The sequence below is a fragment of the Pseudopodoces humilis genome, chromosome 12, assembly GCF_049639895.1.
Source record: "Pseudopodoces humilis isolate 2021_Gansu_Grassland_sample_001 chromosome 12, ASM4963989v1, whole genome shotgun sequence".
Taxonomy (NCBI): domain Eukaryota; kingdom Metazoa; phylum Chordata; class Aves; order Passeriformes; family Paridae; genus Pseudopodoces; species Pseudopodoces humilis.
In genome coordinates, this window is record NC_142211.1 from 6,842,275 (window position 1) to 6,914,363 (window position 72,089).

At 42.8% G+C, this 72,089-nt stretch overlaps 1 protein-coding gene across 1 annotated transcript; it reads left to right on the forward strand.

The window, feature by feature from the left end:
* The first annotated feature begins 19,936 nt into the window (after positions 1–19,936).
* Positions 19,937–48,804, forward strand: LOC148183315 (SMAD family member 4-like). Its single transcript, XM_088061536.1, has 11 exons — positions 19,937–20,200; positions 29,105–29,470; positions 30,382–30,556; positions 30,970–30,999; positions 32,543–32,758; positions 34,751–34,861; positions 36,611–36,661; positions 40,074–40,257; positions 41,208–41,376; positions 42,548–42,686; positions 43,843–48,804. Exons 2-11 carry the CDS (start codon positions 29,222–29,224, stop codon positions 44,052–44,054), a joined length of 1,536 nt encoding a protein of 511 aa, XP_087917662.1. The 5' UTR covers positions 19,937–20,200; positions 29,105–29,221; the 3' UTR covers positions 44,055–48,804.
* Positions 48,805–72,089: the final 23,285 nt, after the last annotated feature.

Consider the following 72,089-nt stretch of genomic DNA (forward strand, 5'->3'; position numbering starts at 1 on the left):
TCATCGTCCTCTTGGTTTTAGTTTTACTTGGTTTTGTTCTATCAGCAATCTTGTACATCCTGAATTGGAGAATGATGAAGCGGTTGACACAATTGACTTCCATAATGGATGTACACAATATGATTGGTACTTTATATGTTGCTGATACCCCTAAGGTTATTGATACTTGATGAATTATGCAGGCACTACAATAAATAATTTGCCATTGTGACTATGAGGTTAATCATTTTATCATGTTATATTTTAGAATAAAATTTATTCTTTGTTTTAAGATAAACCAAAATGCAAGCCTTAGTTAAAATAATATATATGGAATAGTTTTTCTTTGAAATCAATATATTGATTTTCTTATTGTTTTGTTTTCTCTTTTTCCTTTTTCTGTCCCTTATCTTTTCCCTACTACCTGTCTCTGTTTTTTCCAGGATATACTACCAACTGTAACGAGTCCTGAAGACTTCAACGAAGAATTTTGCAGCAGCACTACAACATCGTGCAGAAAGACCTCGACGATTGTGAGCCACGGGGTGGTGTAAGAGACGGTCCAAAGATTCCCTCATCTGTCTCACAACCGTCTCAAGGACAGAGACAGAGACCCTGAATATCACAAGGGACTTGGTTTGGGGGTTCGGGCCTAGCTGAGATGGATATTTGCTAAGTGATTGTTTGCAGGTGGTTGCACGGTACACTGCTCTCGTTCCTGCTGGTGAGCAGAGGCTTGGTAACCTGCACAACGGGTTTTCCACGACTCATGGCTCTCGTTCCTGCTGGTGAGCAGAGGCTTGTACGTGGTACCCTGTGCAATGGGTTTTCCACGACACCTTGCCCTCGTTCCTGCTGGTGAGCAAAGACTTGCAAGACATGGATCGCTCTGTACCCTACACCTGCTCCCCACGCAATGGAATTCATCACAATGATCATCAATCTCCTCTGGTTTTGGCCCTGCGCCCCTCGCTTTGCAAAAGACTATAAAATTATACCCCAAACTTACCTTCCTTCGAGATCTCCCCAACAGACAGAAGACTGCGTCGTTGGACGGCTGAGTGGACTTCGACGTTGGTAGCTATAATCCCCTTACTCTCTTTTCCTTATGCTTTGCTTTCTCCTCTTTTCTCTCTATCGCATATTAGTGCTGTTGAGCACTCAATAAAGTGTGTTTTGTTGTTTAAGTCCTTGGTTTGCTGATAATCTTTTGTACTCTAAGACCGACTAAAAGAACCACATCACGAATCCCACCTTGCGGATCGTGACAGCAGGTGATCGGTTCTGATGCTGGGTAAAAACGGCTTTGCTGATGTTAATAGGCAAGCTGGCCTTGACCCCCTGGTGCTTGAGCAGTGCAAAGAGACAGACATGGCAGTGTTGGTGCGGACCATAGAACTGGCCGCCCTGAAGGAGCCTTTTGCGACTGTTGTCCAGCGGGCTGACGAGTCTTTTCTGCGATTTGCGAATCGGCTGACTGCTTCTGTGGAGAGGCAGGTGCAGGATCGTCAAGCGAGACAGCTTGTGCTCAAAAACCTCGCAAGGTCTAATTGTAGTGCCGTGTGTCGGAGGATCATTGGGATGCTCCCTGGTGATCCCACTGCTGCCGCAGATGGCACAGGCTTGTGTAGAGGCAGGTGTCGCTGCAGAGGAGCCGCCTACCGTGGCTGCCGTGCTGTGGCTGACTTGGGTGAAGCCGCAGGGTGGGCAGTGAAAACAGGGGAATGCTCAGGACAGCAAGAAGCAGAAAAAGAAGGCACAGGGGACCTCGATTACCTTGTTTTACTGTGCCCGGTGTGGTAGGCTAAAACATGCGGCAAATGTGTTCAAGGCAATGGTCCATGCCAATGATCAGCCTTTGTCAGGCTTGGGAAACAGGAAGCAGAGTGTGACAAAGAGATGTGCTCAGACACAAGCACCTCATCACACCCCAGAGCTGATGGAGGTTTGCTTGACCAGCTCATAGCCAGCACCTGCGACTCAGCAGGCCTTGATGTCTGCAAAGCAGACATGGTTGGCTTAGACTCTTGCAGGATGTACAGGGTTCCTTTGGATACTTTTGGTTTTGTGGGTGAGGGCATGAGTGCTCTTCTTGTGGGGACATATAGTACCACTGCTCAGGGCATCGTTGTGCACTTGAGAGTCTGTCGCCCTGAAAACTCAGCTTTTGAGCTTGCTAACATAGTTTTCTAAGGACTTTCCCAGGACAGTAACTGTAAACATAGATATGTGTACATTCTTTCTGTTACACGTCTTGTGATGGGCATCTCTCATGGCCAGTGCAGTAATAAAGTGTTATCCTGACCATCCAATCCCTGGCCGTGGTAAGAAGCCTATAAATCCTGGGAGGAAAAATAAACTCTGTTCTTTCTTTCACCACACCTCAACCTGTGTCCGCGTGATCTATTCATCTTCAGTGGTAACAGGAGTCGTAGATTTGGATTTCGCAGGGCAGATTTATGCCATCGTTTCCATGCTCACCTCCCCCATCACGATCCCTGCGGGAACCAGACTTGCTCGACTTGTGACTTTTAAGTCTTGTGTTCGCAGAACTGAGAACCGGCTGTGGGGAGATGGCCGCTTTGGGTCCACTGGGATGCCTCAGGTTCACTGGACCGCTGTCCTGTCAGCAATAGATCATCCTGAGCGGGTCTGCACCATGTCCATCCCTGGTGAGAGGCTGGCAGAGGTTAGCCTCTGCGGACTTCTTGACACCGGCTCGGACATCAAGATTGTCAGGTTTGCCAACTGGCCGCCAGAGTGGCCCTTGAACCGGTGAGGACGTTAGTTGCGGGGTTGGCAGGACCAGCGCAATGCTATGTGAGCCAGAGGCCAGTGTTTGTCATGAACCCCAAGGGAGACACGGCCATGGTTTGGCCGTACGTTATGAAGGACTCACAGATAACTCTCTGGGGGAGGGATGTTCTGCCTGCACGGAGAGTCCGTATTGGCATGGATTTTTGATGGGGGCCACTGTGCTGGAGGGTGCAGACTATCCAATGCCTCCTATACAGTGGCTGGTGGAAAAAACCATTTGGGAGAATCAGTGGACCCTCCCTCATGATAAACTAGTCACCCTCTGTAATTTGGTGCAAGAACAGTTGGACCAGGGTCATCTGGAGCTTTCTACCAGTCCCTGGAACACTCCTGTTTTCTATATCAAGAAGTCTGGGAAGTGGAAGTTGCTGCAAGACCTCCGGAAAGTTTATGCTGTGATGGAAAGCATGGGGACGTTGCAGGTTGGCATGCTGTCACCCACCATGCTTCCCGCTGGTTGGCCGGTCCTCATTGAGGATCTGAAGGATTGTTTCTTTACAATTCCTTTGCATCCCGATGACAGACCAAAATTTGCTTTCTGGGTGCCAGCTGTCAACAATGCTGAGCCCGCACAGAGATATCAATGGAGGGTTTTTCCATAAAGCATGCGAAATTCGCCAGCCATTTGCCAATGGTATGTGGCTCGAGCCCTGTCTGGAGTTTGCAAGCAATTTCCTGATGCTCATCTCTATCATTATATGGATGACATCATGGTGGCTGTGCCCACCCAGGATGAACTGCTGAGGATACAGCCTCAGCTGATCAATGCCCTGCATTCTCATGGGCTGTAAGAGGTTCCAGAAAAGGTTCAGCGCCACCATCCTTGGAAATATTTGGGGGAAAAAATTTTGTAAAGAACAGTCCAACATCAAGAGGTGCAATTTGTGCAATCGGTGAAGACACTGAATGATGTCCAAAAGTTGGTAGGTGTCGTCACTTGGTTGCGTCCCTGTTTGGGACTGACCACGACACAGCTGTCTCCCTTGTTTGATCTGTTGAAGGGAGGCTCTGATTTAAAGTCGCTTCAGACACCGACCCCGAAGGCACAACAAGTGCTGGAGGAGGTTCAGCAAGCAGTTTCTGTTCGTCAGGTTTATCGCATTGATCCTTCTATTGATGTCGCTGTTTTCAATAATACTCCAGATTTTCATCCCACAGGTATCATGGGCCAATGGAATGATGAATGGTCTGATCCTTTGAATGTCCTGTAATGGGTCTTCCTGCCCCATTGGCCGCAGAAGACAGCAACTGCATTGTTTGAGCTGATAGCTCGTTTGATAGTCAAATGCCAGCAACAGTGTTTGCAATTGATGGGTGCGGATCCCGCAAAGATTGTGCTCCCGGTACCGTGGGAGGACTTTGACTGGAGCTTTACAAACAGTAGTTCCTTACAAAGTGCTCTGGAAAACTTTTCTAGGCAGATCACTTATCATCTGCCCAGCAACAAACTATTGCAAGTGGCGAAATTCACTGAAATTTCTTTGTGGCCCAAAAATAGTCAGGAACCTTTGCAAGGACCCACCGTCTTTACTGACAGTTTGGGGAGGACTGGGAAGGCCATTGCTACCTGGAAAGACAGATCTGAGTGGCAGGTTTTTGAGAGTCATGAGGATGGGTCAGCTCAATTGGTGGAATTACAGGCTGCTGTCATGGCATTTCAGAAATTTTCCCAGGAACCTTTCAATCTGGTCATGGATTCTGCCTATGTGATCGATATAGCCCAGTGGTTGGGTCATTCGGTTTTGAAGGAGGTCAGTAATCCTGCCTTATTTAATTTACTGAAGACCCTGTGGTGTGTCATTCAGGCCCGGATGCATCCATACTACGTTCTGCATGTGAGGAGTCATACCAATTCGCCAGGGCTCATTGCAGAAGGTAATGCAAGGGCTGACAAGTTGGCTAACCCTATGTGGGTTGCGTCTCAGCCTGACACGCTCAGGCAGGCCAAGGCATCGCATGGGTTTTTCCACCAGAATGCACATACTTTGCAGAAGCAGTTCCAGCTGACGTCAGCTGGGGCCCATGACATTGTCGAGTCTTGTGACGACTGTCATGCGCTTGCTGCGCCTTTGCCAGAAGGGGTAAACCTCAGGGGCCTTAGGGCCTTGGAGCTTTGGCAGACGGATGCCACCCAAGTTGCCGAGTTCGGTCGGCTCCATTATGTGCACATCAGTGTGGACACTTCCTCCTCAGCAATGAGGGCTTCTGCTCACAGAGGGGAAAAGACCCACGATGTCATTGCCCACTGGAGGCAGGCCTTTGCCTTTTTAGCCATACCTTCTGCTGTGAAGACCGATAATGGTCCTGCTTACACCTCTCAGAAGGTGTGGCAGTTCCTGCAGTTGTGGGGTGTGTCACACAAGTTTGGTATCCCTCATTCTGCGACAGGTCAAGCTATTGTAGAACGTGCTCATGGTACACTAAAGAGAGTTCTACAGAAGCAGAAATGGGGAATGCAGGATGAAACCCCGCATAGTTGGTTGGAAAAAGCTTTATATACCCTCAATCACCTCACAGTGCCACAGAACTCCAATAACCCAGTCATGTTGAATCCTCACCTTTCATTGCGGGCTTCGGATGAGCCCACATCAGCCTCGAGTGAATGTTCGAGTGAGAAATGTGGTCACCAAGCAGTGGGAAGATCTTTTTACCTTATCGCTTTGGGGCGCAGGTATGCATGTGTATCCACAGATACTGGGGTACTCTGGGTACCTGCAAAATGCGTTCGCCCTGACCTGCGACCGCAAAGGCAGCAGCCAGCTGACGAGCGAGTTGGAGACCGTGACCAAATTGAAAGCCATCCAATTGATGGGCCATTGGATGATGACTCAGATGCAGATGACGTGAGTGATCACCCCGATGGTCCATCCACAAGCAGACATTGATGCCGAACACGTTTTCATTTTTTTTTAATGAGAGATGTGAGATAACACCCTGAAACTAGAGCCTTCTGATATTGTTTGGAACATTGTTTTTCTCTGTTAATTTTCTTTGAGTGTTTAAGATATTGCTCGTTTTCTCTGTTCATTCTTGTTTTCTTTTTTTGTTTTAAAAAAGACAGGGTGAGATGTCACCCTGAGAATAAGGCCTTTCCATATTGTTTTTCACAAGTTCTATCCACTTTCCCAGGAAAATAACTATAAATATAGGTGCTTATACAGTCCATTAAAGATATGTCTTTTGATGGATGTCTCTCATGGGCAGTGCGGTTGGGAAGGTGTTAACCTGACTATCCAATCCCTGGTCGTGGTTGGAAACCTATAAATACTGAAAGAACAAATAAACGCTTCTTCTTCTACCACACCTCAAGCTGCGTCCGTGTGAATCATTTCGTGTCTGACAGTGACAGCAGCTGACTTTCAGCAACGATACATTTTCTTGGAATTCGGGAAGCACTGAAAAATAATAAAGCTACACTGGATTAGGCAAAAGCAAGCCTTCTTAAACAAGGAAAGGAGTAAAAAAACCAAGAAAAACTCTTTTTAGGAACAGCTGTATAGCTTGTTTAGAGAGACGCATCTGCAGTTAGAAAACGAAAAGATCTCAAATGACACGTGTCTAAAAGGTAAGTACATGAAGATATATTAAAATGTATAAGAAGCCAGCTATAAATGTAACAATGACACTCTACAGATAATGCTCATCATAAAAAATCTATAAATTCACATTATACAATGAATATTCAGCAATAAGTGTTTGAGAAAATCAAGATAATATTTTTAGAACATTCATGTTTTAATGACCAAAAATGAAATAAAGTAAAAAACTTCTAAATTTCCTAGTAAATAACAGTCACTATTCTTTTGTGTTACCTATAGAAAACAAAACCAGCAGAGATTGTAACAAATAAATTAAACTTTCGATAAAATGAAGGATGCAACAGACTGTATCTTCTTCTATCTACAAGCAGGTGTTTGTTGTAGTGCATTTAAAAAATTATGGTATGTTCCAGGGGAAGAACTCACCCTTAGTTTTGTATAATGTTAGTCCCTACCTAACCTCCCGTTCTTTTTCCCTATCCCATTGTCTGTAACTCCCCTGTATCCCCTGACCACCCCCTCCCCCTAGTTCAAGAGATAGCACCCGAGGCACCTCGATCTCTTTCTTGCCCTGGGCGATTCACATACAATAAACCCGGGACCACGTCTGGCAAGTTTGAGCCTCCTTTGTCTAAAATATCTAAGTTCATGTTGTATATATTCTGAGATCCCTTCCCGCCCGTGTTCTGTGAAGGGTGGGCACATGTCCACGGGGGACAAGAATGAAAGGGTTCTCGTAATATTTACAGCAGAGTGGCGCCCGCGTTTCTTGGCTGCAAAAGCCCACATTGCAAGGCTGAAAATAGCCAGGGCCAGTCACTCCTTGAAAGCTTTGAACGCTGTTTAAAATACAGCCAAAAAATCTTTCAAGAAGAATCAATAATCCCTCAAGCACCAGTGGGACCGATTCCAGGACAAAAGGTACTTTTTCCACCGCCAGAAACAAAAGAAGAGGGTAAGCAGACTCCGACACCAGGCTGGGGCGGGGGGGCAGCAGCATTCCCCCGGGCTGAGGCTGTGACGAGACACACGTCGGTGAGGTATCCCTCCGTGGAGGTTGGGAGCAGAGCGACCACCCTGAAGCCCTGAATCCAAGCAGCGGGTGACCCCGGGGGCTGCATGGCAACTGGGGAACCCCTTTCCACGTGGCGGCTGTGCCAGGAGGGACGGCGAACAAAGGACCGGAGGCACGTGCAGCCAGCGAGGGGAGGGGAGAGAAGTCTCCCTGCAGTTCCGGATTCCACGACCGGCCACGTGCAGCCAGTCTCCCTGCAGCCCCGAGCCACATGCAGCCAGAGTTGGGGGAGGTGGGCTCTCCTATGGCTCTCCACGGCTAAAGCTAGCTGCTGAGTCAAAGAGATTACTGTAACCCTTGTGGTGCCAGTTTGTTTTCTGCAGTAGGAAAAATAGACAGATTGTGTGCATAGCTGCTTTATCATCAGAATGGGATCGCAGTTTTCCACACATGAGAGGAGGTATACACAAAAAATACAGGATGTTTTAAAACCACAAATGTAAGGCTTTCAAAAAATATGTTAAACCAGTTTGTATTATGGTTGTCTCATCAGTGTGCACAGCTTGAATTGTTACAAATAGATTCAGTAACTGCCTGGGACGAAATTGGAAATTTATTAACTTTAAAAATAGAAAAGGGAGACAAATCTGCTTTAACATTGTGATAAATGTGGCATTGGATAAAAATTCGTGAAGGAGAATAAAGAAATATATGTTATATTTATAATAATGTAAAGATATAAAATGTAGTATGATCTAAAGATTCCTTCCCGATTCAGGCGGTAACGATCCACTGGGACGCTTATCAGCCCGAGATAAAGAGCAGGACACAGGCAATCAAGCCAGACAATGAGAGTAGCCCGGCTGAGATATCCATCTGCTTCGCACCCGACCTGGACCTGGACACTCCACCCCGGGAGTCCAAGCAAAAGATGCAATCAGAAGGCACCCAGAACCATTCGCATGTGAAAGGACTCTGCCCAGTTGATTATTGACTCAGCTCTACGGATCCGGGAAATCTATTCAACCGCACATCTAGACTCTTTGTTAGACTGTGCCCACTCCGGGTTTTACCTCAGGATACGAAAATCCTTATAAAAACTCCGGACTGCAATCCCTCCTTCGTGGATTTGGGAAAATCTGTACCTCTGGGTGCAGACCCCTGTCCACCCGGTGCTGCACTGATTTATTTATTGTGGTTTTTTCTCTCGTTGCTTATGATTGAAATTGTTTTATAATAAATTGCTTTTTATATTAACCTTATTTTGCTATTACGTTTATAACAACATTTTGCCCAGTTTTCCTTTTAATTCAAAAAGAATTGGTTAACAGAGAAATGAAAGTAAAAGACAAACAGGCACTGCAGTCTTTACTAGATTCCTCTAACCCTTCTCCCAAAACCCCTGTTATAAATGCAAAGGCAAATTTGGGTTAAATAAAAGAACAATTTATTATAAAACAATTTTTATAAAAAAATAAACAATGAGGAAAAACCACAATAAAACAAACAGCGCAGCGCTGGGTGGACAGGGGTCTATACCCAAAGGTATAGGTGTTCCCAAATCCACGAAGGAGGGTAGACTGTCCGGGGGTTTTTATAGGGATTTTGTGTCCTGAGGCCAAATTCCAGGCAGGCACCATTCACCAAGGGTCCTTGATTGTTGTATGAATTGATTTCCTGGCGTTGGAGAATAGAGTCAAATAGACGTCCGGGCAGAGTCTCCTCATATGTAAAGAAGTTCTGAGTGTTCCTTGATTTCATTTTGGTTCAGGCCATCTGGATGGGATGGTTGGATCCGGGTTGGAGCTGATGGATATCTCGGCTGGACTTTTTTTCCCTTTGTCTGCCTGATTGCTTCCCCAACAGTGGCCTGCAAGGCGGGGTGTTCAGGTCCGGTGATGAGTATCTCGTCTGAGCCTTTCCCTGTCAGCCTGATGGTCCATGTCCTGTTCATTCTTTTCCGTTGATGGGCGCCGGCTAGGGTCGTTATCTCTTGAGTGGGAATTCGCGACTAGATCTGGGAAGGACTTGTGGGCCACACTGTACTTTATATTTTATATTATTATTGCTACAAATATATTTATTTAGATCTCTACGAATTTTTATAAGTTCATTTATCACACCCCTGATCTTCCGCTGAAAGAGGTACCTGGGACAATTCAAGAAAAACACGAAACACAGCTTAACAATGCCAGTCCTGGTCCCATGTGTCTCCTTCAGCCACCCAGTTCTGATGGTTCTGTGCAAACCATCAGGACTCCCTCCCTATATCCTTCTCCTCCAAGTGTTAATGAACTACTCTATCCCCACATGGCTGAGAGCCAAGATGGCACTGGCCATGTGTTACCTGGCCACATGGTGAATCCTCCATTGTATCCCCTTTCACCTACCCACAATCCCTTCCACCCACCAGTTCCCGCCCACACTCCTATTACAATTACAACTATTACTCCTATTACAATCCCTTTCTTCCCTCAGACATTCCTTCCCCCTGCACCATACCCCCGCCCTGCCTGACACCACCCTATGACCCAGCCTCCCGATGTTGCAATCCTACTCCCCATGCCTCTGCCCCCTGTCTCCACCGGAGGAGTGGTAGTGAGAGAACTACACCCCTTGCTCCTGCCAAGGAGCAGGGGGAGGGGTGGCCCTACCCTGCCCCCTGGGGGGGGGGGGAAATGGGCCCTCGCCCAGCTCCTGCGGGGGAGGAGCTGGACCCCTCCACAGGCCCGGTGAGAGAATGGGGCCCCCAGGGCCCGGCAAGGGTGGATGTCAGTGGGGAAACCCAGGGAATACTAGCCCTGGGGAAGATGAAGATATGCTTAGAGCTGCTCCAGTAGTATATAATAACAGCAGAGGAGCAATGCAAATACAACATCAGCCTTTTAATTATCAAGTAATCATAGAAATTTGCAAAATAAAAACAGAATTTTGAAAAAATAGTGAAGTTTTAAGAGGAATAATAAGAACTATATTAAAATTACAGGATTTAATTCCTGCTGATCTTAAAGATTTATTCCGGTGTCTACAGACTCCCTCCAAGTTTGACCTTTGGGAAAGCTCATGGAAAAAATCTTTAACAGAACTCCTAGCTGAACTTAAGCAAGGCAACCAAAATGCACGTGATGCAGAGGATAATGAAATAACTTTAGAACATTTATGTGGAAAAGGGATTTGGGCTAATCCTGAAGATCAAGTGAGAATATTAACAAAATTTATTGCAGATAAGATTTGTGATGTAGCAGAAAAAACTTTTAACCAATTACCAACAGTTGAAACTCAAGTCAGCTACGTTAATATTAAACAGCTTCCATCAGAAAGTTTTTTACAGTTTGTGGACCGGCTCCGACTGCAAATACAGAGACAGGTAGAAGGACCAGTGACCCAGACGGAACTAATTAAAGAGATGGCTCAAAGGAATGCCAACAAAGCCTGTCATAGAGTGATTCTGAGTCTGCCTATTAATCCTCCACCCACTATAGCAGACATGATTGAAGCCTGTGTAAAAAAGGCAGATTTGTACAGTGTACACAACAAGAAGCCAGGACCGATAAACCCAAGGACTGTGACAGCTACAACACCAGGAATAAACAAGCTACAGATGTCATCAGAACAGCTGCAGCATATCATCTGCTTCCAGTGTCAGAACCCAGGACTTTTCGCAAGAAATTGTCCTCAAAACCAGCAACAAAAGAAACACCAAAAAGAAGCTGTAGCCAATCAACAAAAAAACTAGAAAAAAAGCACTATTCCGTCAAGCGCCAAGACACAAAAGTGACGTACCTGAAACAAAAAAAGGTCTCTGTGTTAATTGGAAAGGAGGAGAAAGGGGAGGGGGGTGGGGGACCACAGAAAATTAATTGTGGGGAACACATGCCTAACAAGACCTGGCAGCCACAGAAACAAACTAGACTTGCAACTGTTAAAGCTTTTTATTTCAGAACTGACCATTGGACAGTCATTGGAGTGGACCTGCAGGACATGTCACAAGACATGGCAGGACTGGATAGTAGGTATTTTGTTACTGAAGACACAGCACACACTCCGAAAGAAATTGAGGTGGCTCCCATGACAATTAAGGGAGACCTAAAACACCTCACTCTCCTGGCAAGATGTCCACAACCACCCTTCTATTTGATCAAAGGGCAGATAATAGCCCAGGTGATCCCTGTACCAACAGAGGTCACAGTAGATGATAAAGCACCAGGAGTCTACTGGGCAGAAGTGGTTGGTGAGGACAAACCCATTATGGGGTGCAATCTGACTCATGGATCAGAGCATCTCCATGAGGAAGAGTTGATTGACACTGGGGCAGATGTGACTATCATACACGAAAAGCTGTGGCCTTCACATTGGGAATTGCAACCTGTGGCAGGCAAAATACAGGGTGTTGGAGGAGTAAAATTGGAAAAAATTTCGAAGAGCATTGTTCAGATCGAGGGCCCAGATGGAAGATTGGCTAGTGTCTGTCCATTTGTCACTGACTATAAGTGCCCCCTCTGGGGGAGAGACACCATGTCCCAGTGGGGTATCAAACTAACCATTCCAGAGAACCCCCAGGATTTTTAGAGGGGGCCACTGTAGAGCATCCTACCCAAAAGTTAATGTGGCTGGATGACAATCCAGTGTGTGTAAAACAGTGGCCTCTAAGTAAACAGAAGCTCAGGGTGCTGGAAAACTTAGTAGAGGAACAATTAGCCAACGGCCACATAGTAGAAACAACCAGCCCTTGGAATTCCCCAGTCTTTGTGATAAAGAAGCCAGGGAAAAATAAGTGGCGTCTCCTTCAGGATTTGAGAGAAATAAACAAAAATATTGAGGACATGGGGTGTCCCCAACTGGGAATGCCCTCCCCGACAATGCTTCCACAAAATTGGCAATTGGCAGTGCTAGACATTCAAGACTATTTCTTCCCCTGCACCTGAAAGGTGCACCACGGTTTGCTTTTTCCATTCCCACAGTCAACTGGGAAGCCCCAATGAAGCGATACCACTGGAAAGTTGTGGCAGTGGCCTCAGGGGAGACAAAAAGCTACATTGTCCCACCCCAAACCCCTTGTGAAGGGTGGCCCAGGTGCTCTGATTGGGTTTGAGTCCCTGGGGGGTTCTCCCTTGCTGTGTTTCTACTGGTCCCTGACCCTGAACTCCACCCTCAAAGGTGGGGACCCTTGAGAGTTCTGTCCCTCGAAAACCCCTGCTGTGCCTCTGTTCAGAGCTCTCTGTTCTGGACCTGAGTTTGTTCCCATGTTGAATAAATGGTTTAATGAATGGGAGCCTGTCTCGGTTGGTGTTTCATGCTGGTCCCCAGAATCCTGCTGCTTCCCTGGACAAGATCCTGAGGTTGCTGACTGCAACAGAGAGTATTACCTCAGGGGATGAAGGCTAGTCCCTTTATCTGCCAGTGGTATGTGGCGTCATTGTTATCCCCTGTTCGCACTGAAAAAAGAGAAGCCATCATTTTGCACTATATGGATGATGTGTTAGTGTGCTGTGCCAATGACACTATACTGCAACACACACTTGACCTAGTGGTTAAAGTTTTAACCTCTGGTGGATTCTAACTGCAAGCGACAAAGTTCAAAGATGCTACCTTGGAAATACCTGGGCCTGGAGATCACCGCGACCCTAGCAGATCTCCAGTCCCTGTGCGGGTTCTTGAACTGGGTAAGACCATGGCTAGGTCTCACTAATGAAGACCTGAGTCCCCTGCTCAATTTATTGAAAGGGGAGAGAGAGCTGCTGTCTCCCAGGGAACTGACTCCAGAAGCAAAAACCACTATTAAAAAAGCACAAAAGGCCTTGACAGAAAGACAGGCACATCGCTTCAAGCCTGAGCTGCCTTTCAAATTTATTGTCCTGGGGAAATTACCACAATTACATGGGTTGATATTCCAATGGGTCAAGGGGCAGAGAGATCCACTCTTAATCATAGAGTGTCTTCCTCTCCCATCAACTACCCAAAACCATCACCAAGCCACAAGAGCTGATGGCTCAGCTGATCCAAAAGGCCAGGGTAAGGCTGCGGGAACTGGCTGGTTGTGACTTTGTGTATATTCACCTTCCGGTCAGACTTTCTGGAGAAGGCAAACACTCCTGAGAAAGTGACCAAAGAGATGTTTGTGCACCTGCTGAAGAGCAATGCTAACCTTCAGTTACCTCTGGACAGTTACAGTGGGCAAATATCAGTCCATGCACCATCGCACAAACTGTTTCATGAGGAATTCCACCTCATTCCTTGTGAGAAAAGGAGCCGTAGGCCACTCAAAGCTCTTACAGTGTTCACTGATGCATCTGGGGCATGTCATAAGTCGGTGATGACTTGGAGAGATCCTCAGACTCAGCATTGGGAAGCTGCTGTTGAGTTTGTGGAGGGGTCACCCCAGATAGCTGAACTGGCTGCGACCATGAGAGCCTTTGAGAAGTTTTCAGAACTGATAAACTTGGTTATCGACTCAGCCTACGTTGCAGGGGTGGTGTCCAGAGCAGAGCAGAGCAGGCAGTTCTCAAAGACATTGAGAACGAACATCTCTTTAGGTTGCTATCAAAACTGATTCACTTGGTTTCAACTCGAGAGCATCCTTTCTATGTGATGCATGTGAGGTCACATACTGATTTATCAGGCAAAATTGCTGAGGGGAACCGTAAAGATTACTCACTTGCTTCCCCAGCCTAAAAGGTACGTCTTCCAGATGTACTCCAACAGGCTAAGCTGAGCCACCAGCAATACCATCAAAATGTGCCAGGACTGATGCGTTAGTTCCAGCTGATACGGGGTGAGGCTAAAGCCATTGTGGCCACCTGTCCAAGTTGCCAGCTACAAGCTGTGCCATCACTGGGTATTGGAGTTAATCCCCGAGGCCTTGAGAGCTGTGAAGTGTGGCAGACAGGCATCACACACATTCCCAGTTTTGGTTGCCTTAAGTATGTACATGTGAGCATTGACACATACTCAGGAACAGTGTATGCCTCTGCTCATGCGGGAGAAAAATCTGTACATGCCAAACAACACTTAGTACAGGCCTTTTCAGTGCTGGGGATCCCTAAAGAAATTAAAACTGATAATGGCCCAGCGTATCAATCCAAAGAGTTCCTAGAATTTGTCCAGCAGTGGGGAGTGGAATATAAAACTGGCATCTCCCACTCCCCCACAGGTCCAGCTGTGATTGATCGTACCCACCAGACGCTCAAACAAGTCCTAGCCAGGCAAGGCAGTGAGGCAGTGTGGATGTCTCCACAAAATAAGCTCTGTAAAGCTATGTTTACCATCAGTTTCCTGAACTGTTCATTTCAAAACATGAGTCCCTCCAGTTACTTGACATTTTAACAGTGGTGATCAGTTTAAATTGTCACAGCATCCACCGGTTTTAATCAGAGACCCAGAAACCTGGCAAACAAAGGGCCCCTATGAACTTGTCACCTGAGAGTGTGGTTACGCGTCTGTGTCTACCCCTACAGGCCCCAATGGATACCTCAGAAATAGGTAAAGCCTTTTGTTCCCAAAACCCCAGCCCCAGCAGAAAAAGAGGAGAGACAAGTGGCAGTTGCTTCCAAAAAAATACGTCGCCGGGAAAGCAAGAGGAAACCTTCCTGGCCTCTGGTTACTCTCTGACCTTCACACCCTGACTGTGAATATGCTTTAAAATTGTTTGTTTCTTTTCTTTTAGAAAAAAACTACCTCACACTCAAACCCATGATGAGCCTTACTTCAACTGTCATCCTGCTCGCTCTGAGCATCCTGGCAGCTGCCTGGATTGTCCCTCAGCTACAACAGAACATCTGGGTGACCCTGGCACAAACAGTCCAGCAAGACAATATCTGCCTGTCCACTGCAGCAGCAAAAGACCCTATGTCCACCTGTCTGGTAGGAATCCCACTGCAAGCTGGAGACTTTCCAGCCAGCTTTAGTGATCCCAAGTTTAATACAATTTCCAAAACACACAGTGCCCAGCCACATGAAAACCATAAGCAGCGGGCTGTGGCAGTGAAGAACCCTATAGAAAAGTGGTTATCAAAACTGCCCAAGGCAAATAAGGAGCCTCAAGAATTAGAGCTATTGGGTTCCTCCCCCGCACCTTTTTGTGTTCACTTCATTTACAACTCTCTGTCAGATACAAAACTATACCACCACATAATCCAATATCAAAAAGAATTCAAAGCAAAACAATGGTGTGGTACGCTAAGTCAAGTCTTAGCAGACGATCCTTGCCGCTCACATCCAAGAATTCTCCCTAAATGTATATTTCTGATTTGCGGAGATAGAGCATGGGCAGGAGTCCCATCGCACCTTCGAGGAGGGCCATGTACTTTCAGGTGGCTGTCCCTGTTAGCACCCAACCAAACCCAAATTATTAAATGGATTTGGAAAGACAATCTGACCCAAGAAATCCACAAAAGAGGCACTGATATTTTAGACTCAAATTGCGATTCTGACATCTTTCATTGGGTAAAATCAAAAAGAGTTGCTGCATCCATATTTCTTCTATGGGTTGCAGCTGCCAAGGCACTAGGTGAATTAGGACATTTGGAGTGCTCGGTAGTTAAACAGGCAAACTTAACATCAGCTGCCCTCAGCTCCCTCCTCAAAGACGAAGAGATTACCAGACAAACCATGCTCCAAAATCGAGCAGACATAGATTTTCTTCTGCTGCTGCATGGACACGAATGCCACGAATTTGAAGGACTTTGCTGACTAAACCTGACCTCAAAAGCTCCCAGCATCCACGTAGCCCTCTGAGAGATGGAGAACTTGATCAGACAAATGAAGCAAGAAGCCAAGGACTGGTTTAGTGAGATGTTTAGAGGCTGGGGATTCACAGGATGGTGGACTTCGATAGTCAAGACAATCCTGTTGTTTTTTGTTGTTCTGTTTCTAATCGTGCTAGCATTCAGGATTGTCCATTGTTTAGTTTTAAAGGCTCTCAGTAATTTAGTCTCTACTACCTCAGAAATCAACCACATAGAACTAGTGGACCGGAAGCAACCTAACCAGCCTGCCAATTACAAGTGGTGAACAAACTCGTTTTCTATATCAAGATAAGCTCATAACCGTTCAAAAATTTTATATAATAAAAAAGTGTGAGGTGTTGTAATGCATTTAGTAAAATGGTATGACCCAAAGAATGTACCCCTGAAATATAGAATGTTAGCTTCTTCCCCTTATCTCTTCCTCCCCAGTTTTTCCTCATTGGCTGTAAGACTGTAACCCTTCCCCCCTTTCCCTGCCTTCAAAAAGGAGCGCGTTATCAATTTTCTTCCTCTTTCTCCATGCAATCCCCGGAATAAAGCTGGAATACCATCTCAGGAAAGAGCGAGCCTCATTTTAGTCCCTTTAGTTCTTGCTATAATATCTTCCCCTCTTTCTGGGCTGCAGCTGGGGGGACTGTGGCTACAGAGAGGTTGGGGAACATATATAAAAAATAGTACTGAAAGATGAAAGAAACAATGGGGAAACACCATAAATTCCATAAGAATTAAAAATTAAGAGGGAGGGTTATATATTAGAGGGGAATCTTAGGTATTAGGCACTCCAGGAAATCTGTACCTTTCAAGTACCTCAGCCAATGGGGAAAGAGAGAGGGACATGCAGCCAGGAAATTAGGATAAAAAGGAGGCTGCATCCTCCAAACATTTGAGAGACCCCAGGGGAATGCCCCATGGCCTCTCCCTTTATTCGAATAAAGTAAAAGGACTCCCCAGTCTCCTTTTTGGACATAAGCCTCTGGTATTTGTGGATTAGTTTTCCTGACAATATTAAACAATATAACTCCTTGCTGTTCAAAGAGATGGCACATGCAGATAAGTCCTTGTTGTGGTGTGTAGCTCAGCTCGCTCAGTTTCTTATCAGTCCTTCTGGCACTGGAAAGTGCCAAGGCCCAGGCCCTGATGGACCACAGGTGTGAGCTCCTGGTGTTTTTCTGGGTTTTCAGTCCAGAGCAGGTTTGCACAGATCCAAGCAAAAAGGAAAAAAAATAGTCTGGGGATCTTCCCTGCCTCAGCTAGCTAAAAAACCAACAGCAAAAGAGAGCTCTGTCCTGCTGTCTGTCCATGCTGCAGACAACACAGTCCAGGAGCAGGATGTGGTGGAGTGAGTGTTGTTTCTGCAAACAAACTGCACGCTTCTTCTTACCCCCCCCCCCCCCCCCCCCCCGCCCCCCCCCCCCCCGTTCGCTCTCACAGCCAGTCTTAAAGGTGCAGAACTTAATATGTAACATAAACAAGGTGATTTGGGATAGAAGCATCACAAAGTCACCCCATGACACAGATTAATTCCTTTGCAGAGTTTGCTTTTGCTGTTTGAGGTGATACAAAATAGAAAAGCGGTTGCATTTCTGGCCCAATGCATTTATTGAAATTCTATTTGTGGGGCTTTGCATTTGCAGGGCTGTGAGTTTGTTTGGGTTACATTTGCATGGCTTTCAACTTCTGGGAGCCCAGCTATATTCTAGACTGCATCCAAAGCAGTGTGACCAGCAGGTCAAATGAGGGGATTCTGCCCCTCTACTCCACTCTTGTGACACCCCACATGGAAGACTGTGTACAGTTTTGGTGCCCCAACATAGGGAGGATACTGACCTGTTGGAGCGAGTCCAGAGGAAGCCATGTAGGTTATCAGAGGGCTGCATCACCTCTGCTATGGAGTCAGGCTGAGAGAGTTGAGGTTGTTAAGCCTGGAGAAGAGAACGCTCTGAGAAGAGTTTAGAGCACCTTCCAGTACCTAAAGTGACTACAAGAAAGCTGGAGAGGGACTTTGGACAAGGGCATGGGGCAATGGTTTCAAACTGACTGTATGACTTGACACAGGCAGGCATCTGGAAGAACTGCTGGAAATGATATAACTTTTCTTATTATTTTTTCTAATTAATGGATTTAATTAACTTTTAAATTGCTTAAATTAATCATAAGCAGTGTATTAATCATAAGAAGTTAAGCAGTGTAATTTTACACTCTGGCTAGCACATAGCTAACTTTCTTTTCAGGGACTCATTGTTGAAGTGTGATTATTAGATAACTGAAACTTTTAAGTTTTGCTAAACTAACCCTGATAAGTCTCAGTGAACAAAGCCTGGGAGAGTTAAAGGCTGGACAGCTGGAATCCAGAATTTATAGCCCTCCAAGGACATGTTGGAGTAACCAGAAGATAAAGAAGAGACTAACAAAGACATTTCAGCCTGAGTGCTGGAGACACACTGTCTGGGAAAAAGATAATAAAAAGACTGAATAACAGGGACTAATTGGCATGAGAAGCGAGAAATCAATAACCAATAGAAGACAGAAAACTAATAATGATGAGAATTATGTAATTTAAAATCAATGAACATTATTTTTTTTTGCTAAAAAAATTTAAATAAGTGAAAAGTTTTGAAAGTCATGTGCATGCAAGTAGAGCCATCCCTTTGCACCCTGGCCAGAATAAAGTAATGCATACTCCCTATTACTAAAAGAAATAGTATTAGAGAGTTTCATTTAACCTGATATTTTGGTGACACAACCACAAAATCATGGCTGAAGTGCAAAGAGTAAATTTATTTCATTACCTTGCTAACCAGGGGATCCTGAAGCAACATTCGAGTGGATACACACAAGCAGGAGCACAGGCACCATTAGGCTCAGTCCATGCTAGTGGGTGGCAGACCTGCTGTTTGCACCAATTTATCCAGGGCCCATGCACGCATAGTTTAGCACCATGCTGTGATGTCCTCTGTGCTTTTTATGATCTCTGAGCTTTGATCTCTCTCCCAAAACAGGGAGCTCAAGAATGTCCATGAGAGTGCCTCCAAGTCTCTCCAAACACCTACGTTGTCTCTAAGCAGAAATTCTACTTCTCAAAACAGAGGATAAACAGCAGTGGACATAATATATGGGGTTTCCCACACCGTTATTCTCCAGGCCTTGGCATTCCCAGCTGCAAGGTCACTTGAGCAAATCTACCATCCTCCTCACCATTCATACACTTAACCCTTTCCACCCAACACTGACAACAGAGAGCACCTTTAGACTGGATATTTGGAATTTTTTTCCTGTGAGGGTGGTGAGGAACTGGCACAGATTGCCCAGAGAAGCTGTGGTTGCCCCATCCCTGGAAGTGTCCAAGGCCAGGTTGGATGTGGCTTTGAGTAACTTGGTCTTTGGAAGGTGTCCCTGGCCGAAGGGGGGGGGGAGGGGGGAGGAGGTGGCGCTTTGAAGTATCTTTCATTCCAAACCATTCTAGGATTCTGATTTGTGGTGCAGTGCATATGTTGGGGTTGTGTTTGTAGGGCTTTGCACTTATGGGGCTTGTATTTCCGTGGCCATACATTTATGGGGGTTGCTTCCGCGGCCCTGCGCATTTTTTGGGCTTCCATTTTTGGGGCCGCGGTTGCAGAAGCGCTGCCTGCCTCACCCGATGCGCCACCGCTGGACGCCAACCATAAAATTAAATCCCGATTCTGCCTGCCTGCCTGCCCCCCCGCCCCAGTTTTCGGCTGCATGGCTATTGCGGGGCGACGGCCGCGCAGGCGTAATAGTGGCATGTGACGAGAGAAGCGCGGAGGTGCTCGGCTGTGGCGGCGGAGAGTGTTACCCGGATGTCGCGCATGTGCGGTGGCGTCCGGACGTGTCGGAGGCGGCCGGGGAGTGCGAGCGGCCGGAGCTTCGGCAACAAGGCGACGGTGACGACGGCCGTCACTGGACGCCTGGGTTCCCCCTCCCCCGCACCGCCGGCCTGAGGGTGGGGGGGCGGAGGCCTGGCCCGCTCTGGCCCACCGGGGCCGGCTGAGGCGAGAGTAGGCTCATCCCCGCAGCCGTCGCCACCCCTCACCCCAGCCGCAGGCCGCACCCGGAGAGCGGCCGTTCCGCCGCCGCCTGCGGCCCAGGTAACATCCGCTCTCGCCTCTCGTCCGCCTGCCTGCTGAGGCTGTCTACATCACGCCCTCTTTTACCGTTCGCCGCCGAGGCTGCCGCAAGACCGGGCCGGGCCGCGCCGCGCTCCGCCGCCCCGGGGGCGTGCCGGCTGCTGCTCCCGGGAGCCGAGATAGCGGCTCCCCCCACCCGCCGCCCGGGGGCTTCTCGGCCTCGCTTCTCTGGCTTCCCCTCCCTGGCTCCTTCCCCATCTCCCCCTCTTTTCCTGAACGAGAAAAAAAATATGATCGCCCCGCCTTCAAACTTTTAGTATTATTTTTTAAAAAATCCCGGCAAAGGCTCTCCAACCGGCCTGTTCCCACTTAAACTTTCCTCCGGTGCTGTTCGTCCAGACTGCTCTCTTCCTCCTCTCCCGCACGCTGGAAAAACGCTCTGGGTGGTTTTATGTGAGCCGCTTCTCCTTTAGTTCTTTGAAATCTGCCATCTTATTTGCAGTAAACAAGAACGGTGCTTTTAGCTAATTTTCAGACAGCGTGGGGCTGCTCAGGACAAGGGGTATTAATTAAGATTGTTCCTTCTTTATTCTTCCTTCCCATCCCTATTTCTGTGAGTGTGGGTTTTGTGTGGGGTTTGTGACTTGCTGCATAATTGAGCCTTATATGTTTTACCTACGAAGACAGGTTAATTTGTGGGGTAATCTAGTTGAGGGTTAGGTGTGTTATCACTTAGTACCCAAATTGTGCTACTGCAAGCTAGTTCTCAAACACATAGGGTTGGAGTAGGATCGTGGTGTCTTACCACTGCTTCTCAAATTATCTTGGTTAATAATAGTGTGCCACTGTCAACATGCAAGAGTGAATTCAGGCTCCTGCACTGTTGTTACTTTGTTCAGTAATGTAGATAATTTCATGCAAAGTTGTTGAAATAGCTATACTGCCCTATAAAACTAAACATGTTTTTGTACTCCAGCATCATGACAAGTAGGCAACTTGTCCTTCTGACCCTCTTATTTTTCTTGGTTGGACTGTGACTGGAAGGAGTTTCTTCTCACTTTGCATTCATGAACTTCTTTTGATTTGCTTGTTGTGTAGGCATGTTTAATATTGATATAGGAACTTTATTTCAAAGAGCTGAAGCCTAAAGAAAAGCAGTGTCTCAAACTAATTAGAATTCCTTTTTTAGGTAGATGGCTCTTTACATAATGCATTCAGGCGAAGCTAACACAATAGGTTTTCGTGTTTGGACTCAGTTGTTTATTTTTTCTTATCTATGTTACATTCTCACAGACAGTGAGTTCATCTGCACACTAAGCTAACAGTCTAGAAAATGGAGCCCCTGGTATCCCTTTCCAAGGCTTTTTAAGTGTCAGCTACCCAATTATAAAATGCCAACTAATGTATTTTTACTTATAACCCAATAACCAAACACCCGTGTTCCGCACTGCGGATTTTTTTATCCAATCACACAATATTACCTAAAACCCAAGAAGAAAAAAGTGAAAGAACAAGGCAAGCTAACACCCTAAAACCTCCATCTTGTTACATATATATTACTATATTCTAAAACCTTAAAGTCTAAAGTCTTTTCCACTGAGTGATATAACACACTTCTATTCAAACTACACAGTCGCTGTTTCAGTTCTGTCTATCAATTTTGGAAGCCTTTTCCATGGCCTCAGGTCAAACACAATGTTCTCTTGTGGGTCAGTCCCTGTCAGCACAGAAAGCATGAAATTCCCTGTGCCCATGGTTCCAACAAATAGGGATGTGAGTTTTGAGAGGAATCAACAGATTTAGTGGAGAACAAAGGTGTGCTGAGAGCAGATCCGTGGATCCTGATGAGGAGCAGCCTTTGCTGTGCTGTTGTTAAGGTTTTGCTGGAATTTTAGGACACTTTTTCTGTGTTGCTAACCTTGTGGAAAAAATCTACTTTTGTTTGAGGCTGGAATTTTACATGTTTCCAGAGGTGATTTTTTTTTTTTTTAAGTTTGAAAAAGTGCAGAGAACATTATCCCTGTGCAGATTACAATAAAGAACAGATGTTATCTAATACACTTATTGCTAAGGTATCAAAATATTGCATACAAGTGAAAAATCACACTGCTTTTGCCTGAGCAAGGTTTGATTTTTCCTTTTATTGCTTGGCATAGCCACAATTGTTTTCTCTGTGAGCTTTTGACAAATTACTATTTGCCCTTGTTGAAGGAAGCTTTCTGCAAGAAGAGAAATCTTGCAGGATCCTCTGAGGAAGAGTTCAGTTCAGATTTACTGTGTTGTTCTATGGCAAGGATTTTGACCACCTTCTGTTCTCAGTGTGGTCTTTCTTGCCCTTTCCAGGTTTTTGTCCTCATCCCCAGGTGCTAGGATGAGGAGGGGATGACCTCTTGCTCAGTGGGACCCCAGGGATGCTCTCTCACAAGTGAGGTAGTTTAGGTGCCTAGAACCATACTGTGGAAATAGATCTAGTTGTAGAGGAGCTTACTGCCCTTCCCACTCTCATGGTGTAAGGTGAAGTAGTTTTCCTTCTCTGACCATACAGAAGTCTGTATTGAGGAGTTGTTTTCAGCTGTATGCTCAAAAATAAAAAATGTGGAAGAGAGGGGAGTGGAACCAAAATGAAACTTTATAGGATTTAAAATGTATGTGTATGTAGTCACATCAGCATAGTAGCTCTACCTTGCTCATCGTGTCCTGCCCCACCATGCATTCAAAAACAAGATAGGGATTGGGATGGCGTTTTTACTGTTGTATTAGTTTCTTGAACAAGATTAAGAAAACTGGAACTGTGTGCAGCAGAAACGTTTGCTATGTTTATAGGATCAGTCTGTTGCATTTGTCAAGTGCTTTTCAAAGCAGTCGAAGTGCACAGGTTGAAGCTGAGAGGAGTAAAAATGCTGAGAGCTGTACTTGGTAGCTACATCAGATCAGTTTCTTCCACAAATAAATGGTTGCTCCTACTTTTTTAACTGTGAATTTATGTTAAGATGAAAGAGTTGCCACTCAGAGTTGTCTTAAAACTCTTTTCCAGTTCCTTTTATGCTGTCATGTGTCTTAAATTTTTGTAGCTACTGACAGTGAGATGAGAAGAATTGAGACTTATGATTCAAATATGCACACAAAAATAGTATTCTGGGGAATGTTGGCTCTTACTGTACAGGATAGTGTGTGTGTAGTACCTTCTTAGTACTCTCTCTTGCTCTTTAATGCTAATTGTTCTTATGTCTACAAACACTGTTCCTGTTCACCCTTTGGGCAAGTAGATAATAGTCTAATATGCTGGAATGTATCTGCAGTTTAATAATTCACATCTTCATCAAATCACAAGCTGCCTTTTGTTTTATTGGTTTATGGATTGTTCTTTAACATAATACTTATACTACTGCATTATTAATCAGCAAAACTGTAGTGATATTTTGGTGGTTAAAAGCTATCAAATGTATATGCTGATTTTCTGACATCTTTGTGTTTGTCTAATTTTGGAGACAAGAGCTTTTCTTGTCCTTTATTTGTGTGAAATGTTCTAGCAAGATGTCAATTTGTATGCTTTTCTCATTAGCCAGTTTATTAGCATCACATTACTGCCTACTATCAAAATGTTGGAAATCTGTTTGGGATGGCTGTTACTAGTAAATCACATTCCAGAGTATCAGTGGCAGGTTCACTACCCTATTTGTTTACAGTAGGGTTTATCATATCAGTGTTGGGCCTGGATTACCTGTCTTGCCCAAGATGTTGGATTACTGATTGCCTGGATCATATTCCTTTGGGTTCCATCCCTGATTTCCAGCTCCATAACTGCCTGGTTTGTCTGCATAAGCATATTGTTTCCTTTTCTAGTTGGGGGTTGATCATTCTCCTCAAATTGCAAAATGTGGCTTAAGGTCATTCTTAATATGTAGAAAAAGATGAGAGTTCTTTTTAAGAAATCTAGATTTGTAACTTCTCAGCAAATTTCAACCAGATTAGAGTATTGGAAATGGGAATTATTTGGAGGAAAGGATTTTTCAGATTAGCTTCAAGATTTGCTTGGCTGAATGACTAGGGCACATTAATGGGAGTTTAGGTGAGGTCTTAAGGCTATATAGGATGTATGGAAGAATTATGGTGTTTGTTCAAGTTTGCATCAGTCTTGAAGGAAGAGTTTCAGTTAATGGTTTCTTATCAGTTCTCTGAGATAATAGTGTGTTTGTTACAGATCATCAAGGGTGTTTCTAAGTACCTGGCAATCTGAACTTCTTTTGTCTTACAGATTTGCCTATTCAGAGGCTCTTATTCTTGTTCCAATACTTAGAGTATTGCAGAACACCTGTTGTTGACTTGTTTTATACCTGTCAATACCTAGTTTTTGAAATAAATTACTTTCTATAGCATAGAATTATAGAATCGTTAAGGTTGGAAAAGACATTTAAGTTCTAGTCCAAACATAATCAAGTACTTCTCTATAACTTTGTAACTTGTTAGCATTTTGTTTGTCCCTTTTTTTTCCTGTTCTGCTCACATTGCACTATAGCAAAATGGAGAAAAATACCTTTTTGTTCCTTAGTGAATGAAGCTGAGAGTTTTACTACAAGCATTGTCTCCTGCTGCTGGTTTTTTTCATGTTCCCTGTCTCTTCTCTCTGCCTTTTTTTTTTCCCAAAGCACTCTCACCCATTTCTGTTTCCATGAAATTCCTGGGTAGAGGGAATTAAGAACTTCTTTGCTCAATATATTTGGCCCTATGTATTCGACTGTAAACCAAAGCTTGAACTGTAGTGTCCATTTGTAAAACATAAAAACTTGGTTTGTCTCCAGAATATGCTAATGCTTCTGGTGCTTCAGAGGAAATATGTCATGACACCAATATGTGCCAGATTGATACCCATGTCTTCTTTTTGGGGATCAAAATTGAAAAATTAAAGACAAGATTTCTGTAGATGTGACTTCTAAAAGGAGGCTTCTGAATTAATGTGCAGTTATGCACCAGCACTGTTTAACAGTATTCAAAATCTTAAACAACTGGCCTGGCTTTCAAAAATGCTGAAGAATCAGAAGCTCCTACTGAGAGCAGTGGCAGCTGAGGGGTGACTCAACATTTCTGAAGATCATTACACTTAAATAAAGGTTTATTTGTTAGATCTTAGTCTTCTGAAAGTCAGCCATCAAAATTCTCATTCATGGTTTTAGGGATGTAAAAGAGCTGCATGTCTAATTTTAAGCATCTCTTTATTTAAAGCTCCTTTAGCTAGTAGCTTTATCAAGTCACTTATTTGTGATTATTTATGTGTATCTATCTGGGATGCTGTTTTATATTTAAGGAAAATTATGTTCTATTTTGTTTTAGCTGGTAAGCTTTGAGATTTATGTGAATTTGAGTTGCTGTGGAGAATGAATGGCAGGTTAAGCTTGACTTTTAATAGAGGCTTATTGATTTGAAGCATTAAAAGAAGCTAGTATTGAGGGAGAAACTTTAATAGCTATGTAAAATGATCTTACTCAAACTTATAAGTAATTGTTTTCCTTTGGGAGAAATTAGGTCTAGAATGATCCTTACAAAAGAAAAGTATTGAAAATGGAGGGGAGGAGGATTTGTGCTGTGTTTTTTCCCAAGTATACCAAAATGTGATGTATTCAAGTTGAAAGCAGAAAAAATACTAAATAGGGAAGAGTTTCTTTACTTTTATAATTGTGCTGGATTTGTGTTGCAGTATTTCTTTTGCAAGTGTGAAAAACGAGGTTCACTGTTCTGGTAAATTTTAAAAGGTTTAATAAAAGCAAAAAGACAATAGGAGACAAAGACAATAAAGCAAAGGGTTAAAATGGCCAGGTGTTTGGCTCTCTGCCAAGAGCACACCTGGTGTCTTGGGAACACCCTTTATATACCATTCCTGCCACGTGGATTCATGCATATTCAAACTTTTCCAGGAACTGTTTTGCATGGCCACTCCTTGGGTCCGCCTATGTAGAGCATGCACATTTTTTGGCTTTGCAGTTTTAATTCCTTTCTTATCTTTTGATTTGGGCTTTGGCTCCTTTTTCCACAGGTGGTGAGTGTTGATAGCAGCCTGGGCCCCAATCTCTGTTCACTGGAGGTTGTCCTAACTAAGCAGACAGTTCAAACATACTATATCGACTATTACAGCAAAGCCATTTTAACATTATACATATAACATTCATCTTAATACTTGCAAAAAGCCAGCATCACAATATGCATTTATAACACAAGGAGGGAAGTCATGTGTTAATACTGTAATTTGTGTGATACATTAACTTTCTAAGTTATCATCCCACTCTTATTTTTGTGCAATACATTTGTTTCCAATAAATAGCTGCTACTGCTGTACCTCTAATGACATGAAAAATTCCAGTTCAGAAACAGGTCTTTGACTGTATGTGTTCTTCAGATACTGAGAACAAACATTTTTTTCTTTAATGACTGTAATCACATATATTTTATTTACATTGTTGAGAACAACATGGTAGTTTCAAAAAGGTTTATATTTTAAGCTTACTTGGAAAATGTAAATGTAGTAAAATCACCTCTATGTATTTGCTGCCAGTTTCTTAAGAAAGTCAGACCACATAGTTCATAGAATGGTGTTAGTGAAGCCAGAGCTGCTTGAAGAACCAGAGCAGCTTTTTCACATTAGACTCCTTTTCTGCGACTGCACAAAACCTGCTGTTCTATATTTCTGTATAAAGCAAGACAAAGGGTAGTAATTGTCTCATTCAAAATCAAGAAAATCAGGCTCACTATAATTTGTGGATTAAAGAAAACTTAGAAAGGATCATGTCTGCTGGCTTTGAGAAGAATGACTTCATGACTAGAAACCACTGCAGGTTCTTAACAAATTGCCCCCACCCTCCCCTGTCCCCCTTCCCCACTGGGCCCAGCTGAACTCCCTGTGTTTTTCAAGCACCCAAGAAGTACCAGCAATCAGGTTTCCCAGAAACTAATGGGAAAAAATTCCATAGGTGAGACAGAACAAAAGGAAGGACACCCAACCCCCAACAGGTTTAAAGGCTAAGTGTATTAGGAGGGACTTGGTCTTGAGCTTTTGTTTAGTGTAATTAATACAGTTCTGTTTGAGACAATTCAGAAGTGCTTTTTTAGTGACTTCAGTCGATTGGTCTTGATCCAGAAGAAGCTGGATCCAAACAAGAAAAGATAAATGTGCCAGTTGAGGTTTTCATATCTAAATATACACACAATGCTAATTTACATAAATGTGAATTAAGTTAATGGCCAGGTGCATTTTTTGCATTTCTGATTAGCAAAGAGAAATAGAATTGGTCGGAGGTCAGAACATAGTTGAACTATGTGAAAAACAGAGTAACTCTTCAGGATTTTTGAAGTTTAATAGGGAATAAGAGACAAAAGTCCAGCGCTGGGGTGCTCCTGGCAAACAGCCAAAGGACACACCGTAGATTTGAAACAGTTTGTGTTTATACTGTATCATTCCTGAGGCTCATGCATATTCATATGTTTTATTATTCAAACTTCCTTGGGAACTCTTGATATTCCAGGTTCTCTTTGTGAAAAATGAGGTTCATTCTCCTGATAAATTTTAAAAGGTTTAATATAAACCAAAAGACAATAGGAGACAAAGATAATAAAACAAAGGGTTAAAACGGCCAGGTGCTTGGCTCTCTGACAAGAGCACACCTGGTGTCTTGGGAACACCCTTTATATACCATTCCTGCCACGTGGATTCATGCATATTCAAACTTCCAGGAACTGTTTTGCATGGCCACTCCTTGGAGCCACCTTTTTATAGCACGCGTATTTCTTGGCTTTGCAGTTTTAATTCCTCTCTTATCATCTTTTAATTTGGGCCTTGGCTTCTTCTTTCACAGGCAGTAAGCGTTGGTAGCGGTGTTGAGTAGCCTGGGCCTCATTCATCAGTTCACTGGAGGTTATCTTGCCTGTTCAGGCAGGACCTAAACCTAACGTCCAAAATTCTTCTGACCTACGCCTAAATTCTAGCTAATAGCAGGAGAAAAAGACTGCATTCACATAAAAGCTGTTCTAACATTATACATATAACATTAATTTTAATACTTGCGAAAAGCCAATATCACAATGTGTATTTATAACATCGTCTTGTTTGATTTTTAACCTCTGACATGTCTGCTGGATATTCTATAGATAAGGTCTTCCCATGTTCCTATCCTGTTATTTCACACTCCAGATGCTTATGTGTCAGTTCACAAATGTAAGGAAAATTAGTGTTTTTGCACCATTCTTTAAGTTGGTTACATAGAGGTATTTTTAGTCTCTGTTTTTAACAGTTGACTAATGCCTATGACACAATGTATTTATTACATTACCATTCATATAAACTATACAGTGTATACTGACAGATTATACTATACAAAAGCAGTTAGAATTAAGTATAAATTGTACTGTATCAAAATACTTGTGATGCAAAAAGTTAATCTATAAATGCAAAAGCCAATATTATATTGTCATCTATAACAACTATTTCAACAGGATTATTAAATGAAGATGACAGATGATTCTGGTGTGTATTCATGCTTATTCACTATTCAGATTTTGTTTAAATCAGTGCCACTTGATTCCCATCCAGTATTTTCGCTTGTTTTCATCCTGCCAGTATAAAACATAGGAAATCATTGTTACTGTTCTCTTTTTCCTGATTAATTTAATACATTTCTATATGTACATACTATGTGTACATATATATATAAACTATAATCTTTATTTAAATATTGTTACTAGAGGAAAATAAATCTTATATCTAAAACTGTGCAATGTCTTAAGCATGTTTTAGCTATCATGGGACAAGAAATGCAGTTTTGTCATGTGCTTTTAATATCCTGCACTTGAAAATAAAAGAAGCACAAAGCCACAGACTTTCTTAGAAACCTGATCTGCAATGTTAAAAACAAATCTAATGTAGATATTTCTTCCTCCTAGGTTTTACCAAGAGACAGTACATCTAACACTTAACTTGGATCATCTCTTGTTCATCAGCTTGAAAATCATAACAGTCCCCAAAACTGATATTTGATCTGAAAGAAAAATCTGTGACAAATGGACAATATGTCTATTACTAACACGCCAACAAGTAATGATGCTTGTCTGAGTATTGTTCACAGCTTGATGTGCCATCGACAAGGTGGAGAGAGTGAAACTTTTGCAAAACGTGCAATCGAAAGTTTAGTTAAAAAACTAAAGGAGAAAAAAGATGAATTGGATTCTTTGATTACAGCTATAACCACAAATGGAGCTCATCCTAGCAAGTGTGTTACAATACAGAGAACGCTGGATGGGAGGCTTCAGGTTAGTACAAGTGAAAATCAGATATTTTCCTCCTACTGAAGCTGGAGCAAAAGTGAGTTACACAGGATCCTAGAGTGTTGAGGAAGAGTAGCTCTTCTCTTGAATCTACCCCCACCCCTGTTTGTAGGCATGTTTTATAGCTGGAGCTCTGGACTGCTGAAGTAGGGTTTTTTTGAGGTTTTTTTCCCCCAAAAGGAGCAGAAGGCATTGGATCAGCCGTTCTAAATGACTATGTGTGTGGCAGTAAAAACCAGGGTTATATAACGCATTCAGCTGTTTCTCCTGGTATTTTCACTACAAGCTTCTGTTAGCTCTATGTTGGTCAGAAGTATAAAGACAGACCTATTCTAAGAAGGTACTCCAAGGAGTCTGCACTGAGGATTTATGTTAGCCTTATATCATCAGTACTCAGTACCTGTATAGCTTGGGTTGCAATTTCCTTGTTCCAGGACAGATGTCATGTTTGCTGGGTAGCGTTCTGTCTACCCTAGAAACATTTTTTTAATTTTAATTTTTTTCATTATAATGGATTGGCATTCTTCTACTTGTAAATTCCTTATAGTGTAGCTCAGCGCCTCATTCCTCTTCTGAGGCAAAGCTCCTTAGTCATTCATGGTGGGGAAGTTGACCATACATGCTACCTTAAGCACAAATTCTGCTTCTGCCATTTTGTATCCAGTATTTTTTTCTTAAGAATCACAGTGTTGATTTAACCATAGCAAAACCCTAATAGAGATTTATTTCTGTTGAGTACAGAACTTGGGTAAACTGTACATCACCATTTTTTTCCCCATATTTTGATGATGGAGAGAGGTTGTGTTGTTGTTTGTCCTCTTCCAGCTTTGCTCCTCATCAAGTAAAATGAAATGTGTTGCTACTTTCCCAATCAACTTTTGTGTCTAACTTTTTAGGTGGCTGGTCGTAAGGGCTTCCCTCATGTGATTTATGCTCGTCTTTGGAGGTGGCCTGATCTTCATAAAAATGAACTCAAGCATGTTAAATATTGTCAGTATGCTTTTGACTTAAAATGTGACAGTGTCTGTGTAAATCCTTACCATTATGAACGTGTAGTATCGCCTGGCATTGGTAAGTAGACTCTTGATTTAAAATGGAACAGTGGGAATAAAATGTAAAATGTTTTCCTTTTGAGTGTAGAAAATACAGGCCTAAATTAGGAACATTAATTTTTAATGATCTAATTATAAATTACTCTCATATACTCTTGTCCATGTTCTTAATGGAATTATTCTTTTATTCCAATTTTAAAAGAACAATTTGTGGCTTTTGTTTAAGCCTTTTTGTTGGCTTTGCACACAGTTCTTGCAGTTAATGTGTATTTTAGGAATAATTTATCATTGAGACTTGTGTTGAGATAGAGGGGGTATAATATGTAGTCTGGAGTACCAATTTGTAAAGTTTATAAACTTAATGTTCAAAAATTCTTGAAGATCTCTCAATATAGTTTTCTACACCTCCTTTTCTTTTTCTTCTTTTTAAAGATCTCTCAGGACTGACACTACAGAGTTCTGGTAAGTAGTTCTGTTTGCTATTACATTTCTATGGGCGCAAACTGTGTTAAATTCTTCAGTATGTACACAGTTTATTCCATTTTATCTCCTTGGAAAGATAGAGAGCAGACAAAAATGCATTTTTCTCTCTGGTTTTGGAAAAACCAGCTAAGTAGCATATAAGGGGAATGATAAATTCTTTAAATTGAAGCTTCAGCTGAGCTTGTCAGTATGTTCTGTTTTCATTGCTCACAACTTATAAGCCCCACAAAAAAAAACCCCAAACAACAAAGCTCTCACCATTGAATGCTGCTAATTAATAAAAAAACCCAGACACCCAAAACCGTGCACACCTGTATGATATGCTAATTAATTGAATTGGGAATAATAGATGCTTATGATGTAATAAGTAGTTTAACAATAAATTTGTATAAGTTATGTAATTAATATGCAATTGAATGATTGCTAATATGCTTGCTGTCTCTGAAACTTGAGAGAAATTGGACATTAAATCTCCAATGAACATTATCCAGAAATTATGAGATTGTGCAGCTGGTAACTGCTTTATTTCAAAAATTATTTTTTTTTCCTTCAGGAAGATATTCATAGAGAAATTTGGGTTACCCAATATTTTTAGCAAAGACAACTTAAAAAACACCCAACCAACCCAACAAACTTAACTTCACAAACTTTATCTTGTTTGCTCACCTCTGCTAATTGTTACGTGTCTTCTGAAAAATGATCCTTTTGTACAGAATCAAAGCTTACTAGCCAGCAGTTAAATACATAAATGTTTTTGTGTCATACAACTGTTTTTGCAGCAGGTAACAAAAAAATTACTGTCAGATTTTAATATATTTAGGTCTGCTTTAAAAATGAGCATGGGAGCTAATGTAATTTCTTATTTAAAGATGCTCAATAGGATATATAGAAATAAATTCTTGTAGTGGCAATGGTAGTAATTTCTTTACACTGTATGTGGAATATTCTGAATTAGTGGCTACATTAAATATGGAGTAGCAGTGTATATTGTCTTGGTGAATTTGATGTTTCTCATCAATTTGGATGGGAGTTGCTTAAATTTATTTAAGGGATGCATGAAGCTTTTTATGTACTGTGTTAATTAATTGTTTTTCATAGGAGCTTTATTTATGTTGTTATTTGTATACTCGGAATTGGTTTGTTAACTACTGCATTAACATATATTTAGGTGCTTGACAAAAAGCATGATCTTCCCTTTTATTAACCATGTTAAATCACACAGTGATGGACTAGAAAACAAAATGGTATTGGAGTCTACTATTGTGGGACTAAACTGCTTGTTTGATAGCAGTAAGCAAAATAAACAGTTTGCTTTTTTATTCAGTTATGCTTCAAAATTTCTTGCTGCTGGCTTGAAGTGTTTACTTGTAATTTAGTGGAGTGCTTTAGCAATGTTTATATAGGTTCAATTCTCCCCCCACTAGTTTTAATGACATTGTTATTGCATTAATGTAGTAGCACAGTCTGTACTTAAATCCTGAAAATAGATTTGCCTTGCATGTTTAATTTTGTTTCTTCACAGCTCCATCAAGTATGCTGGTGAAAGACGAATATGTTCATGACTATGAGGGGCAGCCATCATTGTCTTCTGCTGAAGGCCATTCAGTCCAAACCATCCAGCATCCACCAAGTAACAGGGCATCTACAGAGCCTTATAGCACCCCAGCCATGTTAGCTCCTACTGAGGCTAGCACTACCAGCACCACTAATTTTCCCAACATTCCTGTGGCTTCAACAAGTAAGACTGAGATGATATGAAATACTAAACTCTGAAAATGTGAAAGCTCAAAGATAACCACTGATTTTTGACAAAATAGATCTTGTATTGGAACTGTGCTGCCGCCGCACTACACTGGGAAAAGTGTGTGGCAATATTATCTAGGCAGTCTCATAAGCATTAACATAAGGTTTTACCTTGGAGCATAATTTAAGTAACTTTTCATAGTGGCCCAGTCTTTTTTCAATGAGACTGACAGTACATGACTGTTATAAGACGAATATGCCAAAGGTTCAGTAACACAATGTTAAAACAATTGGCCAGTAACAAAAATATTATGGCTATTATTTCATTATTGTTGTAGAAATGGAAGAATTTTATTATTTTATCACAACAGCAAATGGGATAACAAACAGATATGCTGTAAGGTAGCAGTATCAAGATGTTTTAAGGCAATTCTTTAGTATTCCACAATTGACAAAATGTATCTTCCAGTTTTAACTTGTATAATGGCCCACTGTACTACCAAAGCGACAACCCTAATTAATATTTTCATGAGTCTGTGGAAGTGCTGTGTTGAAGTTTTTTGTTACTTTTTTGTGTGTATTTGGTATAAGTGGAAGAGTCTGGTTTGACAGCACCAAACCTCACATTTTACTCCAGCAGGACAGTAAAGCATTATGTGGACAGCGTCCTGCAACCCTAATGTAGGGAAACCATGAAGTTTGGAGGGGTTTTGCATACTCATTGTCACTTTAATATCAAAGATGTGCGAATATGATGGATTTCATGTTATGGAATTTGAATTATGGTGGAATTATGTTTTTCTAATGTCTTGAATTTTAGCTGGCAACTTTTTTGTTAAAGCTAATGATGGTTTTGCCAAGATGGGATGTGGTGTTTGTATTTGTCTCCAGCAGAGAAAAAAAGATAGGTAGTTTAATTGTATTGCTTTTGCACAACAGTTTATTATCAATAACTTTTTCTCATCAATGCTATAATTGTTGGAGCCAAGTGGACAAGAAAAAAAGGCTCATTTTTAGGTTTTAGTTCAAGTTCTCAATGTATTAAATTCTGCTAGCTCGTATCAGTTTGAGAGTGCAAGTGCACTTGTGAAACTGCTGATTGGTTTAGTGTTAATGGCTGAGCTGAAGTCTTTTAAAATCACATTCTGTTAACCTGTTCTGAAATATCTGTAGTTTTACTTTAAAGCTTAGATAATTCTTGAAATACTTGGGAGGAAATAAGCCCAGCAACTTTCTCAGGAAGGAATACATTTATGTATGCAGCTCTATTCAAGAACTATTTCTAAAAATAAAACACCATTCAGTATGTTTTGGATGAACACAAATTAATGTTCTCCTTAGGAACAGTAGTTATAACATGCTGAAAATAAACAACTTATTGGACCTGCTGCTGGCCTGTTTGGATTCACACCAAATCTATTCCAGCTATGTTATTCAGTAAAACCTGATGTTTCTTCTTTCCTTTCAAACTGAAAAATGAGATGTGAACAAAACAAAGATGCACTTGATAAACATGTTTCTTTGCATACTTTTACTCCTTAAAATATTAAGCGTGTCAGAGTCAAAATTAGTTGATGCAGAGCATCTTGCTTCAAATTTCCCTAAGACACTGCCCCAGTTAAGTATATTTTCCTACCCAGTAGTGCTGAGCTTTTCTTAATTAAAATTTTGGACTGTTCATGAATAGATAGTGTGTTCTTTTACCAGGTCAACCTACCAGTATATTGACAGGTAGCCATAGTGATGGACTCTTACAGATTGCTTCAGGGCCTCAGCCAGGAACTCAGCAGAATGGGTTTACAGCTCAGCCAGCTACTTACCATCTCAGTGAGTATATATATATATATATATATATATATATATATATATATGCATTCTTCTTAGTTTTCTAAAACTAGTTTCCAAATGTCAGGAGAAATAGAGGATTAGAAGTGAGATACAGAAAAAAAAAATCCCTTTAAAACCAACCACTCCTTTCTTTTTCTAGATAGTACTACAACTTGGACTGGAAGTCGGACAGCAGCCTACACACCTACCATACCTCACCACCAGAATGGCCATCTTCAACATCATCCACCTTTGCATCCTGGGCATTACTGTAAGTAGTGCAGATTTCCAGATCACTTAATTTTCAATTTTGTTGAATGGTGGGGGTTAATTTGTGATTACTGTTTACCTCCAAATACTTTTCTTTTTTTTGGTTTAATATTACAGGCCTACCATTACTGTGTTTAGTATTTTCTGACAGTTAAGTATAAATGCCTGATGGACTTTCCTCTGTTAAAGCAGCAGAGATTAGAAACTCAGATAGCTGTAGTGATACCATCTATATTATACATGTCTTACTATACCAAACAAAACTAGCATTTCCTTTCTAAACCTCTGTTTTTAAGGATTTGCAATCCTGTACTAAATATTTCCTTTGCAGAAAAGGAAGTCGATTCAGAATGTGTTGTTTGCATATTTTTCTTTCAAAACTTGGAAGTTCTTGGCTGTTTTTATTTTCTGAAAATTTTGAACTCATACTAAACTTTGGAAGACGTGTCTATGTACCCTAGCCAGTTAAAAAAAACCTTGTGAAAGCTCGTGCAGTAAAGTACTTGTCAATAAACTGGTCTTGCCACAGCCTGATTCATGAGTACATTCGGCACATAAAAATGAATCTCTTGTTTTAAGGTACAGGAGATGGGAAGGAAAAAAGTGATCAAGCTGCTAATGTGTCTAGCACAGTATATGTATTACAAGAGTATAGTGGGGAAAAAACCACCCAAATTAAAGTTTTTCTAAATTTTGTGGCAAAAAGCTAGAACGGTTCTTAGTCTTCTAGTATAGTACTTAACCAGATCACCTATTTGTACCAGTCATGGTTAGCAGAGGGGAGAATAAACTGTGAGTTAATATTAGAGTGACTTTTCAGCTTGTCTCTATCAAGAAAATTGTGGTTTAGATACAGTTATGTTTCATTATTTTGGTCTGTTAGGATCCCACTTCATCTGTCAGAAATACCAGGATGTAAAAAAACTTTAGTGGTGCTGTAGATACTCTATAAATGTTTTTCAGTGCATGTATCTTTCCATAGTTATTATTTACAACTGGCTGGTGGTACTACATAGAGCTTTTCTTGGCTATTGCCATCTCTCACTTCAGAAAGTCACATGTTTTGACACCTACCAGCATAGTGTTTCTTTTGACATCTTGTTGCAAAAGCTGGTCTTACTTATCATACTATGTTTAAATTTTTCCTCCTTGTTCTCTGCTGCCTGTAAGGGACCCAGTTAATTCATAAAAGTCAAGAGACTAAACTGACTAATACCAAGGCTATAGTCATTGTAATTTTTTTTCTTAGAAAATGATTTCTCTAGGGCTTCTTTCCATCTTCAGTGAGTGTTTTTTATGGTTAAGTCCACAGCATGCTGGGCAACTTCTTTTGTGATTGATTAAACTAATGAAGTGTGGTTTCTGACAGACTTGTATCACTTGCCTCTATACACTGATTCTTTCCTTGCACAACTTGGGGGCAGATATGAAGTCCTATTTCTCTTACATCTCAATGCCATATCTAGTTTCTCTTATCTCCTGGAGCTGGGTCTGCCTTGAGCAGCATGCAGCCTTTCCTCCTGGGATATTAATGGAGCTCTTTACTCAACTTCTGAATTTTTAGGAAATGTCTAAGAGTAATTTTTCTGTGGGAATTTTTATTCCCTGTCAGATTAGGCCAATTGATTCAGAAATTACTGGGATTTATAACATCAAGCATCCTCACAAGTCTTTTTTTATAGGAAAACAAGCTAAGTAAGAAAAAATTATTTTTCCTCGTGTAAAACAAATGGCATGTTTTCTTTTAAAGGGCCAGTTCACAATGAACTTGCATTCCAGCCTCCTATATCAAATCATCCTGGTGAGTAAAATCTAACATGTAATGCTAACTTATAACTTTGTGGTTTAAGTTTGATTATTGTTTTGTATCAAGTACTCTGAAATTTGAGAGATATAAATTCCAAAGAAGAGGAAGAATTTTGTGATTAAGTCTTGTTTTGAATTTGGACATCTCTTGGAATGGTGACATAGGCTGTGAACTGAATTTAATTGAGATGTTTAAATCAAAGATTGCAACCCTCAACACTGAGCTGGTGCCTACCCTGGAGGTATCAGAACTCTGAATGTCCTTGATCCTAAACTTTTCAAGGTTCCTGTAGTTGTACTTTTTGCCTGCTTAGAAATATGGAGTTTAGGTCATGCCAAAGTTCTCTTGGATCCATAATCTAGTCCATCACTACAGCTAGATGCCCTGAAAGATAGGTATTGTGCTGCTTAGCATTTTGGTGCTGAAGTTCCTCATCTTTGCATAAAGCTTGTTCTTTCCAAGAGTCTTCATTAATGGTAATAGTTCAGGGAGCCAGGGAGGTTTTGTCTTGTGGTACAGGCTAACTCTCATGTAGGTACAAGGTGATATTCTATTTTTAACAATAGCAAGGCTGTTGCCTGCATAGGGAGATCTGCATAGTTGAGAAGCCTAAAAGTTTAACTTGTTTATTCATTGGCTAGTGACTAAATCTATACCAGAAATAAAAATGTTGATAATTGCTGGCTAAACTTAACTGTAGTTGAATTGTATTTCACATTATTTAGTATCTCTTTCACTGTTGATTTCATCCTATTCAGTGTTCAGAGCCATGAGTATTTATTTGAAGATAAAAATCTTAAAGTAATTTAGGCACCTTTGTTTATTGTTTTCTAATAAAACCAGAACAGTTTCTTGAGGCAAATAGGTGTACTGTTGGGTGCTGCTGTTTATAATGAATGAGTACCACTTACAGCACAGGAAGAGCTCTTCTTCCTGTTGGCTAATCAGGCTGTTGTATTTAGGTCCTACTGCACTAAACATGTCCAGTCATTTCTGAAATGCTTTCAGGGATTGTGACTCCACCACCTCCCTGGATGTCCCAGTCCAATGCTTAACCACCCTTTCAGTGAAGAAATTTTCCCTAATATCCAATCTAAACCTCACCTGGAACAACTTGAGGTGATTTCCTCTTGTCCTATCACCTGTTACTTGGGAGAAGAGACTGACTCCCGCCTGTCTAAAACCTCCTTTCAGGTAGTTATAGAGAGCGAGAAAGTCTCTCCTGAGCCTCTTTTTCTCCAGGCTAAGCATCTTCAGTGCTCTCAGCTACTCCTCATAGGACTTGTGCTCCAGACCCTTCACCAGCTCTGTTGCCCTTCTCTGGACATGCTCCAGCACCTCAATGTCTTTCTTGCAGTGAGGGGCCCAGAACTGGACACAGGATTTGAGGTGTGGCCTCACCAGTGCTGAGTACAGAGGGACAATCACTTCCCTGGTCCTGCTGCCCAAACTATTCCTGATACTGTCCAGGATGCCATTGGCCTTCTTGGCCACATGGGCACACTGCTGGCTCATGTTCAGCTGGCTGTCAGCCAACACCCCAAGGTCCTTTTCTGTCAGACAGCTTTCCAACCATTCCACTCTTCTCCAAGCCTATAGTACTGCATGGGGTTGTTGTAACTGAAGTGTAGGACCCACCCAGCACTTGGCCTTATTGAACCTCATATTGTTGGTCTTGGCCCATTGATCCAGCCTGTCCAGATCCCTTTGCAGAGCCTTCCTACCCTCCAGCAGGTCAGCACTCCCACCCAACTTAGTGTTGTCTGTGAACTTACTGTGGGTGCACTCAATCCCCTCTTCCAGATCATCAATAAAGATATTAAACAGGGCTGACCCCAATACTGAGCCCTGAGGAACCCCACTAGTCACTGGCCACCAAGTGAATGTGGCACCATTTACCACCATGTTCAGGGCCCAGCCATCCAGACAGTTTTTAACCCAGTGAGGAGTGTACCTGTCCAAGCCATGGGCTGCCAGCTTTTCCAGGAGTATGCTATGGGAGACAGTATCAAAGGCTTTGCTGAAGTCCAGGTAGACATGATAGCTCCTTCTAACTGCCATCTTTCTTTTGTAGCCAATTTTTTAAATAGTAGGAGTTAAAAGGCACCGCTTGGCTATTATAACATGCCATTTTGTTCTGCTCCCTTGCTTAATACTTCCTTGTTTTAACCCATATCTGACTTTGTGTGCAGACAAGGTCATTATGTGATCTTTGCTTTTTCTCCCATTGTCCTACTTTGCAAATCTGGTTTGCTTTGCAGGGAGGATAGAGAAAACTGACTTCAGTTAGGATAGGAGGTAATTACTCCTATCTTAAGCCAGATCTGTTTCAAAGTTAGTTTCTGCTAGCCTAGCCATGAATAGGCATATATGTATTACTTCTTTATGCTAAAGCTATAGTCATAAAGTGCAGGAATGCAGGTGGCTTACAAAATCTTACTGGAATTATAAACTGTACAGAGATTTGTAAGATCTACAAAAAACCCTAGCATTGTGTTGTGTCCCACCCCTACACAGAAGGGAGCACCCAAGGTTTGTAGATGCCTGTGGTCAAAAAAGAATGGCAAAAGCCAAAAGGGTCCAAAAAAACCATCACAGTTTTATTAGTAAACTATGCACTCCACATGGAAATTGGTATATATTTTTCCCCTTAATAATGATGCTAATAATAATAAAAGAATAAAGATAAAGAGGGAAAAAAATAGAAAAATTAAAGGGAGATCAGAAAGAGAGTAAAAGGGATCACCAGTCCTGGGTCTAGCATCAATACAGATGACAGGGTGTCTTGGGGATGCCACCTAGTCTCTGTGGGGGTACCTTCTTATAGGTAATTTTTCCCTGCCCTGGGATTAAGTTCTTCCCTCTTCATGTAAATGAGTTAGCATGTGCAGTCTGTTCTTCTGGACCTTTCTGGAAATGGGTCTGGGGGCTTTGAAGTTCCTTTGGTGGTCTCGATCCCTTTCTATTGGTCTTGCCTGCTTCTTGATCCCACTTCTGAGCTTCCACTGTATGTTGTGTTGTCACCATAGACCTGAACAGGAAAATTGGCTCCAGAAAGGTGCTGCCATACCTTCATAAGGCCCCCCCTTTCCAGGCACATCATGTTCTAACTTGCCTGCTTGGATGGTCATCAGTGTTTGAGGCATAGCAGTGCATTAACTCCTTACTGCCTAGGCTTCTACACATTGATGTGTGCTTTAATAAAAAAGACAAGCCCATGTTCATTGTAGTATGTAGTAATTTTCTGTGCTAGTAGATGTGTCTTTGTCTATCTGAACTTGCTTATGTGAATGTGCATTCTTAGTCTGAATGTCAAATGCAGTTGCAGAAGGCTTAATTGATTGTGTGAATAGGTTTGTTGGGTTTTTTTGTGTCTTTCAGTCAGTTAATTGTATATATTCTTTAGCTCCAGAATATTGGTGCTCAATCGCATATTTTGAAATGGATGTGCAAGTCGGGGAAACATTTAAGGTCCCTTCAAGCTGTCCAATTGTTACTGTTGATGGATATGTGGATCCTTCTGGAGGAGACCGTTTTTGCCTTGGCCAGCTTTCCAACGTGCATAGAACAGAAGCCATTGAGAGGGCAAGGTATTCTGCAGATCCCAAAAGCTCCAGATGTCTGTGGTATTTGAAAATATTTTGGTTTGCCTTCAGTGTGTGCCTCTCTTTTGAAATCACAAGTATGGTATGTTTCTTTGAACTGAATTAACTATACCAGAGTAATTTTTCTAGGCTGCTCCTGTAACACATTCAAAATGTGAACTGTGTGACAAAGCCCTTCAGAGCTTTGCAGTAGTAGCATGTTGATTTTCATTGCTTTCAAAGGCTGTGCCTTCAAGGATAAAATTATCAACTCATGCCATTATATATGCAAATTTAATATTAGTTCTTCACACTAGAGAGTGATGTGAAAATAACTGCAATATATAGATTTGTCAAAGGAGCAAAGGAAGATTGATAGAGCTAGTTGAATTTTCATTCATTCTCACCATGCACAGGCTATGCTTTGATGTGAAACTAAGCAATCTTTCAAATTTTTTTCCACTCCTTTGAAACAAAAAGGAAGAAAATTATTCCATGTCTTAAGAAATGTTTCACTGTGACAATCAAAATGTTAGATTGCTATAACGTGATCCAAACAAACATACAGTTCTGCATTAAAATGTGGCTTTGTTTATGTACTTGATTGACTTTCTGTTCTAGAATACTTGTGTGATTTTACACTTCTGAACAGAACTGAGTGTGTTTGGTATCCCAACTCTGTATTGTTAATGATTGTGGTAGTTGCAACTCAAATATCATTGCTTCTGCGTTCTGTGTTTCCCATAGATCTTTACATGGTATTACAAATGTGTTTTTTTTTTTTTTTTTAATTTACAGATTCTGCATAACAAATGCTAACTTACACCTTAGATAATAACTACAATTTCAAGTCCTTGTATGAGCAGAGTGCTGGAGAACTGTTTATGGGTTATTTAGGAAAGGTCTGATTTATAGTATGTATACACAGATGCATTGGATCTGTTTTTCTTTTTAAGGTTGCACATAGGTAAAGGGGTGCAGTTGGAGTGCAAAGGAGAAGGTGATGTGTGGGTTAGATGCCTCAGTGACCATGCGGTCTTCGTTCAGAGTTACTACCTGGATAGAGAAGCAGGGCGTGCACCAGGGGATGCAGTTCACAAGATTTACCCAAGTGCATATATAAAGGTTGGTTTGATGTTCTTAGATGAAAATTGTAGGGGAAATAGCATATATTTGAGTCTTGTAAATGTTAGAGAAGCTATGAGACACTGAAATAAATGTAACTTGGCTTTAAAAAACCAAAAAAATTTCCATTTGACAAGTCACTTAAGATGACTTTTAAAATTGACTAAACTGAAAGTGTCATCTAGATACTACAAAAGTAACTAATTTTGTATTTTGTCACAAGCAATCTTGATAGCAGTTTTTTGTATTTTTAGCCTTACAGGTTTAAATTAATTGCTACTGAAATTTTTAGCATAGGTTATCTGTTTCTTTACTTTCTCTCTCCAAAACAAGAAAAGTTGGGAAATTATGTATAAATGCAGTAGAAGTGTAAAGTGTATGTTAAAGTGCATGTTAGTGTTATGAATGTGAAGTGATCCAGAGGCCACAGAACATCGCATGGAAACAAATTATTTTGAAGATGTTCTTACTTAGATGTGCCTCTGCCAGACTTGAAACTTTATTTAGGACAAGTCACACTTGTAAAAATACATTTTTAAATTAAACTGCTTGAAGTTTGCATTGATTTTATTTTTTATAAGCTTTCTAGTATGAGAACAGAGTTCCTGTGTATATATATTAGTGCTAAACCTGATCACAAAGATATAAAATGCCATCAACCCGAAACCTAGCTGCTGAAACTTCAGACCTGTCAATCACTGGTATTTCTTTTAAATAGACTAACACGTTTCAGTGAAACAGTGAAGAATAAAGTCTGACAAAATTAAGATGGACTTGTTGGCATCCATTTTTATTTATATGCCTATTTTCCAAAAATATTGTGATTTAAAAGTCAGGATTTTATCAGCCTGTAGTATCCTTCAGACTTTGATCTTGCAGTCAGTCCCACACATGATACTTCTGTAGCCTGCTCAGTTCAGCCAAGTTCTGGTAGTGCCAGTGGCAGTAATGTCATATAAGAAGAGTCTCTAAGAATCAGCTTTAATGGATTATTTCTGTTAGAAATTAAACTAGTCAGGGAAGGTTTGCTTTTACCCAAGTGTGTGGTGAGATTGTGCAAGTTGCTTTGGGAGAGTAGAGAGGTCCAGATTATTGGGGCTGGGAGTTGAGAAATTATTTTCTTTATTGATTTTGGTAAGTTTAATAGTTCAATATTTTCATCTTTTTAAAGGTGTTTGATTTACGCCAGTGTCATCGTCAGATGCAACAGCAGGCTGCCACGGCCCAAGCTGCTGCTGCTGCTCAAGCTGCAGCAGTAGCAGGAAACATCCCTGGACCAGGATCAGTAGGTGGAATAGCCCCAGCCATTAGTAAGTGCATTAACTTCTTGGTTTCCTTTTTTCCTTACCTGAAAACTAATAACACAGCTTTCCCTCAGCACCCACCCACTGCCCCTGCAACAGTATAGACAGACTTGAAATGAAATAGCAGGATTGGGGTAAGGTGGAGCTGGGATGGCATCGTGGTAAGTCATTCACTTTGTATCCATTCTACACACCATTTTTCACTCTGTAGTCTTCAGGGAATGTTGGATACGGAAGTGGCTGCTTATTGTACTGCAAGAAGTGTTGCAGTATGACAGAAAGCATGTTATATGCAAGGTCAAATAGTATAACTGTATTACTTTAAACAGAGATACTTTTGGCTGCTTGGATCCAAGCTCATAAAAATATTACTCAAAACAATAGGGATTACTTGGTAACAAAGTCCTTGACTATGTTTAGGAAGACTTAAGATCCTTGAGAAGAAGAAGAGTGTGAGGATAGGGTTTTTTTGTTTGATTTTAATATTTTTTTTTTTTTAAGTTATTCTGGGCTGGCATTTTCTTAGTTACTAAATTCTAGATTCTTGAAATTGTACCTAAGTACTTTTAAAAGTGTAAGTACTTACATGTCTCAGGCTGCTTTATGTGCCATAGTGTTTTCTGTATTCCTTGTATTGCCACATGGCTCTTTCCAGCTATCTTACAAATTGCTGAAGCCATCTTGGGGAAATGTGTTGAACTTCTGTCTTAGCCATACTTAGCAATTTGAAGTTAGACAGCAGTATTCATCTTTTTATTACATGTAAGTAGTGTTGTTTGTTAATCCAGCTTCCTGCAGGTGCTCAGTCTGATTTCCTATGCTGAAAATGCAGTATTTGGCAAACACCAAGAATAAGTGTATTTTTCCTTCTACATAAGGGTTACGTGCATTGTATCACATAAGACATTGGGTGTCATCCTATCTGCTTTATTATAGAGTTTTATATTTCAGCGCCCTTCCAAGATTGCAGAATGATTAAAAAAATTAATTGTAAGAAATGCAAATTAATTGCTGCATTCATTATAGCAGAGATCTAGAAATATGGACTGGCCTTGGCTGTGGTGAGAGGGCGTTGTATGTGAAGCAAAAGCCAAGCAAACAGGAATGGCTAAACAAACATGATAAAAGAATGTCTGGATACTTACTTGAAACTTCTGTTTAGGTTTGTCAGCTGCTGCCGGAATTGGTGTAGATGACCTTCGACGCTTATGCATACTCAGGATGAGTTTTGTAAAAGGTTGGGGACCTGATTACCCAAGGCAGAGCATCAAAGAGACACCATGCTGGATTGAAATTCACTTACACCGTGCCCTCCAGCTTCTAGATGAAGTACTTCATACCATGCCTATTGCAGACCCACAGCCTTTAGACTGAGATCCCTCTGCTGCACTGCTGCAGGCCATTATATTGTGAGGATGATGGATTGTAAAATACAGTACTGTTTATTACCTGAAGATATATTTTACTTTTGTTCTACTTAATCTTCTAAACCCAGGTTTTAAAAATTTGTTTGCCGTCTTGCTCTAAGCAGAAAGAAATTATACATGCAGAATTTGGATTTCAGTTATTTTCAGAACTTAATTGTCATAATACAAGGCTTAAAGTGAAAGGTAAATGCCTTACAGAGTCTTTATAGTATTGGGTTTGTTCCCTTTGAAACTTTCCTTCTCTATTATGGCATCTTCATGATAAGTCTCACAGGAGCCTTTTGTATGCAGAATATATATTATATATATATTTATATCTGAAAATTCCTTCTACTACTTACAAACATTTACCTTGTAGCAACTTTAAAGTTCCAGCTGATTTGTGATGTTCTTTTTAGGGAACAATAGTTAACAGAAGACGTCTTTATTTTGTTGACAATCTTGTTATGATTTTTCCAGATTAAAATGTAGAAGCTGCCAAAAAGTGAGGGGATGAGACATATGTTGTTGGCACTGATTAAAAATAGCAAGGAAAATAAATGTGGCTCTTCCTTCACTAGTTTTTTAAAGTAGATATCTTAGATTTTTATTTATATAGACAGCTGAGTTTTAAAACACTGAAGGAAATGGATACTGTCAGTGCTGGTACTCAAATAACATGAAATACCTAATCTGCAAAGTTGCCACTGAAATTGTATAACAAGCACCTAATGACAGGAACATATTTTCATAATTACTACTGACTTCTATGATTTTACTCAACTAAAATTTGGCAGATATTTTAAAGAAGTTGCATGACTTTTTACTTGCATATACAATTAAATAACATATAATATTGCATCAGTGTTTAGGATCCAATTTTTGTATCTCTTCACCATTTCCACTCAGGGCAAGATGGCAAACTTGTTTTTATAGCTCTTGGTTATTTTAAGCTCTATGCCATCAATGACCGTATCAATTGGCAATGACTTTGTATAGAGAAATTATAGTAAAAAAACCTGCAAATATATTGACTGTATGACAGATATAATGTGTATGCTTTCTTTCTAGCTAATAGTATAAATAAAATGCTGAAAAGCCTGATTTTTATAAATTTAGTTTGCTTATATAATGTAATTCTGCATCTTGAAACCATTGATCTTGAGCGATGGATTCCTTTCCTTTGCAAAACCTGCAGCAGCCAATAGTGGTAGGAATTTTTGTTGGTTTAAATTTGCCAGGAACAAGTCAAATTTTTCTTACTTCCACTGCTTTTCAATAAAAGTGTGTCCTGAGGATATATCTTTTTGACTGTTTGATGGGGTATGGAGAGAAAGCAGGAATTCCTTCTTTTTCAGCATGTGTAGGGAGTTGGAGCTTAATTAAACAGGCTTAGAAGATCATACACCGAAGTCCTTCAAGCGCTGCAGATTCAGTCTGCCTGCTGTGCTGTGCTGAGCTGACCTGGCAGCACAGCTGGAGTAGTTAACGTCTTGGAAGAGATTATTCAAAAGCTTTTGGACAAGTTTCTTGCATAGTTTCAGGAATCTGTAGAGGGCTGTGACACACAGTGTTTAGGTATTGCTTCTCCCATATGCTGGAGACTTCTTATGAAGTCAGCAGTCATTGTTTCTTTTAGGTGTGGAAGTACAGAAGACAGATGACCTAGGAGTGATGGCCAGAAATGGATCCATTTTCTCTGTAATTTCACTAACAGCGCTGTCTTCTTCAGACTAACTTCTAATGAGATCACTTTTTCTTTTCACTTATATGGCGACTTCTTGATGTATGGAAAAATAGTGTTTGCTTTTTTCAAGGCCTTTAGTTGAAAACCTTTTTCATTTTGCTTTCTCTCCAAAGTGATCTATTTTGTCTGTAAAGCAAGCTGATTCCCAGACTTGAGGAACACTCTCAGTAGAGGATTCAGACCACATCCTCAGAGAAGCTTATTAACCAGCAGCTTGGTTATGCTTCATCCACAACAGAAACCTTGATTTGGGGGAACAAATTAAAAGCCTGACTACATGTTTTTCTTGCCAGCCTCCCTGTTAGATTGTCTGCCCTGCACTTACTGCTGGGTTCAAGGTGCCTCGGTGTTTGGAATGTAACCTGACTGATAAATTGCTTATAACAGGCTGTTAATTTGGAGTACATGAGCTTACTCCCTATTTAACTTTGTGGCTTTGCAAGGTGTTTTTCTTGGTGGATGTCTGATCTGTATATACAGACAGCTTTCTGTACCAGTTGCTTCTGCTTTGATTGTGCCAAACTTTGATAAAATAGTGAAAGATTGCTTCCACTTGTTGGTGTATTGGCCTGTACTATGATCTGGAAAAATTCAACTTTTAAGATTAGTTTTCTTTGCAGATGTTTTGCAAGTCTCCTTAAGTCTGCACTTAGAGTGTCATATTTAGATAGCCCAAAATGTTTGGAATAGTACAACAAAATAATGTCAGATGAGTTGATCAGAAACAAGAAATTGCAGGCTCCACATCAGGAGAAATCTGAGCATTGTGTGAGGCAGTACAAATACTGAAAAGGCATTAATCTTCTCCATCAGACAGTTTCTGATAAGATGCTGTTCTAACTGTTAAAGGTCAAAATGAGAGAATCTAATTATTATTTCTTAATATGCATTTAACTTAATTTTTTGTACTTTTATGACAAGGCATAGAAGGCAGTGCATAATGGATTAGAAACCCTTCAGTGGCAGCACACTGAATATTTGAGTCTTGCATTTATGTCTTTTTCTGAGAGTTGAAGAAGAGCTACAGCTACTTGATAGCCATGATTACCCCATACATGCAGCAGGCAGGAATGTCAAGGATTCCAAAATCGCGTCTCGTGTTTCTCACCCTTGATTATATGCGCTCCTCAAAAAACACATTGTGCTGGAATACTATGTAATTTCACTTCATGTACTGCTGAGCTGGGATTAACACCAGAAGGTTTAGATTGCTTTATCTGTGTTACTATTAGTTTTGAAAGTGAGGGCATTTAAGGTTAACATGGTAGAGATGTGGGAGAGAAAAGTTTTTCTCTGGAATGGTTTAAAAATACTTAATTCTACAGGAATCCCTTGGAAGAAGCCATAACCGCTAAACAGTGGTGGTTGAAAGTGTTTGTTCCTTTCATCACTTTTCTGGGCTTGATGAGAATGATGTCCTCAGAGACATGGAGCCCCTGGCTGATATAAACCACTTCATTTACAGCTCTGGCCTATTGAAGACCTGGGAAGTACCCTTCTGCTTTCTAGGGAGGGACCTACACTGCAAACAAGACAGTGGTCTCCCCCAGTCACCAAACAGGTCTGTAGCAGCAGTAGTCATCGAACCTATGTCCAACTCCTGTGCCTTACCTTTGAGACCATCTTCTCTTAACACTTCTGATGACAGCATTCTCTCTGTGTGGCTCAGGAACAACTGCCTCTGTTCTTTTACTAGGAACCATTACAAAATTCGTATATCAGTGTATATAGGAGGGGCTTCTGCCTCTAAACCCTTCAAATGTTGTCTTGATAGTGGTCTTTATTGAGGCATCTTTAATCTCCTCTTTGAAGAGTAAGTGCTTTAGAAAGGACTATCTCCTCAATTCGCATTTTTACTCTGTTACACAGAGTGACTGGGATTGCTGGTGACTTTAATGCCACCAGTTAAAGACAGCCACATGGCTCTTCATCTAAGTGGGATTCAGACTTCATTTAAGAAATCCTCTTTCCTCCCCCCCCTGCTCTCAGGCCTCATGCTAATTAACATCTGCTCTATAAAATACTAAGATGCTTAGTTGTCAGATATTTTTAAGGATGCAGTTTTGGAGAGGTTCCCTTCTTTTGGTTTTGAAAGACTTTAAAAGCTGTGGTCTTGCCTGGTCCTGCTGATAACAGGAGTATTTCCATGACTGGTATCAGGTTTTTGAGGACCATGGCATTGTTCTTGGGACTGAGATTTGCAAGTTGCCTGTCATAGGCATGTGTGTGAACCAGCTTTGTGCTCATGCTTCTAACCTCTGATGCAGCTCATTGGCACTTTGGTCCTGGACAAGGAAACAAAAATGGAAAGTGCTTCTCCACCAGTCATGTAGGAGCTGGATGCCGAACATCTTTTATTGTCATTCACTTTCAAAACACTCTTCTTGATTGTGTGTTTCTGAAAATTATCTAAGGCGTGCGACCATGCTGACTCAAAGCTGCTGCATATGATGCTGCTAAGGTCCTCAAGAACTGACTTGACTTTTCAGCAACATGAAAGTTTCATTTGGTGAGACCTTGTGAAAGCAGAACTACTGTCAACAATATCTCAAGAGGTTTTGGCACTGTTGGCTGCTGTTGAGCCTTTTGGGTGATACATCGCTCCTAAATTTGCAGGACTTGTATAAGTTCACCAAAACCACATAGCACTTTCTTGCTCCTGTACCTTTTTCTGTGTCTTTCTGGTGAAATTTGGTAGCAGGACAAAGTGATTCAGCTGGATTGAGAGCTACAAAGTACCCACAACACAAAACCTGCTGTGAGAGGGGTTTTTTTAAGCATGAAAGCCTAGTTAAGCATTTCTTCTTTCAGCCATTGCCTTTTGATAAGTGGTCAAGAGAATTCCCAGTAGTTCCTTCGTAGCTTACTGTATGTTTTTCGTTCGACCTAGTTAGTGAATAATATGCTGTAGTTAACTTTCTTGAAATTCTGTTACAGAGAATGTTTTTGATTAAAAAAGGTAAAGATTCAAGTCTTTGGCTTCTTTCTTTCATTCAGTGGAGAACTTTTATCCTGTTTCTGGTCAGGTGTTGGAGCTGCTAGCTGCGGTCTTGAACTGTGTCAGGACTAGGGGAGCTTGTTGGAGCAGGGCTGTGATTCCAGAGGGTCCCTCCTCAGAGTCCCATGTCAGAATCTTGGGTACAACTAGTATCAAACCCAAAGCCAAGGTCAGTTTCCAGTGTAGAAATGTCCAATCTGCCTTAAGCTGGTGGGGCACAACAGTTCTGTGGGTGTTCATGTTAATGGAAATTACTTCATTTAAGCCACAGCCAAGCTGTGTGTGCGTGGTGGGGTCTCAGAGGAAGGATCAGAGATCAGAATGAGTGCCAGGTGTGGGTAATTGCCATCCCATGTTAAAAGTTGCACAGGAGCTCTATTCTACCTGCTCCTGCAGTCAGGCTGCAGAACTCTTCCAAATAAATGTATCAAATACCAACCACCACAAGTCATGCAATGTAGGAATAAAGCAGGAGGTAGGTGATGTGTCTGTAATGCTGTCTCCTCATCTCCATAAGCAGATATATCCCATGGGGAGAGAAAGGGAAAAAACATATACTGTCTCAATTTGAAAGACAGGTGTCTGCCAAGGAAGGTGGGAACTTCCTGTGGAAATGGAAAATATGACCCACTTCCCTCCAAATTATTATAATTTTGAAATTAAGGGGCTTTCAGGCAAAGATATGGGAAAAAGAATAACAGTTCTTTACTTTTATATATATATATGTGTGTGTGTGTGTGTATAACAAGGCAAACAACAATGGCAGCAACAACAAACAAAACCAGATTTTCCCAGCTGTCAAGGACTTTCCCCTTTGATGTAGTTATGGTCACAGCTGGCAAGGGTGCTTTTGGCTCCTGGCTAAGCAGGGCAGGTGCGATGATTCCCCCATGGCTGCAGGGGATGCTCCAGTGCAAGCTTGTGAACCACATGGTAATGGTGGACTTGACCAAGATGGGAAGGAATGGACGCTCAGCTATCCCTCCACACAGTAATGGCAGGTGAGCCAGTGTAAGAGATAGAAATGGGGCTTCCTTTGCAAACCCCCAGGGGCAGTCTCAGTGCCCCTCTAGATGGCAAAATGGGCTGTAGCAGGAATCTCGGAAGCAGCAAGCTGGAATGTCAGAGTCAAGCAGACCCAGGGTGACAAAGTGTAGCAGAGACTCCAGGGCTGTGCCAGAAGTTGCACGGTGTCTGTATGTCAGGTTAAAGTGTAGCAAGAAGCCCTGAAGCAGCGGTAGAGAACAGCAGGGCTGAGCAGGGATTCGCTACCCTGGGTAGCTCACTGGCAATGGCTGGTCCCAGGGTTGGGCTGCGCAGAGGGAGTGGCCCCAGCAAGGAATGGGGTGCTCCTGGGTCCCAGCATGGCACACACTAGGTCTGGGCTTCCGAGAAGCAGAGAAGCAAGCCAGTAACCTCCAGTCATGGTGCCAAAGGAAAAGAAAAAAAACTGGGCAAAAACCACACGGCAACAGTATCTCTCATCAGAGGGATTGTGCCGTGTGGCCGCTGAGATGAATCACTTCACTGGAAGGAAGCAACCCTCTTTGCCCCCAACTCTCAAAAGAATCCTGGGCTCTCACCCATCACAATAATGGAAAACCGCTCAGAATATTCACGGAGTCCTCGTGGAGGTAAAAGTGAACTTTGCTTTATTTCTATCTTTAGCACACTCTTATAGGGTCCTACAGGGCTCGCACGGCTTAACAAGCTACTATTGGCTAATACATTTTGTTTATTATTCCTTTTCTTGTACACAGCAGTATTGTTTTTCTTCATTCTCGCTGCTCCAGGAAAATTCCAAGGACACTGTCCCTGGAATTGTTGTCTGGATTGAAAGCTGGGTTGTGCAGACAGGCTTTGACTAAAATATCCTGCCCTTGCTCTGTTAAAATGTTCTCCTACAATTCCCCCTTTTTCTTTTTGCACAACCCAGGCTTTGGACACTATTCATTTCAGACCTTTACGGATATAGGATGACATACAGCTTACAATAACTACCTCTATTAATACTATAACAAGAATTCGTTTCTCTTCTAGTACAAGAGATTTTGACTACTCAGTAATGTCCAAATTGGTTAACTTACTTGCAATTTGGGTTATCAACTTCTTTCAGGGCATGTAACCTGTTTTGCAGCTGTTCTAGTTGTTCATGGATAGAGACTGAGTGGTCAGAAAGATTCATACAGCACATTCTTTCAAATCTTAAAACAGGGAATAACTGAAGAAAATTGGTAGAGACAACATTATGATGATAACATACAACTTCTGTTGGAAACTAGTTTTCAGACATAACTGTGTCTTGCCAGCTCTGATCTTGAGAGTACTAAGACTTTATGGTGACTTCTCTGTTTACTGGGTCTCATGTTTTCAGAGGCAGACAATCTGGTCAGATAAACAGGTGACCTTTTTGAACCTGTCAACAAAACATAGGCACTTCTCCCCTTGAAGTTAATGAATCATTTTGGCTTAGCTGTGGTGCACTTAATTGTGAATTCAGATTATATGATCTTTTCTAAATTTTTGATGTAAATATTTCATTATTCAAAATGAACTGTGGTCTAAATTTCTAATGCACATACTATATTAATTGAATGCTTTCAGGACATCAATTCCCTTTGTTTTAGAAAGTGAGATGTACTTTTATCATGCATATTAATATCAACACAAAACTATACACATAATGAATGAAAAACAGAAGTCAGAAATCAGTCAGGTAATAAACATTATTAATAACATATGTGATACAGAATTACTATTAACCACTAAAATACTGCACCAGCATCTCATAGTTTGCAAAGAAACAAAAAAATCAGTGAAGGATTGGATAACCACCTCCGGAAATGATTCTCCAAGCCTACTTCAAAATTGATCCAGCTGTCATATTGATAGGGTCAAATTGCCAAGTCAAAAGTGACTCAAATATTGATTTCGTCCAGAAGACATCTGGATCTGTTGGCAAACATTCTATCCAGGTAAAGTCAAGGCCTGGCCAGGGCCTTAGGCTTTAAACTGGAAAGATGTCTCTTAACTAATTTTCAAAACAAGGTTCTTAATAATAGCAGCTATGAGACGCTTAAAGCACAGCAAACTGTTGAAGTGCATTTGTGTAAAGCAAATGATTAGAAGTCTTAGGTAACAGACCAATCAAACAATTTAGCAGTTGGTTTAATCAGAAGTTTTTCTCGTGGCAGCTGACTTTCAGCAACGATACATTTTTCTGGAATTCTGGAAACACTGAAAAATAATAAAGCTACACTGGGATTAGGCAAAAGCAAGCCTTCTTAAAGAAGACGAGTAAGAAAAAAACCAAGAAAAACCCTTGTATAGGAACAGCTGTATAGCTTGTTTACCAAGATGGATCTGTAGTTAGAAAACAAAAATATCTCAAATGACACATGTCTAAAAGGTAGTTATACAAAGATATGTTAAAATATATAAGAAGCCGGCTATAAATACAACAATGACACCCTATAGATAATGCTCATCATAAAAAATCTATAAATTCACATTATACAATGAATATGTCAGCAGTAAGTGTCTGAGAAAATCAAGATAATATTTTTAGAACATTCATGTCTTAATGACCAAAAATTAAATAAGGTAAAAAACTTCTAAATTTCCTAGTAAATAACAGTCATCATTCTTTTATGTTACCTATAGAAAACAATAACAGCAGAGATCGTAGCAAATAAATTAAACCTTCGATGAAATGAAGGATGCAACAGACTGTATCTTCTCTCTACAAGCAGGTGTTTATCAGTGTTCCATCACAGCTGTTTCAGTCGTAGTCATCATCTCTCTAGGAAAATAACTATACTTTGCAATTCAGACAAGTGTCTTCAACAAAACGTGACACAATTTAAATTAAACAATATTCAAACCTGATAGAAATTAATTATGACAGAAGGAAATAACAAAACTTAACCTTAAAAGAATACCAAAGTTATAAAACTTAACTTAAAAAGACTCAGACTTAAACATAGTGAAACTTAACTTTGTTTAATTTTATCAACACTTAATTTGTATCAAATGAAAGCATAACTCAATCTTACTCTATTATTACAAAAAAGGCAACTGAGACTTTGATATATACCTTTTGAACACAATATAACAGCAACATGAATTTACTATAGAGATTATAAAGATGTGACAAATACATTATGATTTTATGCAATTTGGCCTTGAGAATAACTCATAATAACTACAGATGTTACTGAAAATACTTATTTGTAGCAGGAATTTGCCTGGTATATGCTTAAGTTTGTTAGAATTTTTAAAATGCAGTTTTATTAGAGAAAAACCACAACAACGCAGGATTTGGCAAGTTGCCATTCAGCTTTTGTAGCACTTTTCAGAAACATCAAGTCTAATTTTTAAGTAAAATTCGAAGTCCAAATTGGTATATATGCTGTTACACGTGTTTTTTATAACAAAAAGTCTCACATTGAAATTACCTTCTTAAAATTGTGGAAAAAACAAGCAAATGGCTAATATATGCTTTAACTTAACTGTCTTGTGCAGTGAAGTTCTCCTAGCTAATTATTTTTTAAACCATAAATCTCTTTTGTAGATAACATTAATTGGAAGGTTGTTTTATTAGTAGCTGTAAATCATTCAATATTTTGACATTAGGTTTTAAAATTAATTATTGCAAGGTAAATTTTTACTTCTCTTAATATTTACTCTAAACATTTCTAACGAGGGTTTTTTTGAATGTTCTAAAGGGTCGCAATAATTTCTCTAGTAAAACTCTAAAACCACAAGAACTCATAATTACTTAAAAACACAAAATTAAATCTAAAAGGGTATATAAAGACATTCTAAGAAAACAATGAATCATGACTTTTTAACAAAACTGGGTACTATCTCAGCACTGCTTCTTGGAGAGGGAGCAGGGGGGCTGAAAGCCCTGCTCTGCTGCTGTTGTCTCTAGAAGGTTTGAGCGAAGTCTTCACATCCCCCACATGCTCTCGCAGAGGGGAAAAACAGAGAAAAAACCTACAAAGTTAACGTTAACAAACACTGTTCTTTCTCTCAATATAATCTTTTGTCTCGTTTGCAGACAGAGGGAAAAGGACACAATTTTACAAAAACAGACGATGTTAAGCGAAGAGCTTCTCTGGGCCAGGTGGTACTAGCGGCGACCATTGCAGCTTATCAACCTTTAATTACAGCGATGAATTTTGAACTAGATACCATATAGTTAGCAATTTTTTGACTATTTTGTCTCCCTTTGAAGCTGCCTGAGCCACCATGGCTCTGCTCAATTGTTTCTGTAATTGCTGATATTTGTCCAGCGTGGCCTTGGAGCTTCTTCTGCAGTGCCTCTGCCATGGGGGTGCCTTTGATCTCTGCGCACGCTCCAGTGCTCCCTCCATGCCCCCCATGGTTGGGTGGAAACCGATCTAAATCTGGCTTCTTTTCAAAGGTAGAGTTAATATCTTGCCCCTGTATGTCCACAATTGATTTAAAAACATTGGACATCTCCTTATTTTCTTCTCTCTGACTCTCTCCCCCTCTCTCCAAGGGCATCATTGCCAAGAATATTTGCCCAGCAGTGGGAGGTAAAGATGGCTGCTGCTGTGACACAGGTAGAATTACGGGGCTCGCAGCCTGGGTAGATTCCGCTTTCATGTCTTTTAAGGTATTAATTACAATCCGCCAAGTCAGGCCGTAAGACAGAGTGTCCTTGCTTTTCTCCGTAATCGTTTTCTCCCACAACTGGTCTCCTATTTCTCTCCATTCTTCCACTGCAAAAAGCAGTGGAGGCACTTTCAAGTGCCTGTTTTCTCTAGCCCATGCAGGAAGCTTTTCTAGGTCTTTATTCCTTACCTCTTCCCCTCATTTAATGAGAATACTTTGAAGCAGTTTTTGTGCTTCCACAAATTCAATATCCACACTGGCAGCCACGGACGGGGTGAGGGTCGCGACTCCTTCTCCCTGAGTGCCGACGCTTACTTGCCTTCGGTCTTCGTCTCAGGCTCCTCCGTCCCCGGTTTTCTCCATCTTAGGTTTGCTATTCCACATCCAACCACTGTATGAACCCGCCACCCAGCTCCAGTCCGCTTCCATGTCCAACTGCTGTGTGAACCTGCCGAGCTGGTACCCTTTGCCTAAGGTCCGTGTTCAGGTGCCAGGTAATGGAAAACTGCTCAGAATATTCATGGAGTCCTCATGGAGGTAAAAGTGAGCTTCGCTTTATTTCTATATTTAGCACACTCTTATAGGGTCCTACAGGGTTTGCACAGATTAAGATTGGTTAATACATTTTGTTTATCATTCCTTTTCTTGTACACAACACCATTGTTTTTCTTCATTCTCACTTCTCCAGGAAAGTCCCAAGGACACTGTCCTTGGAATTGTCATCTGGGTTGAAAGCTGGGTTGTGCAGACAGGCTTTGACTAAAATATCATGCCCTTGCTCTGTTAAAATGTTCTCCTACATCACAATACTCAGTGAGCTGAGGGGGGGGAGGAGCAGCGACCATCCCAGACACAAAACAAAAAACAAACACCAGAATGGATATGGGATAAAAAAACCATCCCTAAGACACCAATCCTCTGAACTCCAGTGATTTATGAGCATGAGGCAGGGTGAAAATTCCTTCTCCATTGTAGATCTGGTGCCCTGTTTGAGCAGGAATGGGTACAACAGAATGCCTCAGTGCCCACCCACTCTTGATCTGGGGCTTCACTGGTATCTGTGTGTGGGTGCGGAGGAGCCTGCTGAGCCCGAGATCCTGGCTCTGCCCTGGAGACAAGATACTTCTCTGTAAGAGAGAGACAATGTATTGCTCCCAGGGATCTTTGAGTTAGATATGTTAAACTGTTGTGCCCCATTGGTGTTCCCCCCTGCTGTCCCACCCCAATACATGTATTTCGGGCTCCCCCCCCGCCCCTCTCCTCTCCTATAAATATCCCGGGTTTTCCCCTGTTTGGCAGATTAGCTGTTGCTGGCACCCTTCGCCAAAGCTCTGCCTGAATAAAGGTTTGTGCTTAGCGGAACGCTGGACCAGCTTTCTCATCCCTGCTTCCTGTGTCGCCTGCCCGCCGCTGCTGAGCTGAGCTGGAATCACTCAACTGCCCGAAGCTGCTCACACGCACTTCGGCCCAGGCCTTTTCAGGGCTGCCACTCTAGAGAAGTCGCAGTGCTCCGGGCTTTCCGTCACCGTGGCAACTGGCTTCCCAACACGGGGCATTTGAAGGAGCCCTGAAGAAGTGTCCTCCTGCAGTTTTAGCTGCGAGGCGCGCCGCCGCTCGAGCCGCCGCCCCTCGAGGAAGCCTGCTTGCGTTTTAGCAAGAGGCGATCCAAGAGGCTGTGTCCAGGACCCTCGCTGACCATCTGGGGCAAGGAAGAGCCCCTGAGGACCGGCCGCCCAGGTGACCACCCACCCAGCAGCTTTTTGTTCGCCCGCCTGCATCTGCCGAAGAGAAATTGTAGGTCGATCCCGTGAAGGGTTTTTTCGGGCTTTTTTCTTTTTCTTTGCTGTTTTACTGCTGGGCGGGGAGTGAAAAAGGATGGGAAATCAGTCCTCCACATGGAGGCTGACCCCACCTGAGAGGGACTTTTATATCCAAGTTGTAAGCACCCTAAAAGCGGGAAATTTTAAGTTTTCTAAAGGGGATTTAAAGAGATTTATTCACTGGGTTTTTAAACATTTTAAGATTAATTCGGATTCTGCTAAATCGGGAAGTTTTTGGGATAATGTGGGAAGAAAATTATATACAGTTCAAGCTAAGGGAGATTTTTCTGTTGCAAGTTTTTTTCCTGTGTTTCAAAATATTATTTTCTCATTGGAAAAAGAGGGAAAAAAAGAAGAGGGAGTTTTGGGTCCCCAGTTAAACCCCCCAACCCCGTCAACCTCTCCAAGTGTCCCTGAACCCTCTTCCCTATCTGAGAGCCAGTTGGCGGGTGGACATTGCCCCCGGGCACAGGGCTGCTGCCGTCTCCCTGACACCCTCCTACCGTCTCTCTACCCTTACCAGGGTGGCAATGGCCATGCCGCTGTGATAAATGTAACCTTGGATAAAAATTCGTGAAAGAATAAATAAGTATATAACTAGATTTATAACAATGTAAAAAGTATATAAAATATAGTGTGGCCGAAGAATTTCCCCAAACCCAGCAGTAACTACCCATTCAGGCGGTAACGACCCTAGGCGACGTTCATCAGCCTGAAAGAAAAAGCAGGACACGAATGATTAAGCTAAACAAAGAAAGGAGCCAGGCCGAGATGGCTATCAACTCCACACCGCACCTGGGCACCCCTCCCTGCAAACCCCGACTGAAGATGCAAACAGGCCGGACAATAAGTGGAAGCCCAGCTGAGATATCTGTCGACTCCACACCGGACTTGGATACTTCACTCTGAGAGCCCAAACCAAAAATGAAATCAAGGAACACTCAAAACTTCTTTACATATGAGGAGACTCTGCCCGGACGTCTATTTGACTCTATTCTCCAACGCCAGGAAATCAATTCATCCAACAATCAAGGACCCTTGGTGAATGGTGCCTGCCTGGAATTTGGCCTCAGGACACAAAATCCCTATAAAAACCCCAGACAGTCTACCCTCCTTCGTGGATTTGGGAACACCTATACCTTTGGGTATAGACCCCTGTCCACCCAGCGCTGCGCTGTTTATTTTATTGTGGTTTTTCCTCATTGTTTATTTTTTTATAGAAATTGTTTTATAATAAATTGTTTTTTATTTAACCCAAATCTGCCTTTGCATTTATAACAGATTGGTGCCGTGACTCGGATCGGAGAAACTGCGGGGAATCTCACTGCCCAGGACGGGTACCCCCGCTGATTTTGGCGGCCTGGTGAGTTGAGAGCCCCCGTAGTTCATTCCGACATCCGAACCAAATTTAGGCTGAGATAAAAACCACAATAAAAAGGAAAAGGATCCGGATCGGAGAGCTCGGGAAGGCACGGAGCCTTCGGGAAGCCGCGGCTTGCTTTGCTCGTAAAACGTCTAGTGTGCACAAAGACACCCACGCAGGAAAATAGCTGTAAGTACTGCTGGTTGAGTGGGCGATCGGGCGAGTGTGTGAGACGTGATCTGATCACGAAGCGAGTGCGGACTTCAAGGCCGCGTTTCCATCCTCCCGCGAGGGAATTGGCCGGCCGCGAAGGAAGCGATACAGAGTGAAAGTTTTTTTTTCTCTCGACACACACTCGTAAAACCTGAGGCCAAAGGGTGTCTCGGGAACTGATCGCAAGGTACTAAAAGGGGAAGGATACGTCTTGTCGAGCTCGAGAATTGGTAAACCCTTTTAGTAAACGGACCCAGGTAGAGGTCCAGGAAAGAATCAAAAAGTACCGATTACAAGAGACCTCAGCTCAGCTCGCTGAAAGGTGAGTATCGGCAAATTTTGATTCCTAAGTACACAACGCAGAAACAGATATCGACTCCCGGAGAAGTCGAAGAAAGGTAAGAATATATATTTGCGAAGTATGGGGCAGAAAAAGAGTAAGCTTCAAGGAAGAAGCACAGGGAAAGATTCCTCCGATCAGGGGGAGGAATCACCAGACATCCCACTGGAGAGTCCCTTGGGGTGGATGCTAAAAACACTGGGAAGATTGTCCCCAGAGGAAGGGGAAATCAAAGGAGAAATTAATACATTATTGTATGGAGGTTTGGGGAGGACAGGAGTTGAGAAGTCACCTCACTTGGCCAGTGTTAGGCACATTTGAAAAATGGACGTGTAACAAGTTATTCTCCTATGTGGAGAACAAGGTCCCCTCAGATCCTGAGGAGAGGGAATATGCTAAGCTCTGGGTAAATGTCAGAGTAGGGCTATTTCCAATAAAACAAAAAGAAAAACGTGAGTCGAGAGCTGAGTCCTGGGAACCCCTCGATCACTTGCCACCCCCATATCGAGGACCGGCGGGACCTTCCTCTGCAGATCAAGTGGTGCCTTCAGCACCCTTGGGCCCCCGAGACCAACCCACTGAGATACATGTGTCTCAGACGGGAGACTCGGGGCCAGCAGCGATGCCGGCAGCCCTTCCCCTTTCCCCGCCTGTAAACACCGTAACCACAGCAACCTCCTCGGAGGTTTTTCCTGCACAAGGCTGGGGATCACCCTATCCGTCCCTGCCGGTCCAGCCGCCACAACCGGGACCCTCCCATACAACGGAGGGGATTCCTCCCTTCAGCCGGGTGGCGGCAGAATTCCCACAATTGATAACAGGGAGGCAACCCACAATCACCAATTCCCCTCCCGCAAGTAGAACCCGTTTGAGAGCGAGAATGATAGATAATGAATGGGGAGAGAGTGAAGAGGGGCACCGGTTGTTCCCTCTTAGGGAAGTACCGACGGCCCCGGGAGTGATCGGTTTTGTGAATGTACCCCTTAACTCTGGAGATGTAAGGGCATTCAAAAAAGAGATGGGGCGGTTGTTGGATGACCCTTTTGGGGTGGCTGAGAGGTTAGATGAATTTTTAGGGAGTAGTATTTATACCTTTGACGATCTTATGGCAATCCTGAGATCATTGTTTAATCAGGAGGAAAGAGAGATGATTAAACAAGCCGGTATCAGAGACTGGGACAGACGCAATCCACAGGGGACGCCAGGTAACCAGAAATGGCCTAGCGTAAGCCCGAGCTGGAATGCACAGACGGAGGAAGGCAGACGGAACATGATGGATTTAAGGAGCATAATTGTACAAGGTATAAGAGAAGCGGTCCCTAGGGGCCAGAATATTAGCAAAGTTTTTAGAGAGTGTCAAGGAAAAGAGGAACCACCCACTGAATGGATCGAGAGATTACGGCGAAGTTTACAGATTTACTCTGGGACTGACCCGAACTCTCCTGTGGGGGAGGTTCTGTTAAAAACACAATTCGTTGCTAAATCTTGGGAAGATATTAGGAGAAAATTAGAAAAGATCGAGGGGTGGCAAGATAAAAGTCTTCAGGAGCTCCTAAGGGAAGCTCAAAAAGTATACATGAGGAGAGAGGATGAGAAGCAGAAATTGCAAGCTAGAATTTTAGTAACTGCGGTAAAAGAGGTCCAGAAACAAGAACAGATGCAGGGTAAGTTTAAAACACTACCCGGGAAAGGTCGAGGTTCTCACCGGGCAACCCCGGCCCCACGGAGAGAGCCCCCTGAGTGCTACTACTGTAGACAGGTAGGACACGTTCAGCGGAATTGTAAACAAAAAATAAAAGATGAGAAAATTTTTCAGGAAGACTAGGGGTGTCAGGGGCTCTTTAATTTGGGGACCAGAACATCCAAGGAGCCCTTGATAAAGTTAAAAGTGGGACCCCAACGACAGGAGGTAAGTTTTCTTGTGGATACTGGGGCAGAGAGAAGTACCCTGCAGAAATTGCCATACGGATGTGTGGCTAGCAGAGAAAAAGTTTTTGTAATCGGTGCAAAGGGAGACCCCTTTGAAGTACCTATAATAAAAGATGTGGAAATAGAATCTGAAAATAAAATTTGCTTAGGGAATTTACTATTAGTAGAAGAAGCAGATTACAATTTGCTGGGAAGGGACATGATTGTCGCTTTAAGAATTAATATCATGATTAAAAACTCTGAATTGGTGGTAAAAATATTTAAGTTGACTCCTAAAGATGAGGAGAAAATAAACCCTAAAGTATGGCATTCAAAAGGAGAGGTAGGAAAGCTAGATATCAAACCTATCGAAATAAAAATCGAGAACTCTGAGGACCCTATAAGAGTCAAACAATATCCCATCCCGATGGAAGGGAGAAGGGGGTTGAAACAAATAATTGATGACCTCCTAAAAGGGGGAACTTTAGAACCTTGCATGTCCCAACACAACACCCCCATCCTGGCTGTAAGGAAGACGGATGGCAGCTTCCGATTGGTCCAGGACCTACGAGCGGTAAACGCTAGGACCCGGACTAGATTCCCGGTGGTGGCCAACCCCTATACTTTACTAAATAGGCTCACACCAGAAGATGTGTGGTATAGTGTGATTGATTTGAAAGATGCTTTTTGGACTTGCCCTCTGGATGAAAGGAGTAGAGATTATTTTGCATTTCAGTGGGAGGACCCAGATACAAACCGTAAGCAACAGCTAAGGTGGACGGTCCTCCCCCAGGGGTTTGTGGAGTCTCCGAACCTTTTCGGACAAGCTTTAGAACAAATGTTAACCCAATTTGCTCTTGAAGACAGGACAAAGCTTTTGCAGTATGTAGATGACTTGCTAATAGCTGGACCGACTGAAGAGAGTGTGAGGAAAAGCACGATTGCCTTGTTAAACTTTCTAAGAAAGAAAGGTTTGAAAGTATCAAAATCCAAGCTGCAATTCACAGAGCCTGAAATAAAAAATAAAATATCTCAAGGGAAAAAAAATTAGACCCGGAGAGGGTAGCAGGCATCCTTGCATTGCCTGCACCAAAAACAAAAAGGCAAATTAGACAAATTCTAGGGCTCTTGGGATATTGCAGGCAGTGGATTGAGGGTTTCAGTGAAAAAGTGAAGTTTTTGTATGAAAGATTAAGCACTGACAGGCTGAAGTGGACTGAACAGGATGAGTCTAATTTCCAGAAATTAAAAACTGTTCTTATGACTGCCCCGGTACTAACTCTACCAGATACGAATAAAGAATTCCAGTTGTTTGTGAATGTGAGTAAACAAACAGCACAGGGAGTCCTGACTCAGGAATGGGCAGACAAAAGGAAGCCTATAGGCTTCAAAGATCTTAGATCCAATCAGTCGGGGTTGGCCTACGTGTTTACAAGCAATTGTAGCAGTGGCTCTGTTAGTGGGAGAAGCAAAGAAAATAACTTTTCCTCCCCTGGTAGTTTACACTCCCCACGACGTGAGAAACATATTGCAGCAAAAAGCAGAGAAGTGGCTGACTGATTCCAGGCTTGTAAAATATGAAGCCATCTTAATCAGCTCACCCGGTTTGGATTTGAAAACCACTGCACAAAAATCCTGCCCAGTTTCTATTCAGAAAAATTAGTACATGATTGTTCTAAAATTGTAGAGCTGCAGACCAGATAAGTTACATCAACGCAAACTGTGATTGTTTTCCATTTATACATTTTAAATGTGCTTATTGTAAACAAATTTGAGTAACCCACTGTTGGGGAGAGTACAAACCTAAGGGATTGTGTACCGATTGTCTGACTAAAGAACAGGAGCTGACTAGCCGTTTCTTAATACTTGTCACCCGGGTGGGGTTTTTAGAACTTGACTCTCCTGAGTGGTACCTGCTTTTTCAAAAGGGGATTAGAGGTAAACTAGACTCCAAAGCAGAAACTTTAGAAATCGAGTGCAGAAAGACAGTAAAAGTACCGTGCAGGACAGACAAGATTAAGTCGTCTCGGTGGGCTGCTTTCAAGAGAAAGTACGCCATTAGGACTACAAGGGCCCCTGAAGAATATCCTTGCTGCCGAGAAGATGGTAATCCCCGCCGTATATTTCTATACGGGCGAAGGGCAAGGCAGAGGGATACACCGGTGGGGAATCCTGACTGTCCTGAGTCTAGCCGTGTGCTTAGCCGAGAGAATGATTCCCGAAGTACCTCCGGGGGAGCGTCTCCTGAGGAAGTGTGAGCAGTGTCAGACTGCCACAGATACCAGACGAATAGTTAACTACTGTCCTCCGGAACGTTGTTTGTCTAACAGCACTCAGTATAATCTTTGTGAATTAAAGGGGGAGGTCTGGTGTTACCACTCAGGGGCAAGTTTTAAGGACGAGCAGTCTAAAACTCCTATGAGAAAAAAAACTAAAGCTACCCACTTCAGGTATAAGAGAGAATTGGGAATGCTCCCTCCAATTCCAGTCTGCAGCCAATGTAACAAAACTGTCTGGATAGGAGGAAAAAGACAATCCACCTTTTTAGCATATTATAAGGTTAACCATTTATGTTACAATAAAGCAAACTTAAAAATGTGTACCATGGGGGGAAAGTGTATTGAGAAAGTAAAAATTTAAAACATGAAGAAAAAGCCTCTTTTAATAATGAACCGATAATTCTTGATTTGTTAAAAAGTGATGATGACCGAGTATGTTTGCAATTCGACCAAGTGTTCTGCTTCTACAGAGATGAGGAAGGGATGGACCCTGAAAACAAAATAAACATAAACCTGTCACAAGAATATTGTGAGAATTCGTTAACGGACTGGGAAGAAAATGAATGTGAGTGAAAATTATAGTCCTTCCCCCATAGAATTGAATAAAATAACACGAATTTTTAATGTGATGGATTATTAGGCGGGGGACTGTGATAAATGTAACCTTGGATAAAAATTCGTGAAAGAATAAATAAGTATATAACTAGATTTATAACAATGTAAAAAGTATATAAAATATAGTGTGGCCGAAGAATTTCCCCAAACCCAGCAGTAACTACCCATTCAGGCGGTAACGACCCTAGGCGACGTTCATCAGCCTGAAAGAAAAAGCAGGACACGAATGATTAAGCTAAACAAAGAAAGGAGCCAGGCCGAGATGGCTATCGACTCCACACCGCACCTGGGCACCCCTCCCTGCAAACCCCGACTGAAGATGCAAACAGGCCGGACAATAAGTGGAAGCCCAGCCGAGATATCTGTCGACTCCACACCGGACTTGGATACTTCACTCTGAGAGCCCAAACCAAAAATGAAATCAAGGAACACTCAAAACTTCTTTACATATGAGGAGACTCTGCCCGGACGTCTATTTGACTCTATTCTCCAACGCCAGGAAATCAATTCATCCAACAATCAAGGACCCTTGGTGAATGGTGCCTGCCTGGAATTTGGCCTCAGGACACAAAATCCCTATAAAAACCCCAGACAGTCTACCCTCCTTCGTGGATTTGGGAACACCTATACCTTTGGGTATAGACCCCTGTCCACCCAGCGCTGCGCTGTTTATTTTATTGTGGTTTTTCCTCATTGTTTATTTTTTTATAGAAATTGTTTTATAATAAATTGTTTTTTATTTAACCCAAATCTGCCTTTGCATTTATAACACCGCTCTGGGTCTTTCCTCTAACCTCTCCCCTATGCCCTCACACCTGGTTGTGTCCCCCCCAGTTCCTAGCGTTAGCACAGATGGCGCCGACAGTGTGGCCAGCCCTGCCATTTTGTCCCACTCCCACCCCGGTTTTTCCGCCCTCGAAGCCCAAAATGGCCACTTTCCCGCCTCTACCCCTTCTCTTCCTGCCGTGTCCTGTTCCTTTTCCCCCCCACTGCATCATTGCGTGTAACCGCGTCGGGCCCCGCCCCATCCATCGGGAAACCTCTCCCCGTCGCGGACCCCGGTCCTGCCCCTTCGCGCCGGGGCCCCGCCCCCAGCGGCGTGCCCGCTCCAGGGTCCCAGTGCCCCGGAGGTTGGGACGGCTCCGGCCGGAGTGGGGCCATCTCAGCTTCCCCACGCAGCCACAAAAGGGCCAGCTCTAGGCACCCGAGCCGGCCCCGCGCTTCTACCAAGCGCCCCCCATCTCCACTAGGAGATGCAGTGAATCTTCTTATTCAGATTCTGAGTATGAAGACCACTGGGCTGAGGTGCAGAGGGAAGCCACACGGGCGGGGAACTCAGCTCTGTCCCAGAAAATACTTGCCTTTCCTGTAATAATGAGGTGAGACAGGGCAGGGGCACAAGTTGCCGCATGGGAATCCCTCCACTATAGGGAACTGCAGGAACTTTGTAAAGCTGCTGAGGAACATGGCAGGGGTTCACATTTTTTTAAACACTTGCTGGAAGCCTCCTTCTCTGCCCACGTCATGGTCCCACATGACATCAAGAATATTATGAACTGCCTTCTCTCCCCAGCAGAGTACATGTTGTGGGAGAGGCAGTGGAAAAAAAATTTAAAGCATTTGGCAGATGTTTATGCTAAAGATGCTAACAGACCTAATTTTACTTTAGAACAATTAGCAGGAGAAGGAGATTTCCAAACGCCCCGAGATCAGGCCCGAGATCTGCCTGAAGCAGCCTTACAGGATATAGCTAATGCTGCCAAAATATCTCTTTTCTCTTTCTATCACCCCTGATGATAAAGTGCCAACACAGTGCTTCACCAATATTAAGCAAGGGGCAACTGAGTCTTTTATTAAGTATATTGATAAGTTAAAAGTGGCTATTGAAAAGCAGATAGAGAACCCTCAGGCGCAAAAAGAATTATTAGTAAAAATAGCAATGGCCAATGCTAATCTGGAGTGCAAAGCAGTTTTGCGAGCCTTCCCACTGGACCCCAAACCAACCATAGATCAGATGGTTAAAGCCTTCACCAAACACTCCTCTGCCTCAAGTGAGAATACAGTAGCACTTGCAGTGGCTAAGGGAGTGGCAGAGGGGATATCTGGAGTTTATACTGCAGACCCCAATACAAGTCGTTTTAATTGTGGCAAGCCTGGACATTTTTTCAAAGACTGTCCGGAGAGACATTCTATACAACCGCCAGCCCACCAACGGTTACCCAGACAGAACTGGCATTCGGGAAACTTCAGGCAGAGCGCGGAACGGCCCCGCGCTCTGACATCAAATCAAATGCCGCACCACTCCACCCCTCCTGCCAAACCCACCATCCTGCCTCCACGGGGACCCTGATATCAAGCCCAGCAGGTGGAGCACTTCAGATGGGAACCCGGCATCAACTGGTAACTAGACTCTCTTTACATATGAAGGGTGACTGTATTTACAAAATCCCCACAGGGAAACGTGGACCACCAGGCGGTCCCTCTAACATCTTAATACTTGGGGATCCAACCAACTCTCCAGGACAAATTCATACTGTTCCTGAGGTTCAGACTATATACCCTGGAGATGAAATTTCCATCTCCCTGACCTGCATAGACCCTCATTATTTAAAGGAACAGACTCCTGTGGCACAGGCCTTTTTACTTCCTAGTGACTGCCCAGATCAGGTTCCCCTCAACCCCAGCGCTATGTGGACTCAGGTTGTGGGCTCCTGCAAACCCATAGTGGACTGCAGCCTGTTTTGTTATGGGGAAAAGATTCAGCGCCCAGGAATGATAGACACTAGAGCAGATGTTACCATCATCGCCCTCTCTGAGTGGCCAGACAATTGGGAATTACAACCTGTAACAAGCATGATTTCAGGAATTGGAGGGATGACAGTTTCCATGAGGAGCAAACGGAATATTGTCATCGAAGGACCTGAGGGACAAATGGCAACCATCAGGCCATTTGTGGTGAGAGCACCAATCACCCTCTGGGGACGAGATCTCCTGTCCCAATGGGGGGCTTCTCTGCGGATTCCCAGCAGGGATTTTTAGTGGGGGTCACTGAGAAGCGCGCCACACCTACCATCCCCCAACTCACCTGGAAACAGCACCATCCAGTGTGGGTTGATCAGTGGCCCCTATCTGAGACCAAACTGCGCGTACTGGAAGCCCTCGTGGAAGAGCAGCTTGCCAAGGGCCACATCACTGAGTTCAATAGCCCTTGGAACTCTCCTGTCTTTGTCCTACGCAAACCAGGCGAAGACAGGTGGAAACTCCTTCATGACCTCTGGAAGATCAACGATGTCATTGAAGACATGGGATCCCTTCAGCCTGGCATGCCCTCCCCTTCAATGCTCCCGCGGGATTGGAAGCTGGCTGTCATTGACATAAAGGACTGTTTTTTCAACATACCACTCCATCCTCGGGACGCCCCCAGATTTGCATTCTCGGTTCCCTCTCCAAACAGACAAGCACCTTTAAAAAGATACCATTGGCTGGTCCTTCCTCAGGGGATGAAAAATTCTCCTACCATCTGCCAATGGTACGTGGCCCACATCCTGTCACCTGTGAGGACCCTGTTCCCAGATGCCGTCATCCTCCTCTATATGGATGACATCCTGGTTTGTGCTGCTGACGATGACTATCTGCACCGGACTTTACAAAAAACTATCCAGACAATTGAGGACGCTGGATTTGAGATACGTGAAGACAAGATCCAGCACACCTGCCCTTGGACCTACCTAGGACTCCGGATCCGTGAGCGGACCATCATGCCCCAGCAGCTGACCATCAGAGACAACCCCAAGACCCTGCGGGACTTACATCAACTCTGCGGGTCCATCAACTGGATACGCCCTCTGCTTGGGGTAACAACAGAAGTCCTTGCACCCCTCTTCAACCTGCTCCGCGGCAGCGAGGACCTCGATTCACCACGCTCCCTCACGCCGGAGGCCCGGGAATCCATCACCAAGGTCCAGGAGGCCCTGTCTTCGCGGCAAGCCCACCGCTATGACCCCAGCCTGCCCTTCCAACTGGTTATCCTGGGTAAGGCCCCGCGCTTACATGCGCTCATTTTTCAATGGGACACGGCATTGAAGGATCCACTCCTTATCATCGAGTGGATCTTTACACATAACCAGCCCACTAAGACTATTACCACTCCGCAGTAAATCATGGCTGAACTCATTAAAAGAGCTAGAGTCCGTCTCCGCACTCTTGCAGCCTGTGAGTTCACATGCATCTTCCTCCCATTGGCAACTGGAAGTTTGGAGCCTTTGCTCCAAACCAATGAGAGCCTTCAGTTTGCTTTCGATAGCTATTCAGGCCAAATTTCTATACACCCACCTGGCCACAGACTTTTCAAAACTACATTTAATTTGGTCCCCAAATCATTACAGAGCAAAACACCACTCAAGGCTCTGACGGTTTTCACAGATGGCTCAGGGAAATCCCACAAGTCAATCATGACTTGGAAGGACCCCAGGATACAAAAATGGGAGTCTGATGTCCAAGTGGTCGAGGGATCACCACAGATTGCTGAATTAGCAGCCATCGCCAGAGCTTTTGAGAAATTCCAAGAACCTTTCAATCTGGTGACTGATTCGGCTTATGTGGCTGGAATAGCTGTGAGAGCAGAACATGCATTTCTAAAAGTGGTCTCTAACCCAAATTTATACAAATTGCTTTCTGAATTAGTATATCTTATCTCCCACAGAAAGCAACCTTACTATGTCATGCATGTGAGGGCGCACACTGACCTCCCAGGTGCCATTGCTGAAGGAAACAGGAGGGCAGACGCCTTAGCCATGCCTGCTGGAGCAGCCAATGTCCCTGACATTTTCGCACAAGCGAAATTGTCCCACCAGTTCTTCCACCAAAACGTGCCTGCACTGATGAGAATGTTCAGACTACCCAGAGACCAGGCTAGAGCAATAGTTGCCACCTGTCCCAATTGTCAATCTTTCCAAATACCGGTCATTAACTCCGGGGTTAACCCCCGAAGACTTAACAGCTGCCAGATATGGCAAACCGATGTCACTCACGTCCTGTCCTTCGGGAGAGTCAAATATGTACACGTCTCAGTGGACCCCTTCTCTGGTGCAGTGTTTGCCTCAGCCCATGCAGGAGAAAATGCCAAACACACCATCCGACATTTTCTCCTTGCTTTTGCTACCCTGGGAGTCCCAGAACAAATTAAAACAGACAATGGACCTGCTTACACCTCTCACAAATTAAGAGACTTTTTCAATGAGTGGGGGGTGAAACACACCACGGGCATTCCTCATTCTCCTACAGGGCAATCAATAGTAGAGAGAACCCACCAAAACCTAAAAAGAGTCCTTGTTCACCAGTGGGGAGGAACAGAAATCATTCCTCCCATTGAGAGGCTCTGTAAGGCTCTATATGTCATGAACTTTCTAAATTGCTCGCCTACAGAGCCTGACCCCCCTGTAATAAGGCACTTCTCTAACTCAACTCATGCCAAACTCACGGAGAAGATGCCGGTGATGATCAAGGATCCTGAATCACAACGGACATCAGGACCCTTCCCATTGATTACCTGGGGGAGAGGGTATGCATGTGTGTCCACACCATCAGGACCTAAGTGGCTCCCAGGGAAAAATGTAAAACCTTATTTAGGCCCTACAAACCCTGCAACAGACTCAGAAATTTCAAAGTCTCCCTGAGACCCACACAGGTCCAGAAAAACAGCAGTCCACTGCAGCCTGGAAACGGAGACGTCGTCGGAGTCCACCGAACCGACCTGCCACCAGACCAACAACCAGACAGAGGCCAAACCGTCCTGCTACCAGGGCCGCAATGAGACGACTGCCAACGTCACACCTGACACCGTGACAGTACACAAGTCTTCTTAACTCCCTCCCCCTTCCCCTTCCCCTTCCCGCCCTCATTGCCTAGCCCAAATTGCCAGTTTACACCAAAATGCACCTCTGTGCTGCTGCTGGTGTCAGGTCATGTGTCCCCAATACACAGAATAACCTTGCTTATAATTATTTGTTTTGTTTTTTTGTTTTGTTTTTTTTTAAAAAGAGGGGGGAGACAGGAGAGGAAGGGGAAAAAGAAAATACCCCCCCCCCCTCCAAAAATCAGAGCTAATCTTTTATGTCCTGTTATAGAAAATGGAGAGCAAAAACATCCTTGAGTTCCTGATGTTCCTGATTATCTGGATGCTCCTGAAAACATCAGCTGTGGAGGCCTGGCTAGTAGCACAGCCCCAGGAGAACGTGTGGATCACCCTCGCAAAGACACTCCAACAAGAACACATGTGCTTGTCCATGGGCAGCACCACCAGCCCTCTGTCATCCTTCCTGGTAGGGATTCCTTTAAAGCCCCATGAATATCCTTTCACAGGGAAAGAACCCAACCCGGTAGACATTTGGGATGAGTGGACAAAGATCTTGCCCCATGCACCAGAAGAACCCCAGGAATTGGAGCTTTTGGGATCCTCCAAAGCTACCTATTGCATAAATTTTAATTATCACCCAGTAGCCAATGCATGGCCTGCCTCAAAATACCAAAGGGCAATTAAATCAAAGAAAAATGTGACTCCCAACAGTAAAATTTACAATCAGTCCAAATGGTGCAATTACACCAGCAGCACACGATCCGCCTCCTCTCACTATCCCAGAGTGCTGCCCCGGGGACTGTTCTTGATCTGTGGGGATAGAGTGTGGGCAGGAATCCCTTCCCGACTCCAGGGAGGTCCTTGCACGCTTGGACAGCTTACCATCCTCACTCCAAATTCAACTCTAATACATGATTGGCTGAAAAAGAATGAATTGGCCCACCAAAAGAACGATCTCACCCAATTAGATGAAAATTACGATAGCCAAATTAAAGATCGGTCCTACACAAAGAGGGTGGTGATGTCAGCATTTTTGCTGTGGGCAGCTGCTGCTAAAGCCCTTGGTGAGCCTTCTCACCTGGAGTGTTGGTTTGGTAAGCAGGCCAACCGGACCTCCTCTGTCCTGAGTGACCTCCTGACAGATGAAGAGACTGTTAGGCATGCCATGCTACAAAACCGAGCTGCCATAGACTTCCTACTCCTGGCCCATGGACACGGCTGCAAGGAATCAGACGGTTTGTGCTGCTTTAACCTCTCCAGCCCCAGTGAAGGCATCCACGCCCGCATCCAGAGACTCCAACATGCAGTCAAAAAACTCCAGACTGAAAAGGAGCCCCAGTGGTTTGAAGACCTTTTTGTGAGCTGGGGACTCGAGAGATGAGTTGCCTCCCTCCTCAAAAACATTTTTTGGGTTTTCTTAATTGTTATTATCTTCCTAAGTATGTTTTCATGTTTTAAGAAGCTATTAGCTAACTCTCTAGGAGATGCCTTTTTAATAAGTAAAGAAGGGGGAGTTGTGGGTGCGGAGGAGCCTGCCGAGCCCGAGATCCTGGCTCTGCCCTGGAGACAAGATACTTCTCTGTAAGAGAGAGACAATGTATTGCTCCCAGGGATCTTTGAGTTAGATATGTTAAACTGTTGTGCCCCATTGGTGTTCCCCCCTGCTGTCCCACCCCGATACAGGTATCCCAGTCTCCCCCCGCCCCTCTCCTCTCCTATAAATATCCCAGGTTTTCCCCTGTTTGGCAGATTAGCTGTTGCTGGCACCCTTCGCCAAAGCTCTGCCTGAATAAAGGTTTGTGCTTAGCGGAAAGCTGAACCAGCTTTCTCATCCCTGCTTCCCGTGTCGCCTGCCCGCCGCTGCTGGGTTGAGCTGGAATCACTTGACTGCCCGAAGCTGCTCACACGTGCTTCGGCCCAGCCCTTTTCAGGGCTGCCACTCTAGAGAAGTCGCGGTGCTCCGGGCTTTCCGTCGCCACGGCATCTGTGGCAGGCTGGAGGGCACCAGTGCATAAGTTGCATATCCTAAGGTACTAGACTAATAACTGTAATGTGAAAGATGGTACACTGCCCCCCATCCCTGAACAACTTCCTATATATACAGAGACATCAAATCCTCAAATTCTCTGTGGCCAAGATGTTCTTGCTCAGTTGCAGTTCCTCTATAAGCCACCTTAAAGCAGTTTTAGCTTCATACCTCTCCAGAGAGCTTTTCAGATGCTCCCTCCTGGTACTTAGCAACTATTTTGTAACTGGTGGCTGGTGATTGTTGTGGCCAATGTAAAAGCATTGGATAGCACACTGGTATTTGCCTTAGAGCACTGAGAAACTATATACCAGCACATGATGCATATTTAAACCTTCTGATACAACCATATGGCTGTAGTGATGCCTTGAGAGGCTGGCCGAGAACAGAGAGTAGACCATTAAAGGATAGAGTAGGTATTTATTAAAAGGCCTTAAAGGATACACCTTGGGCAGTACAAGAGCCTAGCCAGGGCTATACCCAAGATGGACCCAAAATGGTCACAAAATGGATGACCAGTCACGAGGTTTCACACTTTTATAAGTTTTGGTCCATTTTCATATTGGGGTTAATTTTCCAATTACAGCTTCATGCTATGAAGTTCCATCCTCCCTGTTTTCTCTCTTCAATTCACCATTGTTTATACTTTTTGGGACTGGAGCTTGTAACAGTGTCCTTGGTTCTCAAGCTAAAAAAGGATTTTTTTGTCTACCTACCCTGTGAAGAGAACTTGCTAACACTTAATATGAAGCTCAGAGTTACACACTTAAGCAGCATAGAATCTGAATAATATGCAAGCTAAAGTTAAGGCATCAGTAGGCATGGAATAAATGCATATCACAAAGCTGAAGCTGGCCTAAAATGTCTCAGTCTGAGCACCTCTGTGATGCTCCAGGGGCTGAAGGATGGCCCCATGTCAGACCCCTGCCCACACTATTGCTATTTACATGTCCATGGGGATACTGGAGTGACCCAAGGGACACAAGGCTGGGTTCTGACACAGGCTGATAGCTATGCATCAGGGGGTTCTGTAGCTGCCTCAGGGCATCTGGGATAGGTGCCACTAGAGGTCCACTAGTGCTCCATCTTCCATGGCTGAAAACATGGGAGGGGGAGGTGAGTTTGGGAGCATCCTACAGATGGTGTGGGTCATGTTCTTCATAGATATAGGATGGCAGCAGAAGATGGGGACAC

What these genes read in the sequence shown, in the direction of transcription:
- LOC148183315 (XM_088061536.1), top strand. Translation starts at nt 29,222, where the DNA reads ATGGACAATATGTCTATTACTAACACGCCAACAAGTAATGATGCTTGT. An exon ending in CGCTGGATGGGAGGCTTCAG is followed by an intron (nt 29,471 to 30,381) that starts GTTAGTACAAGT and finishes CTAACTTTTTAG; the next exon opens with GTGGCTGGTCGTAAGGGCTT. An exon ending in ACCCAAGTGCATATATAAAG is followed by an intron (nt 41,377 to 42,547) that starts GTTGGTTTGATG and finishes ATCTTTTTAAAG; the next exon opens with GTGTTTGATTTACGCCAGTG.